The sequence below is a fragment of the Chrysoperla carnea genome, chromosome 1, assembly GCF_905475395.1.
Source record: "Chrysoperla carnea chromosome 1, inChrCarn1.1, whole genome shotgun sequence".
Taxonomy (NCBI): Eukaryota; Metazoa; Arthropoda; class Insecta; order Neuroptera; family Chrysopidae; genus Chrysoperla; species Chrysoperla carnea.
In genome coordinates, this window is record NC_058337.1 from 57,294,963 (window position 1) to 57,355,910 (window position 60,948).

The window sequence follows — 60,948 nt, forward strand, 5'->3', positions numbered from 1 at the left end:
CTTGAAAACATTTAACTCAGTTAAAATAACTAAAGACGAAATATCTTGCGTTAAAATATTGTACGTTGTGTGTATTCGTTGTTAGAGACGAACAAAAGGACGACCCGCTATATGGTGCGCCATATTGCTTGCTTGATGGTTTCACTTCATATCATATTAAATTTTAAGAAAAAGAAAAATTAGTTTTTCTTATTGAGTGAAGAAGACATTATATTATTTATTCATCTGGGAAGAAAAGAATGAAAGTATTAAGGCCTGGCTCTTTAAATTAAAATATTTAATGATACCAAATATAAAATACAAATTTTATTAATTTTTTTTTCTTTTCTCTTGAAATAAATTTTTTTTTGTATATTATATGTCACTTATTCCAATGGTGCAATATTTTATGGACTTCTATCATAAATAATAATGAATAATCCAAATAAGTTTAATATTTTCAGCTTTTTTTAAATTATTTTATTAAATTCATTCAAAGTAATTTTTTAAATTAATATAACTATTTCCAGCTCATGTACTTCAAATTCGAATATTCCATGTATAAAATAGAGATAAAAAAAAATCATTTCAATTATTCAATGCTTGCTTGGTACTCACTTACTCGGTTGGGCTTAAAAGTATAGATCACTCCGTTATATCATTTACTCCCCTTGCTCTCATTTATCCTCCTTCCATAAACGGGAAATAAGGGTACGGGTTGTTTTACACAGGTAAAATGTATGTATAGTTTTAAATTTCTTTTTTAAATATAAAATAACCATAATTAATTAACTATATCAGAACAGATGGCCATAAATTATATCTCGTTCAACATTTGTAAAGAAATATTCAATTTAGCTTCAAAATTATGTTCATAGATGGTGCAGTGAAATGTCAAAGATAAAATTAATTTTTTTTTTAAATATTTTTATAAATTATAGACCACGTGTTAATCTGATGCATAAGCTATATTATTGTGTAGTTTCATTCAAATACATTCAGTAGTTTTACAAACACACAACTTTACTTTCACATTTATAATATGTTGGGATTTTATAAAAAAAGATTTATTTCGTAAAGAACAATATTTTATAATTACACAAAGTCTGTCTATACAGAAAATAATTAAAGAAGAATAAAAAAATGTTAAAACATATATCGGCTCATTTTTAGTGGGAATTAAAATATAGCACTTTGTTTGTATACGATGACGCCTTGATGTTCAAACAGGGATCAAGTTTGTTTTTTGAAATGTAACTGTATATTTTTTGTAGAAGACTGTTATTCTTTACTTCAAAAAAAACTTTTGTTAGAAAGCTTAACTTATAGCACTTGATTTTAATTAAATTCAGGTAAAAAGTTTCTACGTAGCAAATTTTTAAACAGAAAATTCTCAAAATAATAATTTTTTAAAAACTAGAACTTCTTTTACCGAATTTTCATCGAGAAAAGGTTTCAATACCTGTTACATATTGATGAAAACCATCAGTAATTATGGTATTTACGTTTTCAAAGAATAAGTGCCATGGTTGCTTGGATTCCGTATGACCCCAAAAGAGGCGGGGAAGCGGCAAAATTTTTGTTGCAAAATTTAGACACTCCTTGGTCCATATATTACAGTGATCAAATTTATATCAAATTGTGGATCTCAAAGTGTTATTCAAGGAGTTCAAAGTGTTATTGAACTCTACATTTTGACAAAGTAAGTGCGTGAAAAGAAAATTTATTCCGCCTCTATAAGGTCATACGGAATCCAGGCAATCATGGCGCTTATAAATGGTATTCACGCTTTAAAAACGTGAATACCATCGTTCCTGATGGTTTTCATTAATATAACAGATATCTTGGAAATTTTGCAGCCGCCTCTTGATACATGATTTTTTTTGAGGCCAAGAAGTTCTTTTAAATAAGCAAACAGCATTCTACATAAATACTATCCTAAAAAACTTGATTTAAATAGTATAGAAATCTGAAGATAATTATTAATAAATTTTAATATTGTAAAATATAGTCAACTATATATATCTACTATCGAAGTGAAGTTTATTATAGATTTTTTTTTTTTAAGTGGTAAATTTTAAGCTGAATTTGTTGCAAATCTTTAAAGCTTTTTGAAAAATATTTTTTTTATGTTGTGGTTTAAAAACTACCATTTATGTCTTATAAACTTAACAAAATTTTTGGTATGAATTAAAATATAAACGAAAACGGTTTTTGTTGAAGAAAAAAAAATACACCTAACATTTAAAAAAATAGGATATATTCCCCATGCATGAAGCTAATTTATATATTTTTCCTGTGGTTACATTTTCTTTAAATTTACAATTTAATTAGTGACCGAACCATACATAGCTCTGGCTCTATTCTTCATCAGTAATAGTGTACAGAGGAGAAGCTTGTGTACACAATATAATTCAAATGTACAAGAGGTATCATAAAAAATAAATCTTTAAAAAAATTTTTTAAATAGCCACTCAGTTTCAATACAGCTGTCCAAAATCGTAAAAGTTACTCTGAGCACACCTCGATATATCTACAATCCAGTTTCCGTAATGACCATAATGTGTACAATTTCTAAAGCCCATGATGGTCGCGATTACTCTTTTAGGAAGATAATTAAGGTAAACAGTTTTGCTTTCATAAAATGAACTAAAATAAAATAGTTATTAAAATAAATACCACGATACTCGAAATAAAAATTCGAGTATCGTGGTCTTTCTTTCAATAAATATGTCTCAACTCGAAGTCAACAAGAATTCATCCTTATATAAAATAAAATAATTTTTCGTTAAATCTAACCTCAAACGAACCGTTTCAAGACTTGATTATTAATATCAAATAAATAAACTTAGCTCACTCTGTATGTATATAGATATGCGCACGGTATTATACCAGCATACGTTTTAAAGGTTCGCTTATACTATTTTATATATTTTTTTATTTTTAAATTCATTTTTATCTTCACAAAATAAATAAAATGTGAAAAAAATCACTTTGCATATTAAATTCAAGTGGGTTGGCTGGCTGACTGGCTGACTGGCCACCGCCAAACGATGATCCTCGTCTCTTTGTGATCTTTTTATCTTCCTCCTATATGCAATAAGTAAAACCACGCTATAATATGCATACAGTAGGAGGTATTTGGTAAGTCGTTTTGTTTATGCGAAGGGATGAATGATGTTGGGAAGCCTTGTGCTTACATTGTGGTATCGTGTATTAAAAAATCAGTCGTATCTAATTTGTTTTATTTAAATATCAAACTAAATTATTAGTATGGCACAAAGTAGAACTATCTTTACACTAAACACATCCCATTTTCAGATTTGGTTTTTAAGGTTTTAAAAAAATTTATTTTTCATATTAACTATTGAAATCCTACAATCGTAATTCTGTCACTTGAATTTTTACCGAATTTCCGAAGGAAATGAAGCTATCAGTTTTGTACCGATGATGGAACTATAGAAATTATTTTCAAAATTCCATCATCAGTACAAAAGCAATAGCTCTATTTCTATCGGAAATTGGCTAAAAATTGTGAGTAGTGTGAAAATAGTTCTAGTTGTTGTTTATACTAATAAATAAAGTTGATATTCAAATAAAACAAATTAGATATGTATTCTATACGTTTATGTGTCTGTATCCCCTCTAGCTGTTGCAATTTATGAGGAAAAAATGAGAAAAATCGACAAATAAATAAGAGCTGGGGATGCGTAAAGTTCAAAATTTTGAATTTTTTGGTCAGCTTTAAGCAAAAAAATACTCTTGTGATTTTTTCTCTGAGGGAATTCGATTAGCTAACGTAGCTCCTGGGTTAGCAAAGGTTACACAAACGTTTATTTTCCAACGTTCTTCGATTTAAATAAGCGTTTTCCGAAATTAAATAGTCTTAACATAGCTCTGTCGTGCGTTAAAATTGATGTGAAGCTATTTAACACAAGACATTGCTAAAACGTACCCATGTTTGATTCATTTTGGGGTCTTATCCTTAAACATAAAAAAAGTTAAGTTCTAGATTTAATACAGTCAACTGAAGGATTAATTTTAATGAGCTTAAAAATGAAAAATAAATGTATTCTCTATGAGTAGAAAAAGAAAGGTTTTTCTATTAGAAAAATCCAAGTGAAGGTTTTTCACCGGAATTACCTTTATTCGGACACAAGAAATGACGTATGAAAAGTCCATTTCAAAATCAAGTGCGCAAAAAAAAATATTACTCAAATATTTCGTAAACTATTAAGCTATTATTAATGGCAGTTTTAGCTATTATATTTTACTTCTATGGATATTTTGTACAGAACTTTTTTTATGTTAAATTAACTCACGAACAAATTTTATAATGGCTGTCATTAACTTAAAAATTTACGAGATATTTGACAAAATCTTATTTTCGCTACGTTTGGCCTTTTATAGTTTTTTTTTGCACGCACGATTTTTTTTTTCGAATAAAGATATTGCCGGATATCCAAATAAAGATAATGCCGGTTAAAAAAATTCTCATGTTTTCTTTAAGCAGACCGACTGTTTTTACAATAAATATCTCTCGAATTTCTAATAGAAAGTGAAATTGTAGTTTTGTTAGTCTCGCAATTTTCATTAAATTAAGAGACACAATTATAAATTGAATGTTTACAGTCATCAATTAATTTTCAAATTCAAAATTTTTTGAATTTCAAAGAATACCAAAATTTGTAATTGAAAATATTCGCTTACATATTATGTTGTATTTACCCTACCTCGACTAAACCCTAAACACAGTAACCAACAAATAAAGGAAATTACATATTTGAAATTGTGTTTCGCATTGGAAACTAATCCCTCTCATATATCTATGTATATTAAAAACTTTTCTACTAGATATCATTTAATATACAGCCAGCTCCAGGAAAACTTTTATGGTTTCCAACCTTAAATTTATTAGATTTTGTTAATCAATTTTTTCGTTATCAAAAACTGTTAAATTTAAGATTAAAATAAAAATATCTTCCCTGCACCTTCACCAAACAAAATTCTATTTCGTATGATGGCACCTTCACCATTAAAATTTCTAAGCCGTTAATGATAATTTATATCGATAACGGATATTACATTCTAGTCAAAAACTATATTTATAATACGATAAAAAAATCAAGTTTTTTTTTTACATATTTCTAAGGTACAATTTACACTATCATTAAATCAATGTCATTGTTCATGTTAAGACAGTATGTCTTTCCTGCACCTCCACTATTCAACTTTCTGTTTAACATCTCATTTTTATATTGCGTCAAGATATCAGGTAGATTGTACTCTATTTATTATTTTATTATAATCGGTTTTTAATAAATTTTCAACATTTCAGATCATATTTAAAAATATATTTGAATTTTCATATTTCATGTCCAAATTATAATTCACATTACAAACATATTGTAATTCAAAATTTATAAAGTGTGGCCAAGCTTATAAAAAAGTGATTAAAAAAATTATTTAAATACATCCATTATTAATTTCCTTTTATTTTCATTTTTGGATCGTTACTTTCAATACAGTAAGGATATTTTTTCCATAGATATTTTTTTCGGTCCGAGATCATTTCTGGAACACCGTGTATAAAATAACATACAAAAACAAACATTGACACCGTATATAAAATGAGAAAATCAACAACATTTAAATCATATACAATATTCATGTATAAAATTGGACGCTTTGTAATTTGGTGGGCTTAAAACGCTGATTGTTATGAAAATGCGAAAAGCTTAATTTTCACACCATACACAAAACTAAATCCATATGTGTGTAAAATTTTTCATTTAATTTTAATTAAATTTAAATCTGAAATGTATTTTAAAAAAATTTTAATTCTTTTTTTAATAATTTTATTTACAGGTTGATTTTAAAACAGAAATACATCCAAATTACAGGTCAAGTCGATTTACACTCATAACCAACTTATCTAATATATAAAATCTCATGTCACGGTGTTTGTGTATAAACTCCTCCGAAATGACTTGGTCGATTTTAATTAAATTTGTTTTTGACATTCGCTATGAATATAGGTCGTAAAGTATTTTCATCCTATTCACCCTGCTATCTCCACTCCAAGACGATGAATATGGAAGCCCCAAGTAAATAATTTTATGGACAAATATTGATCAATGTTTGCTAAAATGTCAATGTTGTTACTAAGGTTTTCTTAAATTAATGTGGTTTATAAAAGACAATTCTAATTATTTTTCTTGCGGAAAATCGGAAACTTAAATACATATTTTATGTAATATCGTAAATTTTAAAATATTATACGTTAATTGAAAAAAATACTCTGCATAATTTAAATTTAAAAATAAATATTCTTCTGTAGACTATATTTTATCTTTGTACGAAAAATTCGAAGCAATGGTTATTATGATATATGTATAGAGTTCAAAACAGGTGTACCTTCAGATTCCTCATATACACTGTATTGTAAGAAAGGATATTTTGCAATTCAACTCCTATGGCGAGCTAATGAAACATAGGTCTTATTGCCCTAGAAATAGGAGTCAAGTTTGTGTTTAGCGTAGGATGGGCTAACGGGCGGGCAAAGCATAATATTTGCTATATTAATGAATAATTTAGAGCTAATTTAAATTAATAATTGCTGATAACAAGTTATAATTAAAGAAATCAATTGTAGGTGAAACGAAGTTCACGAAATCAGCTAGTACCTATTTATAATAAATTTTTTATCCTGTGTAAAAAATATTTTTAGAACTTTGAGAAAATGAAAACTTTTTACATACAGGGTGAGGAAAAAATATTGAAACCACTAGATATCTCGCGTAGTTTCCATTTGAAAAACTAAAGATGACAACAAAATGATCCTAAATATAAATTTCCAAAATTTTTCTATAATTTTTACTCACGATATATAATCGCGTATGTTTCGTTTGTAACTTCTGAACATCTACAGACAGGCCTATTTAAGTCATATTCACACAATTGATTTTGGGCCATTGATATATAACAAGAGACAATGGCCCAAAGATGTATAACGATGATAAAATATATCGAGTCGTAGCTAAGCTAAACTTCGATTGAAGTAGACTCATCACATAACTAGTTTGAAATGTACTCACAAATTTAGAGAAGTTTCAATTTAATTTAATATCCTAGCCCCTTCCTTTATCATCAAAGCTTGATATCCGCTCGCTTCGCTGGGTTTAAGCCTTGGTCTCACTTATCCCCTCTTCCTTAATACTCGAAATAATGGTAGATATGGTTTTACAAATGTAACATAAATGTACAGTTTTCAATTTTTTTATGTAAAATAGTCATAATTAATAATTAAGTATCATTGAGCATATCATAAAACGAATTATTTTACATTTATCATTTTTAGACATATCTTTAATTTATGGTTGAAAATAATGCTCATACAAAGAAACAAAGGAACACACAAACACACAAAGAAACAAACAAACATCCTTACTTTCACATTTATACTATTTATTGATGAATAACCATAGCTTTATTTTTATTGGATTTCCTTATTAATATTACTGTGTAGGTACTTAAATTTCGCTGTATTCTACATTATCGTACCCCCATTAATTTTTTTTAATTCGATTACTATTGTTTATTTAATGTGTTTTTAACTCCCCGCGAGAAACAGAAGTAAAGCTTTCTAGCTGTGGTATAGTAAAAAAAGAACCAATTTTAGATTTTTTGTTGTAGTTGAAATCTAGTTCCATTGGGTGAGTTTTTAGCTATGTTTCAAGATAAAAGGTTTAGTTTGGAGAGAGTTACAAGGTAAAAATTGCATAAGTAGATTTCACATGAAATTAAAAACTAAACTCTCCTACCGCCATCGCGTCACGTCGCATGAAAATGTGTTAATTGTATTTATTAACAGAATAAACTACAGATATCATTTCTTCCACTAAGACAACGGTAAGGATCGTGAATACCACACTTCCCCCAAGCACATTATTATATACATTCGAAGATCACTCATACCCTTACCTTTTTTGTTGCCTTTTTGTGTATCATATCTCTTATACCAGTGAATCTTTTCTTTCTTTTTAACAGCAATACTTGATTTTATCTTCTATTTAACGAAGGATTTTGTAACAAAAAAATTTATGTCATTTCAAGGTCGCCATCTTGTCTATTGTAGCCGCTCTATGAATTGTTATTTGTGAGTTAGGATAACGTAAGACTGTAAACAAGACTAAAACTGAGTAAGCCTTTAGTGATAGCATGGAGTTGAAGGTTTTCGACCACATGTTTATATTTAAGGAATAGAACTATTCCAGGTTCATAAATACGCCACTTAAAAGTTTCATATCAATTTGGAATTTCGCACCTGGCATTAAATTTACGATCTCATTTATTTCACTGCGATAATCCAAAACACGTTTTGAAATTGAAAATTTTTGGAAGCCCCGTAAAGAATATGTGCTGAAATATTTAATTAATATTTCAGAAAATTTTTGGAAAAAAACGCAATCTTTTACATTTCGTTGTCAGGAGCTTGTGACTATAGAATTGAGTATAGAATTTTAAAGTTATCAAATTATAGAGTGCATTTGCTGAGCAGCATAATCGCGAGCGCTAGAAATTTTCGTATTCTTGGAAATATTAAGGCATTTATTTTCCTTCATTGAAACTTTTTTTTATAATTTCAAATATTGTATCTTAAAGTATAATACATAAAAACTTTATGAAACCATCATGGTGTCTGCACGCAATTCGATGTATACATGAGTGCCAGTTTTTATTTTACTATCCTCATTTCATCAGACATCCAACAACGACTTAACCATCAACTTCGGTGATATAGTTTCGCCTTCATGTGTTCTAAAATCAACTGTCCAGTATTATATCACAACTTATGACTCACAAAACATCTTTTCCTTACTATTCTATATAATTTTGAATATCTCTTGTATACCTGACAAGTGAAAACAACAATTGACTGAGCTAATTGTTGAAATACCATGTATAGATAGTGTTGATGGCCCAATCGTTTGTTTTTTTAATTCATCTAAATAAAGAAAAATTTCCACTCTTAGATAGCCACACACATGTAACAAATATTCCCATATACTAAAGAATTTGCAACTAATTTGCGCCTTCGCGGGTAAACAGTGATGTTTACGAAAAAATATTTCAAACAAAAGTTGTTTATTTTTTTATAAGAAACATTTTTTACATTTAAACTTTTGTTCTACTTGATATCACTTTTCGTTTTTGAGTTATCGTGTTGACAGACAGACGGACAGACAACCGAAAACGTGATTAATTAGATGATTTTATGAACATTTATACCAAAATTTTGTTGTTAAACTAATTATACCTTGATATATTTTATGTATATGATATAAAAAGCAAAATGCATAGGGTTTAAAAAACCTTAGACTTAAAAAAATATTTGATTTTATGGATATTATACACATAAAATCAGATATTCAAACTGTTTTTTTCAGGCAACCAATACCATTTTTATCTGTTAACCTATCAAAATTGGTACCAGAAGAAAGATAATTCAATTGTGAAAATGCTGGTATATTCTGAAAAAAACCTTTATGGAAAAAATTGATTAAAACTAATCAAATTAAAAATAGGCATGAACACAATAATAGAAAAACTATGATAGGAGTGTTGATGAAAAAAATTTCTCATCTGCTTATCAAATGGTTGAAGATCGATCTTATACCGTCTCTTGTATTATAAGATCAAAAAGAAAAAGAATCACCAGGTCACTACAATATTTCAACCATTTCTATCTATTCCAAATAAATTTGTTACAAACGAATCCCTATATTATTTTTAACCAGTTATCTCTATTCCGTTATCACTATATCATTATTACAAAGCCGTCGGATTATTTGTCAAACATATAATAATATTTTTGATACATCTGTATACACATTTATAGTAATGTCTCTAACAATTTGTGACACGAAACACGTCGTACTGAACACAAAAACATCGTCTCAATGGGGCTACTGACACCCTTTTATAACTCATTTCATTGGTTGATGATATTATTGTGTACGAGCGAGCATCATATAACTACTTCTACTATTCCTTACTTATTATACTACTAACTCTTCAACTCGTACTAACTCGTCATCGTTGAGTTACAAACATACAAACTCGAAATAATGTTCTTTGTATAAGTTTCTTCGACTTCATACTATAGTGGTAGGTACTTTCTTCTAGCCAACCACGAAAATGCAAATAATTATTTCTGCTAAAAATGAAAGTTTTTTAACACACAACAATGCTTACAGTGTGTTAATTGTTCAATGGGACTGTATATTATATAAAAAAAGTGGCTGTCTAAGGATTCTTGTGCACTCCTCATGATTCACAGAAATACCATATCTCGATTAAATTTTTCAACGATCGAAACAAATAATGTAAAAAAGAGTATTGATATTTCTAAACTTCAAAATTTGTAGGATTTTGTTTTAGTTAAATTTTATTATCAACGAAGTTTATCATAAAAAGTGTCATTTTTTGAACAATTTTCTCAATAATCATTTTATCTAGATGTTATTTGTTAAAGAAGAATACCTGGAAATTTTCATTGCATTGATTATAATTATATAAACTATCGAAAAGTTTATAAATTGCTATAATTTTAATAATAAATTGTACTTAAATTTAAACAGCTCAAAAGGTTTCAGGAATTACATCGATAGTGGAATCCATTTTGTTTCTACTCAGCAAGATTTAAAAAATGAGAGCAGGTAAGAAGTATATACGCGCAAGTGAAAAACTCGATATTGATACGATTATGAACATCGCGCTTCCAAAGGCATTTGATTCAATAATTCAAAGAAATAACTTTTTTAAGGGCATAAAAACATGCAATTTAAATTCAATGAATGATTCTTGATGATTCATGATCGGTGTGATCTACCTATCTACTTATTTTATTTACAACTACTTCAAATTTCTATTTTAAAACATAACAATTTCAATGACTAGATATAGAAATAAAAAATAAAAATTATCAGTGACTAAAATGAGCAGTCGATAAAAAATATTATTTCAAAATATAAAAGTGTACATTCGATTAAAGCAATTAAAAATAAGCAAAGTGAACGATTTTTTTTTCAAAAATTAACCTTACATGTGATTGCAAAAACGAGAATAATGGCAAATTTACACACTATTGTAAACTATTTTTTTATATTTTGTAAGTAAATTTAATATTTTTTATATTAGTTTATAATAATGTATTCTGATAGTATAGTACAGACAATAGAGTCAAATGTTTACTTTGAGCTCATAAATTACGGAAATAAGAATTTTTGGTTATTGGTAGTATAGTTTTCGCGGATAACTCGAACACCGCACATGTAATAGAAAATATTGTGGCATTGATACAAGTTATTATTATTGTGGTATTGTGGGAAGTCTCAAAATCATTACCACCACACTTTCTTCTATCTTTACTTTTTTCAATTCATTCGATACTATAAAATTTTGCTTGTCAACCAACGCATTTAGTTCGTTAAGCCAGCCCATGCTTACCTATAAAAGCAAATGCACGTTTCTTAACCTGTTTATACTTTAGTTTTTCATTTATCCTAATTAAATTTTACTTTATTTTTTAGATATTCTTGTAACATTACAACACCAATATTTAGCTGAAATTCACCACAATACTTCAACAACAAATACTTTAATATTAAAAGCATTTCAATCGCCAGAAGGTCGTATAATAAATGGTACACTTGCCAAGCAAGGGCAATTTCCATTTCAGGTACTGATAAAGATCAGCTAAAGCAATTGAACATTATTTTTCATAGTTCAATTTTTTGTTGAAAGTGTTTCCAGAGTAAGTTAATCATTTTCATAAAACAAGTGAAAACAAACAATTGAATGAGTTAATTGTTGAAATACCTATAGGAAGTGTTGAATTTCAGTGCTTGCATTATTTTTTTTTTTTAAATTAGAAGAGTTTAAAAACTACACCAATTATTATGGCCTTCGAAAATCTTCCTCAAGACAACTAGTTGAAGCTACCAGCAAATTTTCAACTCCATAGCGTTTATAGTTTTGGAGAAACCGGTCACCAAAGTTTAATTTTTATTTTATTTATTTTATCGCCCCCACGGGTAAATTATGATGCTTACAAAAAAATGTCTCAAACAAAAGTTGTTTATTTTTTTATAAGGAAAATTTTTTATATTTAAACTTTTGTTTTATCTCTACCTTTAATTATGTTTCTCATTCACGAACTCAACCCCGAACGTCCTTAACACCTTAGAAAAATTACAGATTGATACTTGTTTTCGAGGTACTGTTTTTGAGTTATCGTTATGACGGACGGATGGACTCTTTAGGTGATTTTATGAGCACTTTAACCAAAATTTTGTTCGTATATTTTGATTATATTATATTATATTTATGCACAGTATAAAAACTAAGCATAACTTGATATTTATTACATACACTGAACAAAAATTTAAAATAATGACAACCTCATCCTGAAGTAGTCCGTTTCATATTGAAAAAAAGTAAAAATACTTTCCAACAATTGCCTAACTATTGGAACAAGTACAGCTAAATATTTGTATCTACAATGGAATGGGATTGAAATATGAATTCATTGATACAAAATCAATGAAGTTAAATAAACAAAATCATTACTTTTATGAAAGAGATTGGTTTTAGTTTAAAGTCATACATCTCGTGATGAGGTTGAGACAATATTGGTTGGTATTAATAATTTTTTTCCAACGCACATGTATACTGGGTATAAAAATGCTAAAATCTCCGACAGGTGGGGGTCTATCATAGATCACATACTGGTTGCTCCTCTTATTACACAAAAAGTCGCTAAGAAATATTAAAATTATGATTATCTTAAAATGATTGTATTATTTACCATTTTTGATAGGTTTACATCAATGCTGATAACATTTTATGTGGAGGCTCAATCATCAATAATAATACCGTCTTAACAGCTGCGCATTGTGTTTACAAACAAAATAATCAATTAGTCTCAGCAAGTAAAACTAAAATTTACGCAGGTGGCTTAAAAAAATCAGCAATGCAAAGGTTTAAAGTAAGAAAAGTAATACCCCATGAAAACTATGATGGTGAAAAATTTTACAATGATATTGCAATACTCAAAGTAAGTTGCCATCTTTTTTTATTCGTTACTGAATCTTTAGCAATTCTTAAGAAACATGATCAATTAATTGAGATTTTGCTTCGTTCAAAACAAAAAGAAAATTTTCAAATATAAAATGGTTTTTTTATTTAAAAAAAGTATTAAAGTTTTTTATTAATTTAAGATTTCATCGATTAATGTACAGAAAAATAAACGAATATTAAATGTACTAGAATTGCGAGTACAATCAAGCGCGTGATTTAAATTGTACAACTAATCGATATGCTTTATGAAATTTTTCGAGCGAATAATATTACATTTTATGTCAAATGGCATGGTTTAGGGGGTATTCATAAAATACGTATCGCAAACAGGAGTATGTAGAGGTATTGCATAAAGAAACGAGATGTATCTCTTACCAAAGAGGGAGGGGTCTTCCATGGAGAGACTTCAAAGAAATGTGACGTTTACAGTTCATTTCTCATTTCAATGTTTGTCTTAGTTTGTTCGGATTTTGTAAAATTTTAATTATTTAGAAGGAGCTTATAGTTTTGATGTTATATCAGCTAGGATATTTTATAAAATGTGACACAGTGAGACAAGAAGGGAAAGCGGGGTCATAGTGTACTGAACCCAAATTAATATAAAGAGAGCACCAGGAAAAGCACTCACTTTAAGAATAGGTAATTGCAAGTTAAGTTACCCAACAATTTAAATATCTATAAAATTCAAAACAAAAAGTAAGAATACAAAGACATAAAATAATGAAAAAAATGTACATAAATACTGTCACAAAAGTGAACAAAAGACCATAGATTCGATTCCTGCCCATATTGGTATGCCCGAATTTAGGGATAAAAAGATCTGGAAACAATAGATCAAACAAATTTTCTGTAATAGTATCCCATTTTTTAATGCAAGGGCTAAAAACTTCAAAACCCAATCAACTCCTCTATAGTCGACAAACTCAATTCAACCAACTTGTAAATATAAAAATAATCATGGTCTATAAAATTTTCTGTCTATTTTTGCGATCTATGTTTCCGATTACGGGTATATCCATATCAAACATCAATATCTGTGTAGATTTTTTTCTATAGTAGGTAGTAAAAATGAAATAGCTATCATATTTTAAAATTATCTTAGAACTAAAATATAATTTAATTTGACATTTTAGTGATAAGTGTAATTCACGAATTTTATCTAGTGATCACTCTACTCATAGTTCTTATTAGTTAAAAATAGGACGCTAACTAAAATTAAATACATTTTAAAAACAAGCCTCTTTAAATTTCCTAGTTAAACTTCAATGTTAATTCATAATTTGTGCATATTTTTTTTAGATTAAAAATACGTTTTGGGACGGAAGTCCCACACAAAATATTGCACCAATATCAGTAACATCTCTACGTTTTCCATCTAATACTGAATGTACTGCATCTGGTTGGGGTCGAACAAGCGCTAATGGTCAAGTTTCAACTGAATTAATGTACACAAATCTACATATTTATAGCCACAATTCATGTGATGAATTTTATCAAAAATGGACAGGTTCAGGTATTACTGACTCAATGATTTGCACCAACGACCCAATGTCAACTGTTTGTTCAGTAAGTGATTTTAAAAATTTATCCTATAAATTTTTATTATTTTTTTTTACATATTCTGAAATAACTGCCTTTTTATGGTACTTAAAAAATAATCAATTTTCATAGCCTGTTTACTTTCAATCAAAAGTAAAGTTAGCATCTAAAATAAATATTTCAAATTTCAATAATGTACCGCCATTACTTACTTAAATATTTTAATAAAATCACTTAATTATTTTAATAAATCAACTAAATTATTTGACTCTTGACTCATAGGAAATCCCATTCATCATCAATATTCACAAAATGTATCTTTGTAACATTATTTATTTGCTCGACAGGGTGATTCTGGTGGACCATTAGTGGTAAATAATCAAGAAACTGGTAATATTACACAACTAGTAGGCATAGTATCGTTTGGTATCCTAGGTTGTCCAACAAGTGCTCCTAGCGTTTACACAGATGCATATCAATACAAAGATTGGATCGAAAAAAATTCGAATAGCTATGGAATTTCATATCATGCTAGTTCTTGGCATGTTCTATATTCTGTTTTATTCTCTAGTTTAATTTTATATTTTAAACCATAAACAATAAAATATTATTTTCAACAATGTATTTATCAATTCTTCCTTACTTCTACATAAAAATTTTCAAAAAAATTCTGTAGCAAAATTTTTGACAGATAATTAATTGAAAATAGCGTAAAAGATTATTTTTCAGAACCATGTTAAATGCGTATGCCTTGCAAGCTACATCAATATAATAAAAATATTAACTAGCACACGCGCGTACAGTGGAACCATATTAAAATTGAATAATTTTAAAAGATAGATTTTTCATTCAAGAATCTACTCTTAATATATGATAATGGTTTATAGCGCTTTACATTGTAATAATTTTAGTTTAATGTACACTTCATTCGTGTTCGTTTCGTGAATCGACGCATTTCAAATAATCAAAATCCTACACGGTTTAATCAACATCAAAATTATGTTATTAGCTGCTGATTTATTTATTTAGACAAATAATGTAATAATTTTGTGTTGTCATCGTAATCAAAGCTGTATACGAAATTTCAGCTCAATTGTTACGCCATGATAAGACATTATTATTGCTTTGCAAATTGTTGTCCTATTCACATCAATGAGTCAATTACTTTACTTATACGTAGGTATATTTTAATTACGTAGTTCAGCGAGACAGGATAAACTATTGAACTTGCGCTTATCTCAGGGACATGATGTTATCAAAGAGGTAATGTTATCAGATTAATAGAATGGACACTTAGAAAATAATCAAGCAATTAATAGTAAAATTAAAAATTATAGACCACATTAACACGCTGTCTTTTAAGATAAAATTATTAAACCGCTTTAATAAAATTGCTGGTGTAAGATCATATGGTTTCTGAAGCAGGTGTAACTAAATCTTTACATTAAGTTCAGAGATTGTAAACAAGATATCTTACTGTACAAGATGTCTTATTGTAAAAAAAGATTAATGTGATCTTTATATCAACTTTAAAGAAAGTTCGCACAAAGACCTTCAATGCCGCTTTCATATATCTTGGATTTTAATATTTAACAGTTTATTGGATTTTAATACTAAGAAAGATTCTGCCTAGCAATAGAAAATACAACTATAGTTATGTAGTTGCATAGATAAATAATATTTAACGCAAATGTTGTTTGAGACTAGTTTCAACCTTAATAGAGTTAACATCTATTTGTGAAATAAATAAATCAAAGTGACATAACAATCAAAATTATTAATTATTAAAAACATATTTTTATACAAATACTTAATATACTAGTTTGAGTTCAACTAACACATTCTGCTCACCAATGGTGAGTAGAAAGACATATGTGAAAGATCTAATATTAATATCGTGTAAAAAATATATATATTGCATTCATCTCCATAATGTCTAATCATATCCAAACAAACACCCAATCTACATCAACAACATCCACCATGAATAATCAACAAACAACATCACAAAATAAAATATCATACGCCAGGACCGTATCAAAAAATTTTATCCCCACTTATCCAAAAAAAGATCAAGCTATTGTAATTAATGCAATTGAGAATACACCTTTAGAAGAGTATATAAACGTACTAAGCCAACATATAAACCCCAACAAAATATTATACATTTCCAGAATATCAGGAAACCGAATATGTATATATCTGAAATCCAAACAAGACGCGAACCATCTAACGGAAAATATAAAATCAATTAAAATAAACAATACAATTATAACAATAAAAAGCTACGTCACACCATCTCATCGTTTAGTTCTATGGGTACTACCTACGATGCCGAATAACATTATCTTAAATAAACTGGAATCACTAGGCATAAAACCGCTATCAAGCATATACAATATCTCTGCTGGATTTAACAATCCGAACCTAAACCATATTCAAACATTCAGGCGTTTTCTATTCATAAGTGCAGACCATCCTGAAATCCCTCAAACATTAGAAATATCTTATGAAAATGAAACATACAATATTTACACATCAATTGATGAGATTAGATGCGCGAACTGCAACAAATTCGGACATACAACCGAATCATGCAAAAAACCTAAACCCCACGTAGAAGACAGCACTGTAAACTTAAATAATCAAAATTCAAACGTTAATACACCACAAACAAATGACACAACTAATATACAACAAATAGAAATTAATACACAACAACCTACAACACCCAACAACACTGATTTACAAATACAAACTAACACTACTTCACCAAAAAGTATTTCAAATGAAATGAACAAAAAAAGACTACATTCTAGTAGTCATGATTCAGAAACCGATACTAAATCTTTCCCTGAAATAATATCTATTCCCCAAAAAAAACAATCAATCGAACAACACAATAAATTATTAACAAAATCTCAACAATCTACAACACATGAGACAGAATTACAACTAACAACACCATCACCTCTGATATCAGTTCAACCCTCAAAATCCGATACATGCCCAGAAACACAATCAACAGAATCCAACATCGCTACAAATTATACAAAAACAAACAAAAAACATACACTATTGGAAAACATAGAAATGTTTAAGCAACCAATGCTGAACGAACCCAGCAAATACATTTTGGACTATGAAACTTTTAAAAATTTTATCACAGACACCCACACCAAACAAAAAATAGCCTCAATTGTAAAAAAGTACAATACAAACCCAGAGCATATAATAAACTTAATCGACACACTGTACACATTTACACCGAAAAATCGATCTGTAAAAATGGCGATGACAAAATTAAAAAACAGACTACTAAAAATTAACGACAATTCGACTGACTCGGACAGCTCCACCTAACTGCGAAAAATGTCATACACAGCTAACGGTGAAACATATTCTTCTAGATTGCACTAAATATCAACAAATAAGAAATGAAGTAAATCTTCCAAATCATCTTCAACAGCTTCTTGGAGACAGCCAACACAACATCAAACTGCTACACAAATTCTTAAAAAAATCAAATCTTATTAACAAAATATAAAAGTAAAAAGTAATATCTGGACTTACCTATAATTATAGCCAATAATAGACAATTTCAAATACATACCAAATCATGTAAATAAATAGATTCTAAGTTTATATTTTACACTGTGTAATGACCATGATGTTAACACAGTAAAAAAAAAAAAAAAAAAAAAAAAAAAAAAAAAAAAAAAATGTTGTTTGAAATCTTGTAAACCATACGCACATACCATACACACATAAAATAGGATAATGTCACAATTTTTAAAACACAAATTTTCTTAAAGAATGATATAAAACATTAAAATAATTGTGTTTATTTAATTTGGGTCATTATTTCGGTTAAAATTAAAATTATTTATTTAAAATTATTGTTAAATTTAAAAATTTTCGAATCGCGTAGAAATAAGCACATCATATTCAAAACTTTTCCCTAACACTGTGAAACCATTTATAAAATTTCAAACATGTTTATCAAAAATAAAAAAAAAAAATTAAAAAATTAAAAATACTGGGCGTGAATATGTGCCTTCCATAAGGTTCAAATCTTACAGATATTATCGCAATAATATTTCTAAAGAAGAAACCCGGACGTACGTTTTTGCAAAAATTTGATTTCAATGGAAATTAATGCCCCTCCTTTTAAAAACTCTAGTAGTTTTTGGAATTGTTTACTAGATTTGATAACATCTCACATATACTTTAGTCTAAATAAAGATAACATAATTTTCAACATTGATTGATTGTAGTGAGCTTTAATTTGTGGAAATTCATTTTAATATTGTTAGGTGTTAAAAAATAAGTCGACTTTATTTTAAATTATATTGACAGGTGTTTCGGATTTTATCCCATTTTCGAAATGTGTACTTTGTATCACAAAAACAGATATATATACTAAAAGTTTGGTCATTATTTTGAAAGCGAAATACGTCATACAACTACACAAATAAGTTAGGTAATATTACAACAACTAGTTTAATATCATCTGAGTCAAAAGTAAAATAAACAAAATGGACAATTTTTATGTAAATTTCTACGAATTTTAACAACAACAAAAAATTTATCTATTAAAAATAATCAACAATTTAAATGTAAGTTTATTTAATGACTGCGAAAAGTTTGGATGGAGAACAATCAGTTCTTTCATTTAGTAGCATATCTGGACCATCCTTGTTCTTATGAATTTCCAAACTTTCAACCTGATTACGTGATACAAAGTACACATTTCGAAAATGGAATAAAACCCGAAACATGTGTCAATTAATTTAAAATAAAGTGGACTTAGAAAATTGTAGTAAAAATTATTTTTCAACACCTAATAATATTAATTTTCTACAATTTAAAATATTTATGAAAAAATTCTTTTTTTAACATGTTTTATTCAAACTTGACTTGTATCGAGACAAATATTTTCCACCCACTTCTTTCTGTTGGAACTTTATAAATAATAAACCGGTTCTTAGACCAAAATATAGGTTCCAACTAGCACAAGTTAAATCGATTGTTATCCTTCGGTAAAATAAAATTGTAGCCTACTCTGATAATTTTCATTCACTTTTGCTTTGATAATAACGATTACTTATTTTTTTTCCCTTAAGTTTGATCGCAATTTTTATCCAAATACAATTTAAAGTGCTCGATAAATGACGGATGAGTCAGTCACTTTATCTTAAATTGAAAACTAATTTCTTTTCTACTTTTTGTTTTTAATCAATCAATTTTAGTTGGGATACCTCCTCTGGTACTAAAGCTGTATTTTGTATTTGACCAACACAACAGAAAGGATTTTCAAAAGAAAAGGAAATGGCATCTACCAAAACTTTTTTCTGTTATAATTCCTTTAATGGTCTGTTTACGTGATTGAGAATTATCGTTGTTTGCTAGAAATGTAATTTAAAAGAATCCAATTAATTAATGTAAGTTGTATCAGAATGAGACCCAACCCATTTTTCGGGGTTAGAGCTGGTTTATATGTATTCCCAATTTTGATGACAATACAACATTATGATATCATTTAATCCTGAAATACGCATGCATTACGGTAAGGACTAAAAGTGCAAACAAAATTTTTATTTTGAAAATTAATTTTACATATTTTGACAATTAAAATTTTTCATTTATACCCATGTTTATATTATGTATGTTTGTAACAAATACATAATGTATGATCATTACCCAAATATATTACTAAAAGAAATATCTTGATTTTTTTAGATGAGTTTAGAGGTCCCAAAAGTGACTTGGCTCACTCACGCTGTCACGCTGTCACGCTGTCACAATGTTTGTATCAAAATTATGAAATTTAAATAAGAGAATAAAACGACGATTTGATTGCATAAAAATCTATTTTTTTTTATGCATTAGAAAAATTCGTAGCAAGTAATATGCACGACTTTGTAAACGAATAATCAAAAATGGATATTCTAAACCGCAAAATATAACAGCAAAGATAACTAACTATACCAGTTATTAAATATCTTCTTTTGATAATTTTTTACAATTGTTTTATTTTCGAATAATCTCTGTGAAGCTATAGATAAATAAATAATTCATATTAATTTTGGGAATTGTGTATTAGATAAGTTATTATAAAATTATAGATAGGAATTTCATACTTCAGTGCTTTTTCCATGTTTTTTTAGATACAGAAATCAAAAAATTATCAGTAATTTTAAATAAATAAATCGATAACAAATAAATTTATTTTTTAATATTCGCTATACATTTTTTCACTTTTATTTAAAAAAAGTTGAGTGACATGCCTGACGATCTCAAAGTGTTATAGTATAATACCAAATGTCATCTGAAAATAATACTATTATGATTCGAATATATTATTTATTGATTCTTTGTAAGTAAAATCATTTTAATTATAATTTCAAATATATTAAGGATGTACGAGCAGGGCAATTTTAAATAAAAGCTAAATTTTTTTATATGAAGTTGGACTAAGTCTAAATCAATTCGGAGGGGAGGGGGGCTAGTCCCGACTATTTAAATACATATATGACTTTTAAATAGGTATATTTAACATTGGTCTGATGAGAAAACGGTAGATGGATGATATGTTTTCATAGATTTCTACAAAACTAAAATCTCTGTGAAAATTAAAAAAAAAAAAAAAAAAAAAACTGTTTAAATTAAAACCTTAACAAATCATTTAAAAAAACCGTGCGCCCGACTTATTAATTATGTATGAGCACGGTAGAGGAGACACTTTAAAATATATTTTTTCAATTTTAATGGTGAATTCAAATTAAAACAGCAAATGTTATATTTGCATTTTACTATATTTATTTTGCAAAATCCACTTTTTTTTTAAATTTTTCAAAAGAAGAATTAATTGTTTTACATGTATTCGATCATTTGGATCATCATCAGAACATGGTGAATTATTTTATAACTTGACAATATAAAACGAAAAGTAAGAATAAAATTTTTCAATATCTGGAATAATTTTTAGAATACTGAAAATTGAAAATTTTGTTTAATTATTTAGGCTTCGATATTTCGAAAACCAAGGCAGATATCGAAAAATTGTATGCTTGTATTTCGTTTGCATTCATGAAGTTATAACAAAATTCATCTTCAAAGTTCAAAATAAGGTACAAATAATTTCAACCCTAAATCTAAAATTGCCTTGGTGCTCGTACTACCTTAAAAACTCCGTACTATCTCCTCATTTAAAGGTCAAGTAAGAGTTGCTTATCTAGTTTCTCAAAGTGGGTGATGACACCTCCTTGTAAAGGTATTGAGTTTCTTGAGGATGTTTAAGATTTTGAAATAAGTGGTAGAGATTTTAAATATGGACAAAAGTTGACATAAAAAGTGGATAATTACCAAAAAATCCAAGTGAGTCCCTGTAGAGGAATTTCAAATTCAGACTAGTTTGTAATTTTTACATTTCTGAAGTTGTTAGGTAATTAAAAATAAACACTCAAAAAAGTGGCCCTGCAAATTTTTAATTTCGCCAACTATAATTCCGAACATCCGTTTATTACTAAGTTCATAGAAGTGCAAATCTTTTACTGACATTCAGCAAAACAGCATGACCGTTGTCTGTCGACGCAAGAATTATAATTTTCAGAGCGTCAAACGGATATTTGTCGAGTATCGAATTGTGGTCTTGTCAAATTTCGGAAAGTAAATTTTACATTTGGTTTTGATTAGTCTCCTTACTATCTTTAAGTAATTCACTCGAATGGGAGAGTGATTGATTCAGGCACGATTCCTCACAATTTTTTCATCTTTTTCATTATTGTTTCATTTTTTAATTTTCTTTAGATATTTCACTATTGGGACACCAAGGTTTAGCTCAAATTGTGCCTAATGAAAATTCAACAACAAATAGTACAATTTTAATGGCATTACGTCCACCAGAAGGACGAATTATAAATGGAACACCTGCCAAACCAGGGCAATTTCCTTTTCAGGTATTTGTATTTTTCGTTATAAGTAAAGCATTTAATAATAGTTCAATCACTTCTGTGCAGTAACCAATTTCAGGTGGTCATTTCAAAAGTCACGAAACTTTTCATAGTAAAACCTCAATACCTGCAGATACTGAAAAGCCACTTTTGGCAGCCATGTGTGGCCGTGGTGGACTACCCTAAATTTTTAAAGAGGGTAAGAAATAAGGCATAATGTATAAGTCATAAAATTTTAGGAAATTACTTTCGACAATATTTTTACGTCATACAATTTTTGCCAGAACATTTACATCCCTCCTAATTGTTGCCAGGCGCTATAAATATTTTTTTTTAAATCCAATTTTGTCATTTCATTAGTCTTGAAATTTTAACTGAATAAATAAAATAAATTAATAATTCATAATATTTAATGCCAGAACGAAATTCCATCACCAACAGTCTGCCAGAGCGAAAAACGTGTCCGTGCGAGTCAAGCAATGCATATGAAAACCTGTGAATTAGAGTGAGAGCGCTTATTGGACATTGTTGCATACGATTGATTATTCTGCTTTATTTCTTACCCTCTTTAAAAATTTAGGATAGTCCATCCCGGCCACACATGGCTGCCAGAAGTGGCTTTTCAGTATCTGTAGGTATTGAAGTTATACTGAGAAAAGTTTCGTGACTTATGAAAGGACCACCTAAAATTGATCACTGGCTCTCCCTCTATATCGATCTTTTCGTTTTATTATTTATATGAGTTATCACACAGAGCATTCATTCATTTTTGTTATAATATTCCTTGTATTTTTTAACAAACATCATAATTATTTTAAAGAATATTTAAAATGAAATTGCTTGAGGAATACTCGAGTTACAATGCTGCTCAGCTGACTAAAATGTCCCTATATTTGACTCTTATAATCTACCCCTATATTTGCCTATATAAAAATACCCAAATCTTAGATTATATGCATGTTAATTCGAAAAAGAATTTTAGTTTATGATATGCTTTATGCACCCACAATATGATTAATTTTAATGATTGAAATATGTATTGATTTTACTTTTGATAGGTTTACATAACTGCTGATAAGTATGCATGTGGTGGTTCGATTATCAATAACAATACCGTGCTAACAGCTGCGCATTGTGTTTATTACGCGGATAAACATAATAAATTAATTCCAGCGAATAAAATTAAAGTATGGGCAGGTGGTGTTAATAAAAATCTTATGGAAGAGTTTCGAGTGAAGAAAGTTATTCCACATAAGAAATATGATTCAAAAAAATTTGATTACGATATTGCTTTAATCAAAGTAAGTATTTAGAGTCTTTTTTAATCATTATCCTATGCTAGACTATACCACGCACCTTTTTACTACCGGTGCTGTGTGTAAATTTAGCACTTCGCATTTCGAAGTAAATTTGAAAATGCAAAATACATAATGCAAATAATGTTTTTTTCTTTTTAAATAATACTTTTTTGGTGTAAATCAGATACTAATGTAAATTATAAATCAATTTTTCAAATTTAAGACAAAAACCTATTATTGTTGAAAATTTTTTTTCTAAAATCAAACAGATTCGGCACAAATTCCCGCTATACCTTGATATATTTCATATATACATGGTATAAAGAGTATTCGAATTCTAATTCTGTGAGTACTTCACACATGTACGAAATAACAGTTATCGTAATTTACGGCATATGAGTTAAGCCTACAAAAATTTGTGAAAAAAAATCTTTTAGGAACATTTGTGGGCTATTTCTTTTGTCACACTAAAAGCTAAAATTCATATATTATTTGCAAAAAAAATTTTTTTTTAATTAGACTTTCTGAATCACTACTGTCAAATTTTCAGCTGACTAATAATTTTATGGAGGTTCTAAGTTATGTTGGCCGATTGTACTTGCAATTTCCAACTAATTTATATAATTTTAAATTTTGTAAATGTATCACTTTTTAGATTACAACTAAGTTTTGGACTCAACACCCAACAAACATTATCGACTCAATTTCTTTAACCCGACAACGTTTTCCAGACAATACTGAATGTACCGTATCTGGTTGGGGTTATACAATCGGTAATCAACCAGTATCAGCAGCAAACACCTTAATGCATACAAATGTAAAAATTTATAATCACAAAATATGTAATGATATGTATAAACCTTCAAAGACAAAAATCACTGATGCTATGATTTGCGCAGCTAATATAAATAATTCAACTGTTTGCTCGGTAAGTCAATTAAAGTAAACATTATAACGCATTACGCATTTCATCCGAGGTTGGACCAGAGTTAAACATAATTTATTGATAGTTTAGCAAAGATCAATCAATACATGAATAATTATAATAATTTATTGTAGGAAAAAACATTTACAAAAACTTCGAAAAAAAATTATTCTACCACGAATTTCTATTAGTTAATTGGCTAACCCTCTATTGGCCAAAACAAAGTATGCCCTTTTTGCAACAGTCGCTTTTTTGCATGCAAATACGTTTCATGGATCTCGTGTGGATTCACCGTTCCTCAAATGGGTCAATTTCGCTTGTAAACGGCGTCAAAGATTGAGAAATTTGGTCATCAAAATTTGTTAAAGAAATTAGTGTCAAACATTCGAGCGACTCCTAGTGGAGTATTTATACCAAATTTCAGGCCAAAATATAAGAGTTTTTATTTTTATATTAAAAATTTATTATCTGGAATAAAACAATGCTTTTTCTCACTTTGAAATTGTTTTACCCCACTTTGAAATAATTTGTTCTTAATTTAAAATTGTTGATTCTCAATTTGAATTTTTTGTATAGGGTGATTCAGGTGGACCGTTGTTTGTGAAAAATAAACAAACTAGTAATATTCCACAATTAATTGGTATAGTATCATTTGGCATAAATGGCTGTTACACAAATATTCCAAGTGTTTATACAGACGTATTTCATTACAAAGATTGGATTGAAAAAAATGCTGGAAGTCATGGAATTTCATATCAAATTATAAGTTTTAGTCAATTTCTTAGTTCAGTTTTATTATCTACTTTTATTTTGTATTTTAAAAACTTGAATTAAAAAAAATTAATGAATAACCAAATATATTCCTTATCAGGTTTTTCCAAATAAAATTTTTGTGTAAATCACCAGAGGAAAAAAACCGTTTTGAAAGCGCATTATGAAATTTTCATAAACTTTTTTGGAGTATTTAATAATTTTATATCGCTCTTGGAACTGTCCAACTATACCATCCTAATCCAACCATCCAACTGCCTTTTGTGGCAGTTGTTTACTAATTACTTAAAAAAGTTGGCATATGTGATTTTTGGAAAGGACGATTGCCTCGGCTGTTCCAGCCCCCTTACCTACCAAATAAGTTTTTATTTGACACATTTTTTTATTTTGTACATATTTTGTAAGTAGCCGATTGTTTGCATTCACACAGTCTGAGTACACGAAACTATGGTAACGAACAGGATGTTTATATTATACTAGCTTAATACCCGCTCGCTTCGCTGGGTTTAAAAGTACGCTCTCTACTCAAGGAACTAACCACTGACTTAAAACGGCACAGGCAGTAGCTCATATACACGCTCAGATCTACACGCCTGCACAAGTAAAAATAGTATGGCACGCCATTTTACTATTTAATAGGCAAATTTTTATCGAGAAAAAAATTAATTATTTATTTTTTTTCAATCAGAAATTTTATATTTTATATTTTATATTTCGTAAAATAAATCTTAGTAAAAGAGAGATTGATATAAGATAAGATGAGAAAAGAGAGATGAGAATTAAAATTATGATGATAACATAATAAAAATGTATTTTTATTATGTATCATCATAATAATAATGTATTATTATTATGATGATACATAATAATAATACATTTTTATTATGTTATCATCATAATAAAAATGTATTATTATTATGATGATACATAATAATAAATCAGTTAATTTTATTTGAATTAGATTTAAAAAAAATTATTGAATTAAAATTATGTACATAATGGAAATAGACAATTAAAATTATGTACATAATAAAAATGATTGAATTAAAATTATGTACATAATGGAAATAGAGAATTAAAATTATGTACATAATAAAAATGATTGAATTAAAATTATGTACATAATGGAAATATATCGCACGCCGTTTTACTATTTAATATGAATTAAAATTATGTACATAATAAAAATGATTGATTTAAAATTATGTACATAATAAAAATGATTGATTTAAAATTATGTACATAATAAAAATGATTGAATTAAAATTATGTACATAATGAAAATGATTATTATTATGATGATAACATAATAATAATGTATTATTATTACGATCATTTTTTTTCGGACATTAAATAGTAAAATGGCGTGCCATAAAAATAGTGAATATCTCAGGACGAAGAAATAAATAAGTAAATGGAAAAAAAACTTGTTGATGCCGGAACCGGCAAAGAAGGTTAGAAAATAACATTTTGAATGAACACTATTTTCAATTTACGTTGTAAAACATTACTGATAGAAGTTATATTTTATCAATTCGCTGATAATAATTAATCAATATTTTTTATGGAGTAGATAAAAAACTATTAATTTGTTTATCAACTAAATTAAAGTTTAGTTAGTAAAAACTTCCGTTCCCAATAATTTAAATTATTGGAAAGATGAACAAATAATTTGTCCTATTTCGTCGATACTCATATTCACAAATCTTTCAAAATATATGAACTATAAATGAGATTTCTGAACGCACCCCAATTTTTCCAAATTTTTGATTTATCAATTGTCATGATTAGAAGATATACATATTTTGTTTGAAAATTTCTGTGTAATTTCATTGGCGTCACCCGACTATCGATATTAGAAATCTGATTTAACACTAAAATATTTAATAATTTATAATTTTAAAACCTGTTGAAGTACCAACCATATTGATAAAATGCACATACATATCTTGAAAAAAAAATCGTAAAGGAGTGTTCTTATGGCGAAATTTTGTAAACAAACGAGCCCAATGTATATGAAAATTCCTCAATACGCGTCTACTGCTTGTGTATAATTGCTTACGAAGTTTAAACACACCACCGATGTTTGGTTTTATATTGATTCTCCATCGTTTGTTAAGAAAAATATTAAATGCAAAGAAAAAAATTTCATTTACTTAATGATAGAAAAATTTGGTAAATATAAAAAAATTATCCTGTAACCATAAACCAGTGTACCAAACTCTCGAAATGCATATATACAGAGTGTATCATAAGTCACGCCGAAAAAAAAAATCGGAAATAAAGAATTTGTTTTGATCCTTCTAGAATCGCTACAATCAAACTGTTAAAAAATACCAATAATTTTAAGTGAAATTCTTTTTTATTTACGTTCAAAACCATAAATTATCACGCCAGAAAAATACTGAAAAATGGATTCCAAAAAACATTGAAACATATGAAAAATTGAAATTTTATATTAAGCAGTAGTAGAAAATAACTGTTACTACATTTTATCATCAGACTATTTTTCTCCAAGTTTAATTTTTACTAACAAATTCATTTTTTCAAGCATATTTTAGAACTTAAAAATCTTTTTTAATATGAAACTATTAGAGAAAAAATGTTAAGATAAATTTCAGTAAAATACATTTTCTACAGCTAAAAGTTCTTTGCTAAAAATTCGTACTTAATTTGCTTATAAAATTCTCGATTCCCACAATAGTAACTGAGAAAAGTGTAAAATGAAGAATGATAATTAACGAAGTCTCATCGCGTTAATGGTTAATAATAATCGAAAATTTTTTTAACAATTTTGGACTTAGTTTGACCTATCTTCTTTAATAACTTCACGTTATCTGTTTTTGATTTTTGAATTATTTAAAAAGTCAACACTCTTTTTTTTTTATTTGTTAATAGTTTTACATATTCAGTTTGTAGGACTCAAAAATAACTTCTGTTAACTGTTCAATATGAAAGATTTAAATATTTGTATGCAACGTCGATATCTGATATGCCTCCTAGGTTTCTTTGGTTTTTTTATAAATTACTTAATGAGAGTAAATTTAAGCGTTGCCATTATTACAATGACTAAAGACAAACATACTTTAGAAGTAAGTATATAAATTTTTCTTGTATTTCGTAATATATTTTTAATAAACCTTTTATTACAAAAGGGTTCGAAGAACTTCACTTGGTCTAAGGATCAAGTAACATATTTACTAGGAACTTTTTTTTATGGATATTTGCTGACACAAATTCTGGGAGGATATGTATCTAGCAAGCATGGAGGGAAAAAGGTGTTTTTAGGCAGCGTTTTTATTAGTTCCGTATTATCATTGATGACACCAGTATGTGCACTTCTGAACTTCTATGCTCTTTTAACAACTCGATTCATGTTAGGAGTGGTTCAAGTATGTTAAATAAATTCTAATCGAAAGTGTCGTTAGTCACCTATTTGTACTTAAACATTAAAATAATATTTTTAGGGTGCAATGTATCCTTGTTGTTATTGTATTTTACATAAATGGGCTCCGCCTTGGGAACGAAGTCGTCTTCTTATACTCATATTTACAGGAAGCTATGCAGGTACCGCCGTAGCCATGTCCTTAGGTAGTATCATATGTGATACTATTGGTTGGTCATGGATATTTTATATACCTGGATTTTGTGGATGCGTTTGGTGTATTTCCTGGATGTTTTTAATTAGTGAATCACCAACGACCGATAAAAGAATCAAACCTCCAGAGTTAATAATCTTACAAGAAGCTTTGAAAACTTTTACTGAAGACTTAAATATGTCAATTCCATGGAAACGGATTTTTTTATCTCCACCAGTTTGGGCAATTAATATTGCTGATATGATCAAATTAACTTTTTGAATAATTTAATTCTGAGTTCGGAGAAAAAAATTGAATTTAGTAGATCATTATGATACAAATTGAAGAAACTAAAATCCAACATTTTTTGATGGTCGGAAGGGGTCCAAAAAAAATGGTAAAGTGGCCTAATCCGGTCTTTCGCGTCAGACACCGTCGGATTGAGTTAAAAATAAAAAAGTGTTTAATAAGCTTACGCGCCGTAAAAAGGCGAAAAGAATGAGCTGAGAATGAACCCGATTGGTCCATCGATGTCCCCACAAATTGCAAAAAACCATCGATTTTGCTCGAAATTTCAAAACTTCATAGCTCTTGTTGTTTTAAAGATTCAAAGCTGAGATTTAAATGGATTGTAGCTTTTGTACCCATGAAGTATCACACACAATTTCAGCAAGATCGAATGTATACTTTTTGCAAACCGCAGCTGAATGCAAAAAACAGGGCTTTTGTAAAATGGCCCTAAAAAAGTTGTGGTGCGGTAACGCGCTATTTTTTTTACGCGATCATATGCTTCAATAGCTAAAGTAATACCTACTAAAGTGTCAACCTCTCATCTTAAGTAAAAGTTACTAAAATATTAATTTTAAATTACTATTATTTTAAATTATAACATTAAAAATAGGATGGGAGTAATGGGAGCAATTATTAAGACTATAATGTCACATAACTTCTGTCTCTTAATAATTGCTCCCATTACTTCCATCCTATTTTTAATGTTATAATTTAAAATAATAGTAATTTAAAATTAATATTTTAGTAACTTTTACTAAAGATGAGAGGTTGGCACTTTAGTAGGTATTACTTTAACTATTGAAGCATATGCTCGCGTAAAAAAAATAGCGCGTTACCGCACCACAACTTTTTTAGGGCCATTTTACAAAAGTCCTGTTTTTTGCATTCAGCTGCGGTTTGCAAAAAGTATACATTCGATCTTGCTGAAATTGTGTGTGATACTTCATGGGTACAAAAGCTACAATCCATTTAAATCTCAGCTTTGAATCTTTAAAACAACAAGAGCTATGAAGTTTTGAAATTTCGAGCAAAATCGATGGTTTTTTGCAATTTGTGGGGACATCGATGGACCAATCGGGTTCATTCTCAGCTCATTCTTTTCGCCTTTTTACGGCGCGTAAGCTTATTAAACACTTTTTTATTTTTAACTCAATCCGACGGTGTCTGACGCGAAAGACCGGATTAGGCCACTTTACCATTTTTTTTGGACCCCTTCCGACCATCAAAAAATGTTGGATTTTAGTTTCTTCAATTTGTATCATAATGATCTACTAAATTCAATTTTTTTCTCCGAACTCAGAATTATCTAAAAAATGACGCCATTTTTTTTTTATTTGATCACACTATGCACATATGGGAAATAGTTTTGTATTTTTTTTTAACATCATGCATTTTCCATCATTTATGTATGGTATAATAAAATTACTAGCATTTATTTAGTATGTAGTCAATATGAACCCTCCATATTACAATGTTTACGACATTTTTTATATTTCAGGTAGGCCTATAAAAATAGGAATGAAAATCTTCTTCTCAAAAAATATATTGCCAGATATAAGCCAAAAACCAAACCATACAATACACAAGCTTGTCCATCGGTCGTTTGCTTTTATATTAAAGACCCTTTTATACGCATACAATGGGTATATCCAGAACAACTTAGATCTGTTGCCCTTAACTTTAAAACTTTGAATATTTATGAAATTTCGTATTATAAACTCAGGCAACATTTCTTTTCTATGTTTATCTCTAATATGCGGAGTCTCTAACTTAAGTCTAACAACTTTTCTTCTGAGTTGCTAAGTTAGATCTAACAGATATAACTGTTTATAAACCGGCTCAATTGCATGAATGTCTGCCATTCGGCTTTATATAAATTGGAAAAATTAGAAATCAGTTTGATATAATGGATGAATTTCTTTCACTCATGGAGATATTATATATTTAAAAATAATTTTTAAGCTTTCTAAATTTTTATTAAATTTATTTTAGATTTATACGATATCAAAATAAGAAGAGTTGGTATATATGCGTCACTTCCGCATGTGCTTATGATCATAGTGAGCATTTTGAGTGGATATGTTTCTGATATTTTTATAAACAGGAATTATTTGTCTCCAACTACCACTAGAAAATTGTTTACCTGTTCTGCATTACTTTTTCAAGCAATGATTTCTATTTGTGAAATATTTTGGATGACCCCGTTAGGTAGTACTTTTTGCGCAACTCTAAATATTGGTATAGGATCCATAGCTTGGGCAGGCTACAGGTATAATTTTTGTGTATTATTATTCCTTAAAATAAGTAAATTTAAGGGTGGCTCCAAGTTTATTTGTTTATTTTGAGCCATTTTATTAGTTTTATTATTTCGTGTAGACTGTAGATCCCACCACAACACTCTTTTGAATATAACTCCGCCCTGCAGGTTTCTCTCATCTTATTTGTGAATTTGGACTTTTCTCTATCTTATTCTGTGAAAATTAAATGGATGAAGTCACCGCAAGGAGTTGAAAAATTGCATGCCTGTCAACATTTTTTTGTGTAGAACTTTTATTAAGGATGTACGAGCGCCAGGACAATGGTAGATAGGAGGCTTGATTTTTTTAAATGAAGTTGGACTAAGTCTAAATCAATTCTGAAAATTTTAGGGGAAGTTGCCCGATTATTTAAATAAATAAATGACTTCACAAGTGGGCATATTTAACATTGTTCTTATGGGAAAAACGATAGATGGATGATGTTTGTATAGATTTCTACAAAACTAGTCGGTGGAAATTAAAAAAAAAATATAAGTTAAAACCTTTATAAATTATTGAAAACAAAAAACCCGTTGTGTCCGACAAATTAAGAATGTAGGAGCGTGGTAGTTGGCACACAAATTAAAAAAAAAAATTTTTTTCAATTTTTATGGTGAATTATGTTATAACCTGACATTATCGGACGAAAAGTAAGAATAAAATTTTTAACCTGGAGTAATTTTCAAAATATCTAAATTTTAAAATTTTGGTAAATTATTTTGCTTTCGATATTTCAAAAACCAAGGCAGATATCGAAAAATTGTATTCTTATTTTTCGTCTACATTCAGGAAGTTATAACAAAATTCATCAAATAATTAAATTACAAATAATTTCTACTACAAGTCTAAACTTGCCTTTACGCTCGTACTACCTTAAGATGGTATTTGGGAAATATTCATTTTTCCCATAATATAATATAAATTTAAGTATCATTTTAAATGATAAACAATAATTTTCATTAGGTTCTTCCCGTTTTTACAAAGCTTAATGTTAAAGATCATAAAAATATAAAACAAATATTTTTAGTCTTGCAAGACTTGTGAGAATATAGTCCTCTTCCTGATCTCGCTCTTGATTTTGATAGAGTCTCTGCAGAGACTCTATCAAAATATTAGACATGTCTAATTCTTGCGATTTTTATATTCCAAATATCATTTTTAGTAATAATACATTTTTTAATAAAATAAATAATATACAATGATTCGTATCAATAGTATAACATTATTGATTCGAACATAAATGACTCGTTTAAGGTGATGGTGGTAGATATATCGCATCGTGTGCTTCTACCATATAAATAAAACTTATAAAAGCTTTATTTTTTTTTAGCGTAAATCATTTTGATATTTGTCCACAATTTTCTCATATTACAATGGGATTTTCAAATACATTTGCAACTTTGGCTGGGATAATAATAACACAACTTGTTAGACATATTGTACATGGTACTGAGCTTATTGATGTTAGTAAAACAATTTCTTAAATAAGGTAATGAAGTACGATCATGGGAGTATCCAAAATAATCCGACCACTTCGAAAAACGTCTTAGCAATGAAAAGTAAACTAACAGAAAAATATTGTTGTATAGTACAGTAGCGACCCACACGGGTGTAATGTTGATATACTAAATATACTACAGAATGTCTTTACACACAAAAATGTGTTTATTTACGGCATCACATTAGAAGCCTCGAAAATTATCATAACGATATTTACATGTATTATACATATAAACATTCCTCTTGAATCACTTTATCTGTTAAAAAGAAAATTCGTACCGGAGGAGCTGCGTTAGCTAAGCGTATTCCCTCAGAGGATGAAAAAATAATAACACATTTTTCTTAAAATCGAATATTGAATTTTTAGTTTTCCAAGAAATCTTGTTTGCGAAAACTAAGCGCCTAGAGAAAAACATCACAAAACTACTTTTTTGCTTAAAACTGATAAAATTTTGAAAAAATTCAAAATTTTGTACTTTGCAAAACAAAGCCCCCCCCCTCCCACACACTCCCATTGTTTATCTGCCGTTTTGGTTAAAACTAATACAATTAAAAATAGCTACACTTTTCGATAGTACAACTATGATATGAGTTTGTAAAAATCAACAAAATATCATAAACACAAGTGAAAACAAACATTCGATTGACTTAGTTGTTGCAATACCATATATAGACTGTATTGATTACACTTGATATCTCTTTTCGTTTTTGAGTAATCATGCCGATAGACGAACAGACGGGCAGACAGACAGACAACCGGAAATGGAATCTTTAGGTGATTTTATGAACATCTATACGACAATTGTTTTTGTAGAATCAATATTTTTAAGATAACGAAAACGGCATAAACGGCATGGAATTTTTATATAGTATGTAAATCTATCAATCTACATCTACCAATGGTTCAAGTTCCATCGGTTGCTTACAAAATAATTCCATTATAATTTCCCGGTCAGTAATAAATGCAAGTTTAAAAGGTCGAACGTTAGGATAAAAAATGTGATTTTGTCAAGTTTGAGCTTGTTAAAATTAATTTCACTAAATCCCAAATACGCCACAAGGCTATTATTACAAATCAATGTCAAGTGTAGTAAGTTCGAGAAATTTACATCAACTTTAAGAGATTAACCAAAAAAATACTGTATTTTTGTTTGTGCGGTCAATGACTCTATCCTGACACACCGAATCGTTTGTTGTCATCATATATTATGATCGTACTATCATCCTACCCTAATGGTGAGCTTAAATATTAATTTTATGAATTAATAATGTCTTTTTTTAGACTAAAACCGGATGGATAATTATACTTTATATTGCAAGTGGTTTCTGTTTAATGGGAGCAATTGTTTATGCAATTTGTGCCTCAGGACGAAGACAATATTGGGCAATGAATACTTTTCGGCGTGGGAATAAAACTTCAAAATTGTCAAGTACATTGTTATTTTCCCTTCCCAGTGCTAGAAAATCACTCAATGAAACATTTTCAAATAAAAAAATAACGGATGAGAAAACTTCTGATGGCAAAACAACTGACGAAAATAACGAAAAACCATTTCATGAAAAAACATCTGATAAGAAAATATCTGAAGAAAAAAAATTTAGTGAAAAAATTTCTGATGAAAAAATACTTAATGAAAAAGCATCTGATAACAAAGTTATGCGGTGGAAATTATCTGACGAAAAAAGACCTGGCGAAGAAGTACCTGGTGAAAAAAAATATGATGAAGAAATTTCCAATGCAAAAACATCTCGTGAAAAAATATCTGATGAAGAAATGTCCAATAAAAAAACATCTGATGACAAAACTCTTAAGGGGAAATTATCTGATGAAAATACGTCTAATTAATAAAAAGGTTCAGACTATCACTATTTCAATTTGTTAGTCATGAATTGTGATGTCAAATCCATTTCTCTTGACTATACCATAAACATAGTTTATATGCAAAATGCATGTCTAAGCGACTATAATAGACTTAGTATTGCTTCGCCGTTAGACAAATTTTTTTATTTGTTTACATTACAATTGTGTTTATATTAACTGCTAAGATGGCAAAATATATAAACAAGACTTATGGTTTTCGAAATGCTTAAAAGAAATGAAATATAAATTACAACAAGTATGTATCTAAAAGTTCAATAAAAATTGTATTAACACATGTATTGTTTTTTTTAATTTTGTCCCCACTGATAGTTTACCTGAAATCGGGTATACGCGTAAAATATATAGCGTAGGTACACACTCCCACTAAACTAGCCAAACTTGTTACAAAGTATCTTCAAAACATTATTTTGTTGTATAAAAAGAGGATCAACTTCAATGGAAATAGAGTAATTGATTTTTTACCGACGATGGAAGGCCGCAAAATTAAAATGAATCCAAGAGGTCTGGGTTCGAGTTCTGATGAGAGTGTATTTTTTTTTAACTTTTTGTAAACTTCAGATGTGATTTTCTACACCGTTTACACAACAAAGAATTGGGATATGATAAATTATTCAAAAATGAGAGAAGCAGGAGTTTTCTTATTTAGTCATGATTTCCACAAAAATATAAACCAGTTAATGGGAGTTGTGTGGTTGTGTTATAAATCCGTTTTACAATCCCTAGAACAAGTTACTCATATGGGATAGAATCAGGTTCAAAAAAATACTTCACTTTCAAACTAATTTGTGAATTATATGACTCCTCGATCATATTTCTTCGGGACTAGTTTTATTCAATTCAGTGACCCAAAAAGCATGAAAATCTACCATTTAACTTCAGGACCTCAGCAGTCAAACGGGAACTTCTATAGTTGTTACTGTATTAGATATATACGAATGATTTTTAAAAGTATTTTAATAATTGTTTCTTAGCGCCCAGGCTAAAACAAATCAATTTATAAATGTCATCGGTACAATGTAAATAAATCGAAATAAAATTTTTATGAATCTTTATGTGGTTTTTGGCGGGGCAATTTCTTGAACATACATGCTAAGTGTATTTAGAGTAGCTTCTGTTAAAGTATGTTCAAAATAAAACATACTAAGTGTTATAAATACATTTAGCAAAACAACAAGTTAGTGGAAGTACACTGCGCATGTTTGACCTTACTACGTTATTCCGTATGAAGAAGATCAAGTGGAAGAAAAAATGTATGAAATCTCATGAAAGATAATATTCTTTTCCTCGAATATTCTTAATAAATTTGTACGATTCTCAGTTAACTGGCAGCAGAAATATTATGTTTGTTTTTTATGTACCTACTAGTGTTTCTTTTGGGTTGGTAAGTTTAAATTTTCGCAGAACACTATAATTTAGTTACATATCGTTCCTTTTCTCCCTTAACCCCGTGCCTACTTTTGTTTTATGTTGTTTCTGGTCGACATCGCTTTAGAATCCTGTTGAATATAAAGAATAAACTAAACTTCTAATCTTATTGTGCCATCTATTCGATTCTTAAGTAGATATATTAGTTTTTAAGTCTCTGTGTTCAGTCAGCGTCTACCGTTTTCATGTAAAATAAGAGATATTTACAAAAATTAAAAAAACCCTGACAAATTTTTTGGGTACAGTCCTCTAAACTCGCTTGAAACATAGCTAAGAACACTCTCCATTAAATTACCTTTCAAAGAAACAAAAAAAATCAAAATGCCTTCAGTGTAATTGCGTTTCTTATAATGACTTTTTTGTTTAGTGAAATGATTTCTCATGGCACCAACAAATAACAATTTAAGGTATTTCGATACCAAAAAAAATGAAAATTGTTCCAAACAAATTATATTTATCAATAAATCATCCTTTTATGCATCTTTTGTGAAAAATTCATATCGATTCTCTGTACTGTTTAGGAGAAATTAACTATCAAGGTCAGTGTTTTTCCAAAAAAAGTTTTTCATTTTTATACATACACAGTTCTTATTTTGGTATGATTTTTAAGTTTAAAGATGTAGTTATAGATGAATGTTTGAGTTGTAGTCAATTTGAATTTTTACAGTAAAAACCCCCGTTCTCTCCTAAAGTTAATAAATACGTAAACCAATACTGCCAGCTAATACATTCGAAAGTATTATATGGAAACTATCTTGAAGTATGTAGCAATAATAAATCTTTTTAAATAAATCTTCCTATGAATAATATTATGATAATAAATTAGAATATATACAACATAATAAAAACCGCAAAGAATGGTGTCATAATTTTTCTACTGCCAATTAACCTTCGGGAAATTTTTATCATTAAACTATTGCATTAAACTTGTATTTTATTTTTAATTTAGTTAATTTTCAAAAACTGTTTGCCTATAATTAGTGTACCTCGTTTGCCTATAATTAGTAACCTCGCCTTATATTTTAGTTCTGAAAAATACACTTTCATAAATAAATTTAAATTTATGGGATTTCAAATAAATATTTTAAATTTTTATTAAATATGCTATCAAGTTTATTATTTTGGAGACAGCGGCGGTACATTATGTGCTTTTTAGCTTTGATTGGTTTTTCTTTACAATACATGATGAGAGTAAATCTTAGTGTTGCGATTTTGGATATGGTAGAGGAAAACAACAGAAATAAGAAAGGCGATAATAAATTAGTAAGTATAAGAAACATTTTGTCACTTAAGATCTAAAAACTGAAAAAAGATCTTCTGGTAGGTTTTAATTTTACCTGCATGCCTAGCTTGATTAAATAAATTTTACTTTTGGTAAAAAGTTTTTTACTGTGTGTTAACATTTTATCAAAAGCTCAGAATATTCCTCTTAAATTAAATATAAAACACACATAAAAATACAATATTGGATTTAAATTTTGTCACAACTAAAGTTTACTTTTGCCACGGAAGCTACTAAATGGTGATGATATTATTTTAACCCTTTGATTACTTAAAGATTTCTTATGGCCATTTGCACATCTTACAGAACATAGCACAATACCTAAATAACAGTGAACAGAGGATAGCTTTTTTCGGAATAGATTACCTCAATTTCTAACAAACTAATATCAAAAGATTTAAAAATAGATTGGTTGGAGTGCCAGCAACAAATCCACACTAATAGGTATATTTTTCTACGGATATATTTTAACACAATTTTCTGGAGGATATTTAGCTGATCGTATTGGTGGTAAAAAAGTATTATTTGGCAGCGTTCTATCCAGCTCTATATTAAGTTTATTCACACCACTATGTGCAAAGTCAAGCGTACCAACTTTATTTATTGTACGTTTTTTAATAGGACTTTCTCAGGTATGTTCAAATTTGGTCTCAGACCAAACTCGTTAATCCATGTATCATGATACCAAAGCTTAAGAAATCAAAATTAACCAATCCTTTACTGATAAATGTTTCAATATAAAATTTCATAAACAAATGGATTAATTTTTGTATTATTAATACATATTTCAAGAACAAAGCAGCTAACGCCAGTATGAATTACCTAATAGTCAGTGATGGATTACCGCCTTGGCCCGTGAGGCCCGGGCCTAGGGCGGCACAATTTGGGGGGCGGCAAATTTTTCAGAATGTCAAAATTTTAAATCTGATATAATGTAACGACAATACATTTTAAGGATCTATTCGAATTTTTTTTATATAAATTTACAAATAAATTTCTATGAAATAGAATGGAATTTATTTTCTGATTAACTTTTTTATTTGTGAGTGCAATACTGATAAAAAATGTTTTATAACAGAAATAATTGAATATTGATAAGCTTTTTTTGAAGAATTTTCAAAGCTCTGTTGATTTTTTGTATCTTTAGTAAAATTAATCTTACATGTAAGCCGCTTCTAGAATTGCACAATGTTTTCTTATTTTATTTTCAATGATTCTGGTGTTTCATATATGAATTGATATAAGTATTATAAACGGATAAATAATATAAACGGATTCAAAAAAATAAAATTTCATCTTTTAAAAAGGGCGGCTAATCAGACAGGGCCTAGGGCGGCAAAATACTTAATCCGCCACTGCTTTCCCATCTGTATAATGTATACCGTGGGAGAGAGTATACCGCACACGGTATGTTACATTTCTGTAGAATACGCTTTCCCATCTGTATAATGTATACCGTGGACGAGACTATACCGCACACGGTATAAGGGCTCGACGGCATAAAGAGTATACCGTGAAAAAGTATACCGTGCACGGTATAAGGGCCCCACGGTATAAAAGGGCAAAAATAATTTCATACCGCATCTAAATAGACCGTATACAGTATACCGTGGACGGTCTAGACCGTATACGGGATACCGTCTACGGTATACCGCATAGACGGTATACCGTATAGACGGTATACCGTGTAGACGGTATACCGTCTACGGTCTAGACCGTCCACAGTATACCGTATAAACGGATTCAAAAAAATAAAATTTCATCTTTTAAAAAGGGCGGCTAATCAGACAGGGCCTAGGGCGGCAAAATACTTAATCCGCCACTGCTAATAGTATCTACTTATTATTTTAACTTTGGGCCTTCAGAAAGATATGTTAGTCATCGCAAGTTCGACAACTCTCTCATATTAACAATTTTTCTGGCGGTAGTTTTGCTACCAAATTAGCGACGAGTAGCAGATCTTGGAATCCCAAAATTCAGGATCATAATTACGATTACCTAATTAATATTACAACCATTAATAATTATATATAGGACCGAAATTTTATATCAAATACCTAGGGATCTCATGAATATCTTTGATAATTTAATAATAAATGTTTTGATATTTTTAGGGTGTGATGTACCCTAGTGTATATCCCACTTTACGTAAATGGGCACCTCCATGGGAACGAGGTCAACTTTGTTTAATTGTATTTACTGGGAATTATGTCGGTACTACTATAGGTCTACTGTTAAGTGGTGTTATTATTTCAAAAATTGGTTGGCCATGGGTATTTTATATATTTGGTATATTTGGCATTTTATGGTGTATTACATGGCAGTTTGGTGTTAGTGAATCGCCCGTTAACGATAAGCGTATCAGTAGACAAGAGCTGTTGATATTACAAGAGGCATTGAACACATTAACTAGAGATTATAATCCACAAATACCATGGAAAAAGCTTTTTAAATCTGTACCTGTTTGGGCAATAGCTGCTGCCGATTTTGGAAATAGTTTTGGATATTATTTAGTCCTAACGCAATATTCAGTTTATTTGAATGGTATAGCGACTCATAAAAAAACATTAAAAGGCGTTTTCATCGCTCTCAAATTTATTTAACTTTAATTAGTTTGGTGTTATTATAGTGCCTATTTTAATTACGACAAAATTAATACCAAAATTATCTAATGCAAACAATAATCCGAGCAGTTTTTCCTATAAACTTGAAGTACGGGGACGTAGGTAAGGAAAAAGCGGGAGAGGAAGAGGATAGGGAAGCAAGGAGCCCGCTGTCTATAGACTCGAAAACAAAATTAGAGTATTTATTTTTTCGATATATAATTGATAGCGATTATAAAGATTGAAAGTCTGAGTGATTCAGCATTATATTTTGCATTCGAATGCGAATTCCCCGATTTGGATTTTTAACTTTCAGAAATTTCATATCCCACTATTACAGCTATCAACTTTATCTATCCACCAATAAATTGGTAACAAACGGAAAATAATACAACTCGTCTCGTCAGAAATTCTTCAAAACACTAGAATTTTTGAAACCATAAATGCGTTTAGTTTTATCTCGCCATGATCGGAATCGGAATGTTTGTTTTTAATTATTTACCTACGTGTATTTCTTGATTATTCATTGGGTGCGTAGTATGTGGAGAGCACAACTAAATCAACCGCAGTACCGCATCTTATAAAATTTGCAATAAATCATTTCTTTTAATTAAAACATGACTAATTTTCAAAGGTTTGCATGTTAATGGTTCAGCTCAAACATAATAAGTATACACTACAGTATTGTCCATAAGTCCTTGTTTTTTTGTATCTACATTTATCCGGCTTTCTAAGTAGGTTCGAGGCACTTATGTAGTATAATTTATTATTGGTTAAAAGTTTAACATAAGTCATTAAATAAAGCGCTTTATATTAAATAAATTTCTTAAATTTTTAGATGTACACTATCCTACTAGAAAAATTGATAATTTCGGCTTAATAGCATCAATTCCACATATAATAATGATTTTTACAAGTCTTACAAGCGGTTACATGGCAGACTTATGTATAAAAAAGGAATGGATGTCAGTAACTGTCTGTCGAAAAGTTTTTACTTGTGGCGCATTTTTAGTACAGGCAATAACTTCTATTGCTGCTGCAACCGCAACAAATACAACAGTTGGTCTCATTCTTATCATTTTAAATGTTAGTGTTGGAGCAATTGGGTGGGCTGGTTACAGGTAAATATTTTCTTTCACTCAAATCACTAGGCATGAGGACTTTTAGGAACGATTAGGTACCCTCCGAATGATCAAATGCATGGGTGCATGTTTGTATAAGTAGTTCAAAATATGATACCACATGAATAATTTAAGGGGATAAAATTCTGAATTAATATGTTACTTTGTTACTATCTCGATATTGTCTAAAACTTCAAATCATTAATTTTTCTTCATTTACGTCTTAAGAAACCTCACAAAGTAAAAATTTTATTTGAACCTTGCACAACCTAAAAATATTTATAAAAGAATTTCAAGAATTTTTTAAAAGAAATTCTAGAGAATTCTCGCTTAGGTTTCAGTTATTTAAAGGTAATCGGAAAAAATAGAGTTTTAATTACTAGTTGATTGGGTTCAGTTTGTCGACTATACAGGAGCTGGTTGGGTTTTGAAGTTTTTAGCCCTTGCGTTAAAAAATGGGACACTTATACAGAAATTTTTTCGGTCTATTTTTCCGGATCTTTTTTTTCCGGTCAATTTTTTCCTAAATGTATTATTTAAAACGAGTATACGACCACTGAAATTCCAAATTCGTGACTTGGATAATTATACGTTTAAGCAACGCTATACCATTAATAACAGAAAAAGCATAGCCATAGAGAAAAAGCATAAAGCTACGATTTAAGTCAAAAAGGAAATATCTTACTTCCCAAGGAAATTTTCAGTTTTCGATTCTTTTAGACACAAAACCAGAATCTCATATTCTACAGGAGAATTTGCTGATTTAGTAATCATAAAGAACCATTTTATTTAATCAAGCTTTATAATATTTACTAATATTACAATATTAGTGAAATTCAGATTTTTTTAATATCCGAAAGCTACAGACTATTAGATCATGAGATGATGACAGGTCAAAGTTTCATATTTTCCCCGTTCTGTCTTGAAGAGAAACAAAAATTCATATCAGCTTATAAAAATTAGTACATTTTTTGAAAAAGCCTTGTTTTTTGTCAGCTAATAAATTCCATGACAAAGCCTAGCATTGAAAAATTATACAAACAGCACTGCATGAGGGTTGCAAATTAAAATGGGTGGACAAAATAATCCGATTTTCTAATTGATATCCTGGTAATTTTCTGCGTTTTAAAAATATATTAATGTTAACCGAAATTTTGAAGATGAGGCTCTTAAATCTGCATAGGCCCCCATCTAATGTCTGGAACAAAATTTGTATCCAAGTTTTAAGTCAAACGGAGGATAGTCTCTTTTTTTCTAAATCTTAGTATTTAAAAAATATTATTTGATCAAAATAAATAATTTTATTTCAGTGTGAATCACTTAGATATATGTCCACAATATGGTGGTATTTCAATGGGATTAGCAAATACATTTGGAACTATGCCTGGAATATTAATGACATTGCTTATTAATTTTTTTGTATCAGATGATACTATTATGATGGCAGTTAGTAATTTGATTTCTTGTTTATTAAATTAATAAATAGGTGTCCATTGAAAACAAGTGCAGCTAATAGTTTAAATATCCTGTGTATGCTTGAGTATCAATGTTTGTTTAATTAATATGACGCATCGTTTAATCTTTTACGGATTAAATGCTTCATGGATGAGGTTCAAATCGCTGTTTCTTCGTTACTAATTATGTGAGCATGGTCCTATAACGATACAAAAACTACAGTGAATTGCGTAAACAGAAGAAGTGAACAAACAAATTTGGGTGGAGGGGGGTTTGGGGTGGAGGTGGGTGGGTTCGTCAACGGTTACGTAATATAATGCGATAATAAAGAAAAACGAATATGCTTTATTGTCAATAAGCATATGACTGTAGTGACAAGAACTAAGTAACATGTATTAAACTATGGGTAAACTACGCATATTTCTAAGGCCATATTTTCTCTAATTAAGTCTTAATTTTTTTAATTATTAACTCTCCTGCGTATGTCAACCATTTATTTTGTGCCTGTTTAACTATTGAAAAAATAAACCTTCGCTATAAAAATATTTCGAATTAATTTCAGTCATGATTATAAAAATTGTCATGATTTTATACATAAAATTTTTGGTATTGCTCGATATATACATTAATTGCTAAATTTTTAATTTTTAAGAAATATACAAAATGGAGAATAATTTTTTTAATCACAACGGCATTTTGTCTACTGGGATTCATTGTATATGCACTCTGTGCTTCTGGAGAGAGACAACCTTGGGCAATGAATATTTATCGGCACAAAAGTAGTATGAAAAGTATAAAGAGTGATGATGAAAATAATTCGGAAGAAGATATAGGAGGATGGGAATCTGGGGAAAATGTAATATTAATTCTCCGCAGAAATGATAAAACAGATAATGAAGGTAATGAAGATAAAGAGACTGAAGTTAAAATATACAAAGAAGACGAAAAATATAAAGAAGAAGAAAACTATAAAGCATATGAGAAAGATAAAGATGATGCTAGAGATAAAGTTGTAACGAATTTGGATCATAAAGAAAGTCAAGAACCGATAGCGGCTATAGAGTATAAAGAAGCAGGCATGGAAAATAGAATTCCCAATAAAGATTACGAAGATAAAAAAGACTCATCTAATAAACGATTAGGTTTTAAATAAGCGATTGTTTAATATTGGATAATAATTTGATTCGCAATCAACTTTTATTTTTTATTTTGTTTTGGAGCCTGCTATTGTTTTGGTTAATTTACATTGTACCAATAATACGGAATATGAAATGCGGAATTTATCTTAACATCTTTCCTTTAAAAATTTACAACCATAGAATATTCATATTTGATTTTCATAAATATCGTATCGTTGACAAAAATAAAAATGTCGCTAAAAGATTTTTTTGTGAAGCTATATCTATAGCTTTAAAAGATTTTTTTGTAAAGCTAATTTTTTTATATAACTAAAAGACTTATTAAAAATAAATTTTACATAATTGTTATTATTCTTATTAATTTGTCCCTCGTGTAACTTAACATTATTGATATTAATATCCGATCCATTTGAGACCTTCGGTAGTTTTAAAACAGCCGAGATACACTAATCCATACACGAATTTACTATTTATTACAATAAGTGGCTTTACAAATAACGTTATCTCTTCTAGTATCTACAAAATATCATTGGTCATATTATTTTAATGACTCCTGATATTTAAAAAGTTTCCAGGAGCAGGGATCAGTGAAAATTTTATGGGACATTCATGAGTTGTTTCTGTGTCTTTTACTCATATGTATTGGTCTTTTTTGGTCTCGTAGACGTGTAACAGCAAGTTCCAAATTCAATAAATATACAAGACAGAGGTTGTTAAATTTAACCATAAGACAAAACCGTTTGATATCAAAATATGGTGAAAGAAATTCGAGAAGAGAAAATCATTTTAATTTTACAACGCTTTCATCATATTTCTATTATATCAGTCATGCAATTTTTAATCTGTACCTAACAAACTTATACCCAAGAAATCGAGTTAATAAGAATCAACAAAATAAAGCTGAAATTAGAATTCGATAATAACAATAAATAATGTTTGAAGTTAATACGTTTATTGTTAAAATACTTACAGCTATTAAAATTATCTAAATTATTGTATATAAGTATACTTAAACAAAATTATACTATATAATAAGAAGATTCACGACCGTACTAAAAAGGTGCACTTTCGAAGAGGGAGTACTTGAACCAATTAAAATCATTTTGCTAAGCGACGATTGTTTCAGCAGGTGTTGAATAAATAGGTGGAGACTAACAAAACTATAGTAATTTACAACAACACTGTTCAAATATATGAATGAACTGTCTAATAAAATATATACCAATATTTTATTGCTGTATTGGTCAGTCTATTGGCCAGATTGGCCTACATAGACCCTGCTGTTGATTGTAAGATATAAGCCATAGATAAAAGACTTCATATTATGATAATTAGTGCACCAGTCGTTAGTAGCATTAGTATTGCCTTGCGGTTTCTTTTTTCTTATCTCAATGTGACTTTCAGCCTCTAATTATAGTCCTTCACCAATACAATTACAAAGAACATGTGTACAAATTTTAAGGTGAGTTGCAAAAAATAAAAAACCGCATCGTAAGAACCCTATAAAAATCTGTTAAGCCGTTTTCGAGATTAGTGTAATATAGTCAGACATTCAATTTTATGAATATTATAAATGGAGTGCCTTATAAATAGATATCTAGATATCCTCCAAAAAAACCCCCCCTAAAATTGTTAGTACCGTTTTTGGGAAAGTTAAATTTTCGGTCTAGCAATTTACACCAGGGACATCATGTATAAACACGATACAGTGCCTATTTTTCACCAAGCGACAAACTCAATACCGCCTGCAAGCCTGCACTAAAGTGATAATAAAATTATATGGAACAAAAAGATATTAACAGACGACTGTCATAAATAATTATGAATGTTTAAAATGACAATATCTACATATTTTTTTATTTATTTTTTTTCGTGTAATCATGGTAACATTTTGATAAATTTCATGAATAACCTGTTTTTGATCTATCAAATAGTTCTAGGTATGTACATTTTGTGAAATATTTTAAAGAAAAGCACACAATGTTTATTTCGTGTCTTTTACGTCAATACGAGTTAATAACTCGATTACCATCCATTTTTCTCACAGAAAGAATGAGAAGTGTTTGAAAAGCCTACTTTTTAATTTTCTTAATTTTTTATACGTAATTTATTGTACGTTTAATTAAAAAAGTTCTTATGCACGTAATTGGTAAATTTTTCCCTATTTATGCTCTGAACTACAAAAAATTTTTAAATGTTATCTCTGTGATCAAATTATAGGTTTCGAAGGTCATTGAAACAAAAAAGTGATATAGAGACCTGCACGATGCACCAAAAATATTATCAAATTAGCTGAACAGAGTATAACGTTCAATTTCCCAAATTTTTTTATCAAATTTTCTTATTAACAGCCATTTGAAAATCGAGAATCATGAAAATTTTATAGTTGGGTCTCTAACTCTTAGAAGAATTATTGTCACAATTCTCAAATTTCTAAGACGTATCACTTGAAAACATCTCTTTCGTATTTCTTGTTCCCATGAAAGCTTTTGATCAAAAAAATATGAAGTACATCATAATTTTAAACCAATTTGATAGTTTTTTACATTGATTTTTCGCAGGGTTAATTTTTACATAAAAAGAGATAAGATAACCACTTTGCCTTTCAATTAAAGGCATCTCTCTACACAAACAAGTTTATCAGTGAATGCTAAATTTAATTAACAATTAAATCTTCAACAGGTTTTGTATTATTTAAAGAACTTTCTTTTCTAAAACATCCAATTTCGAAGATGGCGTCGCTATTTCAAAGTCGTATCATCAATGGATTCAATGCTACAGAAGGTCAATTTCCTTATCAAGTATGGTATACAATTATAATATCTTTTCACTTTTTTCTTGAGCTATAAGGTATACTTGCGGACTTTAAAAATGCGGACAAAGCTGAATATCAGATATATTTGGTGGTTGAAAAATACACATTAATTAATATGTGTTTTAATGCCACCAAATATATCAGATATACGGCTTTGTCGCATTTTTTAAGTTTATTTTGTTTGTTATGAAAATGAAACAAGAAAGTTAAACAAAACCTTTTATAAGTGGTATCGCTCAATATGAATTGTTAAAATTTTCCCGATTGTTTTTTAAAAATTACGCGTGATAGAAAAATAAAATTGTTTATCTCTAGGATAATGTTTCAAGGTCTTTATTGATGCCAATGGCTACCAATGCGGTGGATCTATTATAAATCAAGACAAAATTTTAACAGCAGCTCACTGTGTATTTTATCCATATAATATGAAATTAATACCCGCGAAAAATATTACAATTTATGGGGGAGCTGCTACAAGAAATTCAAAACAAATTAAAAAGTTTAATGTGGCGTCAGTAATAGCCCATGAGCTTTTTAAAAATAAGGGAAATATTGGTTCGGATAACGATATTGCTATTATAAAAGTAAGTGAACCTAGCCATATTAACAGATCGATATATTGACGTGTAAATCTGCGAAACAACAAATTTCAGTACGTTTCTTTACTTAATTTTGGTGCAAGCTGGTAAATTTACTAAATTTACAGGCTATTGTAATTTATTTTTGATAATGTCAAACTCCTACACCCTTAATATGTTTTGAAAAGAAAATGCAAAAACCAAAATTTTAGATTGTTGGAAAATTTTGGGAAACCACATCCGATAAAACGAATTTGAAACCAATAAAAATAATTGATACTCCAATTCCGGATCAAACAAAATGTTTGATTATTGGATGGGGTAGAATGGATGAAAATATGTCAAACGTCTCAAATACATTAAAATACAATTCTGTACAGATTTTTAACCGACATATTTGTCGCGAACGTTATCGTCGTGCATGGCAAATAATCACAGAAAAAATGCTCTGCGCCATGGCTTCTGGAACTGATACATGTCAGGTAAAATTAAAATACCAATAGTTTTACTCAAAATTTTAAGTTTTACACCCACAAACTTGTATTATTTTTTATAAAGATAGTGATAGGTACTTTTAAAATGTATATTTTAGGGAGATTCTGGAACACCATTAATATGTAACGTGAATGGAAGTTATTATGTAACTGGCATTACTTCTTGGGGAATCGATTGTGCTTCAAATTACTATCCTGGTGTATATACAGATGTGTTTACTTTCCGATCCTGGATTTTGCTCAATAATGGATCCAAAAATAATGTTTCCTTTTTTAAAGTATTTCTCTTTCTTGCTATTGAATACATCATAACTCTATGACTATTTGTTGCAACACAAAGTGTTATGTCTAAAATAAATTTTAGACCCGCCTCTGCATATAACATTTATCAGATAGCGAATTAGAAATATGAGTCAATATTTACCGTAAAAAACCTTATGAAAATTAAAACGACACAGCAACACAAATCCTATAACCACGCGGTTTTTTTATGGAAAACAAAGGTGATAAATTTTTATAAAACTTTGGGAAAAACTTTGAGCCTTTTGTTTCATTTTTAAAAGTTGAAAAAATGTACAGATAATGTATTGCCGGTTTTACACTAAATGGACAAACAAAGACTATACACAAACTCGTGTCGAATAAAACAGAACTGCAACTTTTTTCAAAGTTTTTGAGGACTGGCTATGTAATGGCCATTGCAGTTTCAGTTTTGTTTTTGTTTTTCAGGTTTTAGAAAAGATAAACACAACATAAACGCAACTGTCCGTTTAGTGGAAAACCAGCATAACAACAAATATTTAGCATAATAATTGTTAATAATATTAGTAAAATTACGTTGGCAGTTGATAATTGAATTTGTCATTTAAATTTTAAAAAAATTAATTTTTGTAAATCTCTTTATGGCTACAAATTTATTTTTAATAATAAATTTGATCAAAAAAATATTATATTATGTTGTCTTAATTAATCATTAAATTCTTTGTGAAAACAATTCAAAAAATACATTTACTTGACTTCGTTTTAGGAGTGCCAAACGATTTCGCTTTTCCGGCGTTTGCGATGTGGGTAATGAAATTTTCAAAGTATATTATGTTATTTTAACTTCATGTAAAGAACAGAAACGCGTTATTTTGTGGGTGTTTTTCCTATTTTCCGGGGGTTGCATACGTTGAATCCTTGATCAGGTATGGTATAGTGTTTTGGGGAAATTCTACACATACTGGTAAAATTCTAAAAAAGCAAAAAATGGTTTTAAGAGTCCCCACACGAACCAGTTGTAAAATATTATTTAAAAAGTTTAAAATATTTACTGCCACGTCTTTATTTGTAATGGAATGTGGAATATCAGGATGCACTACTAAAACTAATATCAATCGATGTACTACTAAAACTAGTAACAATGCAATACAAAATAGTCTGCATAACATTGTAGTAAAAATATGCAACGATCTGCCGCTAAAATTACAAAATTTAAAATATTCGGAAATTTAAAGCTGTCATCGCTCCGCTCCGCTATGCCACACTAAATAAAATTGTATTTAAAAAAGTTGGGCACTTAAGTTCAGACTGCCAGACTGTATCTAACGTGAATCCAAACACCACAGTTAGGCAAAATATTCTTTGTTACTATTTGGTTATAGACCAAATAATAACATCGAATTTTTTTATACTTATTTTGGCTGACCATTCTTTTAAGGCGACCGACGTTTAGACTATTACAAATATGTGGCAGAGGGAAAAAAATAGACCAAAGTGATTAGCTCTGGACGATGTGATTTATAATGATATCCTTAGTACTACGTTGTTACCTACCAAAGTAAACGCGACCCAAACATTTTAATACCCTTAAGTTATTAATTATTGTAGTTTTACTCCTATGATAAACTTTAAGGTTTTATGATTTAACGTATAAGGATTTGGGATCATAGACTATTTGATTTTAATATAAATTAATTTTTAGGTTTTCTTGAAAATGAAAACAAGAATATGCGGCGGATCAATATACAATGATAATACTGTAATAACAGCGGCTCATTGTATTATTGACCGCGATACAGAAGAAGTAATATCAGCGACGGATTGTTTGGTGTATGCTGGGAGTGTTGATAGATCTTCAGATCGCATGATATGCTATGAAGTCCAAAAAATTAGGCCACATCCACATTATAGTCTGTTTTCCTTAGAAAATGATATTGGTTTGATTAAAGTAAGCCTTTTTACAACTTTTTTTACTTACCATCAGAATAATTTACAAATTATATTAAATATTAAATATTTATTATATTAAATACACAATCCGTCTCATGTTTCAAAAAGATTAGGAGTTGTCTGTTGTACGTAATCATGTTTAAGATCTAAAACTGTAGGTTCACCCCTGCCTTCTTCCAAATGATACTTTTAAGAGAAGTTGTTTGTTACGAAGGTCTATTTATTCCAATTTTACATAATCAGACTCTAGGCCGTAGCTATAGGTACTTAGTAATTTGAAATAAGTCCAACTCTTATGATAATAATAATGAGATTTAACATCCATCTATAACATAGGTCACCCACTTCATTATTTTTAATCTTTTTTTATTTTTAACTACGTCCGAATATACAATTAAATTTAAGATGTGAGTGGAATCGGTTACTTAGTTTTTATCCAAGCGACGACAGTGTGATCAATTTCCTTCCCATTAATTATAATTGATCAGACTGCCGCTTCCTCGATTCGAACCCGCAACCTCCCAGTCAATAGTCAAACGGTTAAAAGCGATTGTGCTATTACTTGCTCGGCCTCTGAACCAACTCTTATGATGAAACAGAGCGTTTGCTTTAATATAACTTGATATATTCAATGTTAGCTTTTTCATATCCAATTAACGAAAGATGATGGCTGATTTTTAACTTCTTTATAAATTTTCATTTTCCTATATTAAAATGGAAACGCATTGTATCACATCCACCCATGGAAAATTCGATCAAATATCCAGATAATTTTTTTTTAAACAGAATATGTTAATCCAAGACAAAAAAAGTATAACGTTGCATATGCAACCTAAACCTGGTACCTACCCACCATTTTATGAATGTATAAACTTTTTAAAAAGACTATAAGTATCTCAAAACAGGGATCGTAAAAAAAAAATCCTTTTTCATTATCAAACTGTAGAACTCATATTATTTTAGATAAAAGGTAGATTTAAATTTAATAATTTCACTAAAACAATTCCACTGATAAAATCAAAAGTCAAAGATGATACTAATTGTATCATTACTGGATGGGGTGTAACTGAAGATAGAAAAAATCCTGGAAGAAAGAAGAAATCAACGCTAATGTTACGTTACACTGAAGTTTATATAGTCAATCATGAAGATTGTAGAAAAGCATATCAATATATAGATATACCGATTTACAATTCAATGTTGTGTGCCCTTGGTAGTGGAAAGGATGCATGCCAAGTAATTTTGTACCCTTTTATATTATTTAGTTTGTACAATAATTAATAACTCTTCTAAAAAGTGAAAATTTAAGACTTTCATCGTTCCGCTCTGCGGTGCCGCACACAGGGGGTCGAATAAACCAAAAAAATTTAAAAAGAACTTTTTTTTAACAATTTGACACTAAATACCAATTCCGTCCGCGGTATGCTTAGGGTAGCCGGTTCGATTCCCGCCGTCGCGTCGCAATAAATTTAATTTAATTAATAGTTGTGATGGGCTGGTGTAGGGCATAGTATATGCATGAAGGAGGTGCACTCAGCCTCTGAAATTGAGGAGCTGATAAATGAAATTATCAGCGGAAAAGTGGTAAAACATATATATGGTATCACAATGGGCTCTATAGCCGAAGTGTGTCCTTCGTGGACAGCCAATATAACCTAGCCTAACCTAAATACAAAATTCAATAAATAATGTAACTGTAAATAAAATCCAACTGTAATGACTTCGTTATGCCAGCGAACAGCAAAAATCATTTAGGACAAATATTGAAAATTTTAGGGATGTCGGTCTACTATACAAACATTTTCGTCAGACAAAACGATTTTTTGCATTTTTTATTTAACATTTATTATTTTATTTGAAAAAATAAATGGATATTTATAAAGTCCGCTTTTGAAAAATTTCCCAAATAAAAAATGTTTCAAACTCGTCACACATTTTATTTTACAACAGGGCCAAAGGACTTTATTGTGACAATGTTATCGACTAATGATGACGAAAAAACCCCAGCAACAAAGGAGTTCTTGGTTACCTTGAGTGTAGCCATTTCCATTGTTTTTATTTTATTATACTTGAATATAATTTTGATTCAGCTAAAAATATAAAAATGGAAATGGTTAAAATAGATTCCAATATCTTTATAAAATTTTATACTGATTGTAACAAAAATTTCTAATTACAGGGTGATTCCGGAGGACCTTTAGTGTGTAAAGTAAATAATGTCATGTATCTAACTGGAGTTATTTCTTTTGGTCGTGGTTGTGCAAACCCAAAACTTCCTGGTGTCTACTCCAACGTTTATGTAAATCGAGAATTTATTAAAAACCGCATAATACGAGATCGACACCACATGTATATGAAAACAAATGGAGTCAAAAAAAACCATTTTTGTATTTTTATTGTATTTTTATATGTTTTATTAATATAATTTTCTAATTCGATAATCGATTGTTTTGGGCAAGCATAAAATTTAGAATTTTCGGTTGATTTTAAAAAAATGGAAATTATAATTTATACCAAGATATTTTGATTTTAATAATTTTTACACACATACATACTTCTTCTTGAAATTAGTGTAAATGCTTTGTCCTAACCCTGAAGCGTAAAGATATCATATTCATATACTGGGAAGTTAAAAATAACACATTATTTGACTATAAGCATGTATTTGGTTCATATGCATGTACCGTGCATTACATGCATTTAATGCATGGTTTATATATGTCACAGTCAAAATTCTGAACCCGTCAAAACTACTTTTAACTGGCCAAATCAGTCAATAATACTTTTAACTCCAATAACAGTCAAAAGTGCTTTTGCCCTATGAAGTTGGTCAAAAGTAGAGTTGATGTAGTTGTCTTTTTTCGTTATTTTACTATTTCGTTATTTTACTTTTATGATTAATTCCTTAATTACTTATCAATTGGTTAATTGAACAATAGTCTACAGTGGATATACAGAGATTAATTAATTGATCATGGAAAAGTAAACTAAGAGGTTAAGCTCATCAAGACGAACAAAATACGTCTTTACCTGATGCGTACTTTCTGAGATAAAACCCTTCAATCACAAAGCACTTCATTAAGATAACATTTACTACATCTTAAATAATTGTCAAATCATAATTGAAAATTAATCCTCCTCCAAACTTAGTGATGTAAAAGTGGTCTACTAAATGAAGTGCTAAATTAACTAATATCTCGGATAGTAGGTACGCATTTCAGTATCAATTAAAGAACAGCCTGTATACAGTCCGCAATCCGCATTTAAGTTATACAAAAATAAATAAACATGAACGTAATGTTCGAAATTAGAATTTTATTCTCAACATCACCTTCTTGACGTCAATTTTCTGCACTATGAAATGTTTTTACCCGACTGCGTGAAGGAAGGGTAATGTGTTTATCAGTCTATATATATGTATATATGTTTGATTATTTTCGACACACTAATCAATAACATAACAAAGTTAAGCATCGAATAGGTATTTGAAAATCCTAACAAAAAACTGTAAAACTAAAACTCAAACGACGGCGTTAAATGGACACTAAAAAAAACAAGTTCAGTAGTTTAGATACTATAGCCATATAAAGGTTTTATATCTAAGTTGTTAGATATTAAAATTGAAATACGCGCCTCTTATAATTTTATGTAAACAATGTATACCTAGATGGCACATATGTAAACATTAGAATATAGCAAGTAGAGTTTCAACATGTGTGAAAAAGGTGACTGTAATGAATAAAACTAAATTGATTGTAATCGATCTTTTTTATTATATTAAATCATTCAACAAATTTATCTTTCAATAAACATAAATTTATCAGGTTATGGGCCCAGATTTTCTCTGGGTAGTGCGCGATGTTAAAAATAAATTAATAAAAATAAAAACTGAAAACAGTCTAACAATAAAATTAGTGAGGTTACGTATATTGGAACAGCGTGGAAAATTCTATGTACTTTTTGGAGGGAAAACGTGTTGATTAAATTACAATTTAAGATGGCTGTTAATAATATAGTAGTGCCTATTTTGGAGGCAAATAACTACAATAATTGGGAATTTCGAATGAAACTAATTTTGCAAAGAGAAAACTGCAGCAAAGCATTAGAAGATCCACCAGAAGAAACAGCAACTAATGAAGTGAAGTTGTCCTTCTCGAAAGCGGATATTAAAGCTCAATCATTAATTGTACAAGGGGTGTCAGACAAACATTTGGATATAATTAAAGACTGCACAAGTGCAAAATCGCAATTCGAAAGTTTAAAAAATGTGTTTGTGAGAACAAGCTCGTTCACAAAATTATCTCTGTGGAGGAAGTTAATTAACCTTAAACATGATGTGAATGAAGGGTTAGAAGACCATTTCTTCAAATTTGAAACTATAATTCGCGAACTTAAAGATCAAGGATCAAACATCAATGATAGTGATCAAGTATGTCATTTTCTTCTCTCTTTACCTTCTAAATACGATATAGTCGTCACAGCCATCGAAACTATTAAAGATGTTAAGATGGATTTCGTGAAATCAAGGTTACTGGATGAAGAGTTGAAAATAAGTTCCAAAGACAGTATTGAAAATGAAACGGTGTTCAAAGCTAGTACAAATAAAGGATGTTTCACATGTGGTAGTACATTGCATATACAAGTATATTGTCCAAAAAGAAAAGTCCCACCACATAGAGAAGGAAATAAAAACTTTCAACAAAATAATAGAGGTTGGAATACAAATTATAAAAATTACCAAAATGAAAGCTATCAAAATAAAAGGGATAATTATCGTGAAAGTAAACAAGCAGCTAACACAGCTGAAGATACCTATGTAAATTTATACGCAGCAAATGTTTGTAATGAAAAAACCGGAAAAATAGTTTTTGTGTTGGATTCTGGAGCAAGCAATCATTTTGTTCAAGATTGTTTGGAACCTGTTATGCATGACGTTGAAAAATTGACACACTTTGTCGAAATTTGTACTGCGAATGGTCAAGTCATGAGAACAAATAAACAAGGAGTATTGAAAGCGGAATGTCAAGGTCGAAAAATAAATATTAAAGCACTTATCGTTCCAGGAATCAAACATAATCTTATATCAGCGTCAAAAATGACAGACAATGGTCATAAAATAATAGTCGAACAAGAAAAAACGATAATAACTAGTAACAATTTTAATTTAGAATGTGAAAAGGAAAATGGTTTATTCGTTCTAAAATTAGACGAAATAATAAAGAAAACAGAAAACTGTCAGGTAATGGTTAAAAATTTGTGGCATAAACGATTAGGACATGCAAGTAAAGAAGCTATTGCAAAGTTGGGATTAAAAATGTCAGATACAATTTGTTCATCGTGTGTAGAAGGAAAAGCTACTAGATATCCTTTTAAAAGAAATGAACAAAAAGCAAAAACTATTGGAGAGCTTGTACACAGCGATATATGTGGACCAATAAATCCAGGGACGTATGACGAAGGTAAATATTTTCAAGTCATCTTGGATGATTGCAGTCACTTTGTAGTTGTGAAAATATTAAAATTCAAAAATGAAGCTGAAAAAAATATAAAAGAATATGTAAATGAAATGGAAAGACAATTTGACATACGAGTAAAAAGGTTTAGGTTTGATAATGGGGGAGAATTCTCATCGGAAAATTTCAAGAATTTTTGTAGACAAAAAGGAATTAGATTAGAATATACGATGGCGTATAGTCCTCAACAAAATGGAAAATCAGAACGTATGAATAGGACCCTACTGAATATGATTCGAACAAAAATAGCAGACTCAGGTATACCAAAAACTCTGTGGGGAGAAGCACTAAAGTGCTCAGTGTACGAGTTGAACAGAACACCAACAACTGGATTAGAATCAAATCAAACTCCTTCGATAATGTGGCATGGACGAAATGATATAAGTAAACTGAAAATATTTGGATGTAGAAGTTGGTTCACAATAATGCCAAAAGGTAGCAAACTTGAACCCAAGGCCAAGAAGGCAGTTATGGTTGGTTATTGCGGTGGAGGGTATCGATTATGGTTACCAGATGAAAATAAGATCATCAAGTCGAGAGATGTACGGTTTGATGAAAATATAATGGAGTATAAATTTAAAAATAATGAAGAAAAGAGATATCTGCGAGCCGAAGTAGACGTGGATCAAGAAGAAGAAACCGAAATAAATACAAAGAAGATTGAAACAGACGAAGAAAATGAAGAAAATAAAAATCATGAAGAAAGTGAAGAAGAAGATGTCGTGTCAGCCAATACAAGAACAAAATCTGGGCGAAGTATTACAAGACCGAAAAATTTATCCGACTATGAAATATATGAAGCATATTGTTTATTGTCAAGTTCAAGTGAAGAACCGAAAACGTACAAAGAAGCAGCAAAATCACCAGAATGGCAACAAGCGATAGAACGTGAATTAGAATCTCACAAGAAACTGGAAACATGGTCATTAGCCGAACTTCCAGAAGATAAAATAGCTATTGATACACGATGGATTTTTAAAATCAAAGAAGGTGGTCAGAAGAAAGCCCGATTAGTAGCAAAAGGCTTTCAAGTGCCCAAAGAAGACGAAGAGTTTAGTTATTCACCAGTTTGTAGACTTTCAACTATCAGAATTTTGTTATCAATAACAATTCAAAGAAATTGGACACTAAGTCAAATAGACGTTCCAACAGCATTTCTTAATGGAATATTGGAAAATGACGTGTACATAAAAACACCCGAAGGTTTAAATTGTCAATCTCAAGTGTTGAAATTGAATAGAGCCTTGTATGGTTTAAGAAATGCACCAAAATGCTGGAATATTAAATTCAATGAAGTTATGACGAAACTTAAGTTTAATCGTTCAGAGTATGATTATTGCCTATATAAAAACAATGATGTGTATTTGATATTGTTTGTTGACGATGCGCTAATTACAGGACCAAAAGAGAAAGTTGAAAAGTTGGTGAAAGATTTATACATTGAATTCAATGTTAAAAACATAAAAGAAGTAAAAATGTTCTTAGGAATGGAAATCCATAAAACAACGAATGAAATCAAGATAACTCAACATAAAATGACTTTGCGATTACTAAATGAATTCAATATGATGGAATGTCGTTCTGTTGAAACACCAATGGAACAAAATTTTCAGATAGATGAAACACAACAGGTTTTGGTAAACATTCCTTACAGAAGATTGGTGTGTAGTTTGATGTATCTTGCAGTCGTCAGTAGACCGGATATAACTTTCAGTGTATCAGTGTTAAGTCGATACCTTGATAAACCTACGATGCAACTTTGGAAAGCTGCAAAACGAATCCTAAGATACCTAAGTGCAACAATGGATTATGGAATCAAATTCGAAAAAGGAGAAAGTGGTTTAGAAGGAATGTGTGATGCTGATTGGGGTGGAGATAAACAAAGCAGGAAAAGTATTAGCGGATTTGCTGGTTTTCATTCTGGAAATATTATTGCATGGCACTCAAGGAAACAAAATTGTGTCGCACTGTCATCTATGGAAGCAGAATATGTGTCAGCAAGTATTGCAACGCAAGAATTGGTAAATTTGAAAGGTGTTTTATCCGAATTTGGTGAATCAGTTCCAATTATATTAAAAATTGACAATCTGAGTGCAATTTCTTTAGTTAAAAATTTTGAAAACTCAAAAAGAAGTAAACACATTGAAATCAAGTATCACTTTATAAAAGATTTGTGTAATAAAAAACAGGTTGTTTTGAAATACGTGTGCTCAAAAGAAAACTGTTCAGACATTTTCACAAAAGCTCTTGGCAGAGAAAAATTTCAAAATTTTAGAAACCTTTTTGTGAGTGCTTAAATTATATTAATTGAAATGTGTATTTTTTTATTTTTTTTTATAATTGAAATTTTTTTTATTTTGTTTTACAATTGAAATGTATACTTTATTTTTTTTAATACATTTAAATTGAGGCGGTGTGTTAGATATTAAAATTGAAATACGCGCCTCTTATAATTTTATGTAAACAATGTATACCTAGATGGCACATATGTAAACATTAGAATATAGCAAGTAGAGTTTCAACATGTGTGAAAAAGGTGACTGTAATGAATAAAACTAAATTGATTGTAATCGATCTTTTTTATTATATTAAATCATTCAACAAATTTATCTTTCAATAAACATAAATTTATCATAAGTTAGATGCCGACATTAACTATCAGGAACCATTAAAATATAGGCCGGCTTAAATCTTTCCAATAATTGGTCCCGAATATTAAAGTCTCCAATCTCCATGTAAACTACTGGACTCGTTTTTATCTTGCAGGTTTCATTTAAACCAGTTGAATTAGTTGATTTTTAAATTTACTTTTTTTATTTATGTTCTCTAATGGGAAAAAAAAGCTCTCAACCTAACAATTATAAAAACAAGAAACTTGTATGAATAACAACTTTGTTCATGTTATTAAGGTAGTTCCTCCGCGACCGTCCAGTCAAAAAGTTTTGGACTAATACTATCATTCAGTGCATTAACTGTGCTATGACTATTATACATATACCATATATTATTTTCAAAAGACTGTAGTTCCTCACTACTGTTTCTAGTATACATATAAGCACACACACTATGACATATGCCTTTAACATTAGCCTTCATATCTTTTCCACAAAAATCATCGCTAAAACGAGTTATTTATTTAAGTTTTTTATCGAAACTATATGGTAAATAATTTTTATTTTTATTTATATATTTTCTAAATATAGTATTCTACATTATATTAGTTTTTCATAGAGATGGTGGACGTCATTCATTGGTAAATAAATATAATATTTGTAAATTTGTGTATTTTTATACACTTCTCCCATGTACACGTACAAATTGCGTCACTTTTAATTGCTAATATCTCATGTATGGCATGGTAAATCATCTTCTAATTTTAACAGCATGTGTATTATGAATTAAATATTTTATATTCTGAGTTTTGAGAAATTCTTGGAATATCACTTTCGTGTAGGTACTACCTTAAAAACATATACAGTTGGTAATACTGCAGTATATTTTGTTATTTGTCAACTATACTCACATTTTAAATGACTCATAAATGGTTATTAATTATTAAACATATAAAAGAGATTTTTAATATGATGGCATTAAATTGAATGTTTTTATAGTTGAAATGTTTGTGTGTTTAATGAGTGCACTAAACTACACTCATTATTATAACTAATGAAAATATAATTGAATTTAGTACTATCATAATATGTCTCTATCGTAATACGTATCTACAATAGCGCTGTGGTTGATGGAAGTCAGAAGCTTTTCGAAATGAAAATTGTTATTGAAAAACTAACTAGGCAGTTTTAGTCAAGTGTCAATTATACCATTTGTGTTGCCAAAAGATTTTTAAGAAACTGTTTACATTTGATATATCACCGGTGATTCACTTCAACTATACCTTTTAATCAGGGCCGGATTTAAATTTCTGCCGCCCTGGGGCACTGAAGAAAATGCCGCCCTATGACTGAAATTTTATTTTAATAGTTTTGATATCTTATTTTTTTAGAATTAGAATAACTAATTAATTGCAGAAAAAAGAACCGGTTCATAACGAGCTGACCATCTGGTTGCAGATAAAGTTTTTAACGCAATTCTTTTTTCAGTATGAGACTGTAAGACTTCCCAGCGATGCGTCGATGCAGTAAAAAAGTTGTATAAAGTTTGTACTGTATGAAAGAATGACGCAGCTTCTGAGGCGCATTCTACTGCAACTGGGGCGCATTCAACTCCAACTAAATTCAAAGAATGAGCAGCACAAGAAGCATGTTCTGCAAGATATAATTTCATGAATTCTTGCCTGTAAGCCCGAATAAATCCCTGATACATTATTCGCGTTATCATATGACTGACTTCGACAATCTGAGAGATCAAGATAAAAAAACTGAAGAACAGATAATACAGCAACTAGCAAATCTTCAGCTTTATGTCCAGAGTTCTCAATAAACATGAGAAAAAAAAATTTTTGTAATTCTTCAAAAAAAACTATATTAATTTATCAATTTCAGAAAAAAAAAGTATCAAATTTTATTTGTTCAAACCTTTATGGAAATAAATTAATTTTATTTTAATAGTTTTCACTTAAATTTAATATATTATAATATACAAAATTTTAATTTGATACATAATGCATAAATTATATTTCTTGAAAGATAAAATCTTTATTTAAAAGAATTAGTTAATTATATATTGTATAGAAAATGTTTTCTCACTTTCAAAATTTTGCCGCCCTAGAAAATTTGCCGCCCTGGGCACTAGCCCCGACTGCCCCTAGTGTAAATCCAGCACTGCTTTTAATTAATTTTCCAATTTACCCCAATATCTAGAAAAATTTTTTAAATATTATAAATACGTATTTCGATTATAATGTATTAATAATCAATCATCATCAGTATGAGAATGATCGTCAGTAGTCAAAAGGTTATAGTCGATGGCGCCTTTAACCTCTCGACCACTGAGTAAGCAAACCACATATAGTAAGCAAATATGACTTTTTGGTTAAACGTCACCCTATATGCTATGTCAAATTTCTTAAATTTCATGATTTTTCAGCAGAGTTATACTGATGGAAGGTGCACTCACGCTGGCGCATGGTGGGAACAACCTTTCCAAAAATCATATTGCATTTTTTAATTACTATCTTTTGGCATTTAACCGGTT

At 29.3% G+C, this 60,948-nt stretch overlaps 4 protein-coding genes across 5 annotated transcripts; all 4 read left to right on the forward strand.

The window, feature by feature from the left end:
- Nucleotides 1-10,675: 10,675 nt before the first annotated feature.
- LOC123302005 (chymotrypsin-2-like) lies at nucleotides 10,676-15,278 on the forward strand. 2 transcript variants are annotated; one of them, XM_044884849.1, is made up of 5 exons: nucleotides 10,676-10,700; nucleotides 11,574-11,722; nucleotides 12,863-13,099; nucleotides 14,422-14,688; nucleotides 15,009-15,278. In XM_044884849.1, the coding sequence occupies exons 1-5, from the start codon at nucleotides 10,691-10,693 to the stop codon at nucleotides 15,255-15,257; spliced, it is 912 nt and encodes a 303-aa protein (XP_044740784.1). In that variant the 5' UTR covers nucleotides 10,676-10,690; the 3' UTR covers nucleotides 15,258-15,278. The 2 variants fall into 2 exon arrangements, with proteins under 2 accessions (XP_044740784.1, XP_044740783.1); XM_044884848.1 differs by lacking the exon at nucleotides 10,676-10,700 and adding an exon at nucleotides 11,039-11,152.
- Nucleotides 15,279-20,900: 5,622 nt separating this feature from the next.
- Nucleotides 20,901-25,690, forward strand: LOC123301989 (mite allergen Der p 3-like). Its single transcript, XM_044884847.1, has 5 exons — nucleotides 20,901-21,040; nucleotides 22,474-22,622; nucleotides 23,675-23,917; nucleotides 24,570-24,842; nucleotides 25,416-25,690. Exons 1-5 carry the CDS (start codon nucleotides 20,986-20,988, stop codon nucleotides 25,671-25,673), a joined length of 978 nt encoding a protein of 325 aa, XP_044740782.1. The 5' UTR covers nucleotides 20,901-20,985; the 3' UTR covers nucleotides 25,674-25,690.
- Nucleotides 25,691-28,537: 2,847 nt separating this feature from the next.
- LOC123305977 lies at nucleotides 28,538-44,197 on the forward strand. Its single transcript, XM_044887825.1, is given in 8 exon segments — nucleotides 28,538-29,002; nucleotides 29,078-29,455; nucleotides 34,559-35,014; nucleotides 38,273-38,497; nucleotides 39,980-40,409; nucleotides 41,307-41,589; nucleotides 42,900-43,035; nucleotides 43,697-44,197. Coding segments are annotated over 8 exon segments (2,850 nt in total). The 5' UTR covers nucleotides 28,538-28,561.
- A 3,703-nt stretch (nucleotides 44,198-47,900) lies between these two features.
- LOC123305987 (putative serine protease 29) lies at nucleotides 47,901-48,390 on the forward strand. The gene is made up of 2 exons (XM_044887837.1): nucleotides 47,901-48,058; nucleotides 48,169-48,390. Exons 1-2 carry the CDS (start codon nucleotides 47,903-47,905, stop codon nucleotides 48,388-48,390), a joined length of 378 nt encoding a protein of 125 aa, XP_044743772.1. The 5' UTR covers nucleotides 47,901-47,902.
- The last annotated feature ends 12,558 nt before the right edge of the window (nucleotides 48,391-60,948 follow it).

What these genes read in the sequence shown, in the direction of transcription:
- LOC123305987 (XM_044887837.1), top strand. Translation starts at nt 47,903, where the DNA reads ATGGATGAAAATATGTCAAACGTCTCAAATACATTAAAATACAATTCT. An exon ending in CTGGAACTGATACATGTCAG is followed by an intron (nt 48,059 to 48,168) that starts GTAAAATTAAAA and finishes TGTATATTTTAG; the next exon opens with GGAGATTCTGGAACACCATT.
- LOC123302005 (XM_044884848.1), top strand. Translation starts at nt 11,110, where the DNA reads ATGGCAAATTTACACACTATTGTAAACTATTTTTTTATATTTT. An exon ending in AAACTATTTTTTTATATTTT is followed by an intron (nt 11,153 to 11,573) that starts GTAAGTAAATTT and finishes TTTATTTTTTAG; the next exon opens with ATATTCTTGTAACATTACAA. An exon ending in ATGATATTGCAATACTCAAA is followed by an intron (nt 13,100 to 14,421) that starts GTAAGTTGCCAT and finishes TATTTTTTTTAG; the next exon opens with ATTAAAAATACGTTTTGGGA.
- LOC123301989 (XM_044884847.1), top strand. Translation starts at nt 20,986, where the DNA reads ATGTCATCTGAAAATAATACTATTATGATTCGAATATATTATTTATTG. An exon ending in ATATTATTTATTGATTCTTT is followed by an intron (nt 21,041 to 22,473) that starts GTAAGTAAAATC and finishes AATTTTCTTTAG; the next exon opens with ATATTTCACTATTGGGACAC. An exon ending in ATAATTCAACTGTTTGCTCG is followed by an intron (nt 24,843 to 25,415) that starts GTAAGTCAATTA and finishes TTTTTTGTATAG; the next exon opens with GGTGATTCAGGTGGACCGTT.